The sequence below is a fragment of the Ceratosolen solmsi genome, unplaced genomic scaffold (genome assembly GCF_000503995.2).
Source record: "Ceratosolen solmsi marchali unplaced genomic scaffold, CerSol_1.0 scaffold6, whole genome shotgun sequence".
In the NCBI taxonomy this organism is placed as follows: Eukaryota; Metazoa; Arthropoda; class Insecta; order Hymenoptera; family Agaonidae; genus Ceratosolen; species Ceratosolen solmsi.
In genome coordinates this window covers 6,189,539-6,261,627 of record NW_011948414.1, presented here as the reverse complement: position 1 = coordinate 6,261,627, position 72,089 = coordinate 6,189,539, and the positions used below count along the sequence as shown (strand labels likewise).

Below are 72,089 nucleotides of genomic sequence, written 5' to 3'. Positions count from 1 at the left end.
AATTGCGATTGGTATCATGAGCTAGTAATGTTGTTATTAATGAAAAATAAATAAAATAAGCCCCTTTGCAATAGTTACTCATAATTATTACTATAGCCCATTATTTAGCTTGCATATATATTTTCTCTCTCTCTCTCTCTCTCTTTCTTTCTCTCTCTCTCTCTCTCTCTCTCTCTCTTTATAATCGCTCTTGGTCTCTCTGAAATAGTCTTCGAGTTTAAATTTGACAAAAACAAAAACAAAAACAAAAACAAAAAAAAAGTCAAAAAAATTGAAATTTCAAATTCTCATCAAAATTTATTTTATCTATTTTTAAATTAATGAAATTTCACCTTGAATTTCGTCTATTTTTTATGATAGATCTAAAATTTGAAAATTTTTTTTACGCACCTTAAAATACAAATTAATAATATTTACAATAAAAAACCAAAAAATTTCACGATTATTTAGTTACAATTTTAGATGTTAATTTTCTGAATTTTAGATCTAATCAAAATAGTTAAAATTTGAAATTTCAACTTCTACTTTACGAAATTTAAGCTTGAAGGCAGCTAGAGATATGTAAATAATAATCCTTAGTTACTACGAAACAAATAATTTTTATACATCTTCCTTTTAACAAATGCTCATATTTCTATCCAAGCATTTTCTTCCTTCGGATAAATGACACATAAAAATAATCTCTAGTTTCCAGTATATGGTCTGCTTTAATTTTCTTGCTTTTACAACACGTACATGGAAGGAAGTGTTCGATAAAATATCGTCACGAATTTTTATCTAAAATTTGTATTTCGCAATCACACATCTGTATCTTAACCAGTTGATGCGTTCAATCATCAAGACGTGGTAAAAATTAAAAAAAAAAAAAAAAAAACAAAGGCATGTACAAAAATTAAAAGCAGAATTACACCGTTACACCGGATGTTTAAACTTCACGCTACCGCTTCTTCCCACTTTATTACGAGATTATTATGAACACTCAAAATGTATTGGGAACTTTACAAGGGAGCGAAGGATATACATAATATACATACATGTTCACTTACTCATTCTTGCATTCTTTCATTCTTTCTTCATCCCTCGCGCGCACAGTCGTATTTACCGATTCATTTACACACACGTGCGCTGCAAACTACAACGAATTTACAAGCTTCCATTTGTTCTTTCGTGGTTTTTTTTTCATTTTTCCTTTTTTTGTTATTTTTTTATTTTTTTTTATTTTATTTTTTTTTTTTACAGTATTCGTCTCCCTATCAATTTATTTTCTGAGTAATTAACCGATCAAAATGAACCCTTTTACCAAAGTTAACAACTACTTCCATTTGTAACTATGAAAAATCGACGACATAACTATTTTATATACCTTATTTAACCATCACTTATCCATTGTGCTATTATTCATAATTCTTTTCTTTTTTATGTATGTTTTTTCCATTCTGTAGAAGGAATTTCAACGAATTGTTTTATTTTCCATATTCTCATATAGGCACACGCGACTTCGTTTTTATACACATATCTTGCGGCACTATAATGGAATTGTTTTATGAAGTGGTGACAGAGGTTCAACCACTTGCTCATAACTTATGATTACTGGTCAGCCACGTGAGGCCTTCGTAAAGTCCATCTCCCGTTGTGGCACAAGAAGGTTGCACGTACCAATTTCTATCTCGTATTCGCGTCAGTCCGAGCTTCTCCTGGATCTCGTGCGGTTTCATAGCTATAAACCATAAGGGTGAAGAAATTTTAATTTCTTGTATAATTATAATATTGCTTATGGTTATTCAATTCAAGACTTTTAATTATTTTCTCCATCGATGTATGTGCTAAGCGAATGTTTTAACTTAATTTTCAATCGCTAATGATATCATGACACAATTTTATTTACTATTTACTTTAATATCTTTTGAAGAATTAAAAATACTTAAATAGCTTCAGAGCAAAGTATAGACATTTTCGTCGAGTTATTTTCAATATTGCTATATTTGGAAAACTGACGCAAAAAGTAAAAAGACTGCATAATAAAAAGAATAAAAACTAATAATAATAATAATAATAATAATAATAATAATAATAATAATAATAGTAACGCACAAGCATATTGAAATTTTTCATCGCGTGCTTCTTTTCTATGCAAAAAATAATTAAAATACAAAGTTATTTAAATTAAAAAAATCGAAAATGTTATGTAAAGTATTTACAAACAATTAGTAATTGTTTACTGAGCGTAAAGTCGATATCTTAATAATATTAAGTAAGTTGATATAAATGTCAAACCATTTGCGACTCGTTTATGGTGTAATTTAAAAAAAAAAAAAACTTATTTTAAATAATTTTAAAATACTATTTTTGATTAATACAATTTTTCATCACAGTAATTAAATGTTATTAACGTCAATATTTGAAACATTCATATAGTGGGTAATAATTTAATTGAAATTAATTTTAGACCGAAATATATATATTTATTAATGCACTTAAATTACATTACATCACAGAATTTGTAAGAAGTCAGTGCAATTTTAATAACAATTATACGTAATATATATGAGTAAATTTATGATCTTAATAACGTTCAATTCTTTTAATAAAAAGTGAGTTGAATTATAATGATTATTTTTATTAAATTCATTAAAGCTGAACTAAATGATTAATTGAAATATAGAAATACTAAAAGAAAAACTTAATCATAGTCAATTTAAGTCAATTTAAAAAAATTAATAATTTCAATTTTAGTATGTAAATTATATATTTTTTATTTCTAATCTAAAGCCAACTATTCATCACCATATTAACATTTTTTTATATTTATACTTAAAAAATCATATTTATAGTATATTGTTTATATTCAATTGCAAATAAAATTGCAAATATTTTACATTAATATATTGTACAACGAAATGTTTGTATTTTATGAATATTTTTATATACTTTATGTTATGCCCATTGCGAATATTGATTATGTATTGGATAAATGACATTATATAAATCTGAATAACTGCTTACTATTTATTAAGAATTAAATACAATTCAATAGTATAAGTAATTATAATTATATTCAAGTAATTGGATAAATAATAATTGTATATAAATGTCTATTAATCTTAATGAAAATTTTTCAATATATTAAGATGATGGAGTAGTTACAATAAATCCTTCCGAGTATATTTAAAAAATTTTATTTTAGTTTTTACTAATTTCTAATTAAACTAACTCTATGTTAATATATAAATTAATGTGGCTTATGAAGTAATTTACATTGGTAGTAAAGGAGTATATATAAATAAATATTCATAAATATACATATATATAAAAATTAAAATAAATTGTAAAGCTAATATCTGTATAGTTTTCAAACTATTTCAAAATATTTATAATTCAACATTTAATAATTATATTTTCAATTATATCACGATAATCTTTTCTCACCTAATTAAGTGCGCATTAAATACTTTATAAAAATATTTATTAAATGTTTATTAAAGTAGCAAAAATTTTATTAATGATAGTGAGAAGATGCTATTTACCATCTGGAAGATCCTGCTTATTGGCAAAAATAAGGATAATGGCATCTCGCATTTCTCTGTCATTTATAATTCTATGTAATTCCTGTCGAGCTTCATCAATTCGATCTCTATCTGCACAATCGACAACAAAAATTAATCCTTGTGTTCCTGTATAATAATGACGCCATAATGGACGTATTTTATCTTGTCCTCCTACATCCTAAACAAATAATAAAAATAATTTTAGATAATACATTAATTAGATTGAAATCCAATAATTATCAGTAGTCTATCAAATAAGTTAACGAAATTCTTCAATTTCTGATTAAAAAAAGTAATAATACTTTTCTTTTAAAATGATAGAATATATAATATCAAATACACTTACCCACACATTGAATTTAACATTTTTATACGTGACTGTTTCCACATTAAATCCTACGGTTGGTATAGTCGTCACTGACTGTCCTAATTTAAGTTTATACAAAATAGCTATTACATTTTAATAAGGAATAATATTTTTATTTGTTTCATAAAAAGAAAAAAAATAAAAAAAAAAAAAAAATAAATATCAGCCATTTTTTTATCAATGTTAAAATTATTTCTAGTATATAGATTAATTTATTTGTAATTTTTTAAACTCTCCTATACTATGTCTTCATTTTAATCAATCTGCCTCCACTCAAAATATAATTATCAATGTTGTCAATGTGAGTATGTAGGAGTAATGATAAATCCACATTATCAGACCAGTTAACCGGTCGTTTAGAAAAAACTAAAAATAGCTGTCACATCTGATAAATCTAAATTATTTCTTATACTAAATTATGGCATAAGTAGCTTAAATAATAAATTGATACATTTTCTGCAACAAAAATAGATAAATAAAACAAATGCCTTTGAACAATAATTTTCCTTTCACAAATTCTGTTTCAAACTTGATTATTATCTAGAATAAATATGTTTGTTCTACAATATCAGTGTTTGGAATATTTTACTTCTTGCTCATAAGAAAAATTTTATAGGAACATATCTTTAGAAGGAACCCAAGTTTCATGAAAAAAAAATTTAACTATTTTAAAAAACTAATCATACTTATTTACATGTTGTGTAATTAAAATAAAATACTCCTCATAACATCAGTACATTTTTATAATTTTACTTATATAAAGAATAGAAGCAAATATTTAGGCTATTTTTGTTATAAGTAGACAGTAATTTCAGACATTGTTAAAATATTAAAAGGATACTGGTTTTGCCGGCTGCATCCAAGCCCAGCATGAGAATGCGCATTTCCTTGTTGCCAAAGATCTTTGACAAGAGCTTGCCCATCCTAATGGCAGACTTCCTACACAGCTGGCACCTAAATCAATATTGTAAAACTTAATCGTTAATGCTTGATTGTATGATTGATTTATCTATCAACAGGGGAAATATAGGTTTTGTTTTTTTCAAAAGATTATTCTTTGTGGCTTATTGTATCAACAAATAATGTCCAAGCAATAAAATTGTATAAGTAAATATTGTTTATGTATAAATATTAAATTAGATTTACTATATATTAAGCAATTTAATATTATTGGGAATAAAAAATTATCATACTTTAAAGATCTTTTACAACAAAGAATTTATCTAACATACCAATAATCAAAGATAATACAATGAAACTAAACTTGTAATAAATTATGTTTATCATTTATCTATGTCCTTGTAATAATTGCAACAATTTGGACAAAAATGATTAATTGAATTTTTTCAAATACCACAGCGATAATAAATATTTTATTTTATATCATACGGCTACTGCTGTTGCTGCTTCGATAATTTAAAAAAGCAATAGTAATAACATATAATCCTTTATTTATCGTACAAAAATATATAATTTGTATTAGATAGATACGATAAGACTTGATAAGATATTATCAAAAAATTCAGTAATAAATTGGCTAAATTACTGTATAAAAAAAAGATGAAGGAAAAATCTTGAGAATGATTCAGTAGAATAAAAAAAAAGGTTCTATATGCACATACATATTTTTAAATAAAGATTTCCATTAGTTTATTCACCAATATTACCTTTTCTTATCCTACCGTTAAATAGTCACTGTGTAAAAATGCAACAGGTGCCGTAAACTATTTCTATCAAGCCGATAAAAAAAGTCATTTATTGTGCTGCATTGAACATGGATCTATGACACCCATACCAAGGAATTTCTGATATGCACTAGGTATAAATGGCGAGACTACGTATGTAATCGACACAGAAAGAAGAAACAGAATATAAAGGCCGACTTGACTTAATGCACAATTGATTTTACAAGTGGGTGTGGATTCTTAATAGATGTCACATCCTGTTTACAAGCATAAGAGAGTCGGTAGAAATTCCTTATGACTTACGGAGCTTATGTCGTTTAAATGCAACAAACAATATCAAATAAAATTATATACATATCCGAGAAAGATAAACGATGATGACATACTTTTTACATTGGCACTTTTTTTCTGACACTCCCTCTCACTTTGGATTGAGGTTATAGTGAAATTTTCATACAGAACTACTACGAAAATTTAGCGAAAGCGAGTGAATACTCGTATTGTTTACGTCAAGCCGTCACCCATTATAATGATAATACATTTTTAAAGGCTAAGAGTCAACCATCGATATAAAGACAACGTGGAAGGGGTAACCGCAAAAAAATTGAGAAAGAAGAACCGAAGTGTTCCGAGTTCCGAGCAAATATTTCGCCCGGCAAGAAGGTTAAGTAGCTTGCGCGGTACGTCGTTCCCTCTCTCTCTTTCATTTTTTTTTCCCCACACGAAGACGATTCGGTGAAAGACAAAACAGCTTAGCTATTTGGGCGCGGCTGTACGTACGAGTGCAAACATACACGGTGACACGCGACGCGAATTAAAGGAAAGTGAATTTGGAAGAGCGTGCCAAAGAAATTAAAAGCTAAACGTCACGGCGCTCGCATTCTGAGGCGCAGAGGTAAAAAAAAAAAATCGTTGGACATACAATACTTCCTGCTCGTGTCAATGTGCGAGAGAGAGAGAGAGAGAGAGAGAGAGAGAGAGAGAGAGAGAGAGAGAGAGAGAATCAGCATGGCGCACCGTCCCACTAAGTCTATATATGCACGTTAGAAATGTATGTGGACGCGTGTGCGCGACGTCCGCCTCACGGACCTTCATCAGCCATCCGCGCAATCCTCAGTCTTTTTTTCCGTTTGCTCGGTGGAACGAGAAAGGTGACGACGCATTTTATTCGATAAAGTGGGCTTCTTTCCCCCAGCTTGCGCTGCTTCGCTCTTGAAACGTGAAATCCGCGGACGAGACAGCTCGCGGGAGGGAACGAGAGCCACTTGCGCACTCACACGCGCACGCACACAGATGAGCAAACGTGCGATCTCGGTACTCGCCCTTCCATCCTCCGGGGTTCTCTTTACGTCGAGCCACGACACAACTCACCAAATAACATGGACGAGGCGCGGCCGTGTAATAACGATTTATCATCGGCGGCACTGCACATCACAACACATCGTCGTCGTCGTCGTCATCAACATCATTATTATCATCACCGTCATCGTCATCGTCATCGGCATTGTCATCATCATCGTTGTTGTTGTTGTTGTTGTCGTCGTCGTCGTCGTCGTCGTCGTCGTCGTCGTCGTCGTTGTCGTTGTCGTCGCTCGTCTCCTCGATGTTCCCAACTGGCTGCCGTTGCAACTGCCGCTACAACTGCTGCTACAACCACCGCAGCTAATGGCTTTTCGGTTGTTTCGCGTCGGCGCCTCTGTGAGGCAAAACATAGACCCCGCGCACGGAGTAGAGGGCCGAGATAACGAGGAGGTGGTGGAGGAGGATGAGATAGAGGAGAAGGAGGAGGAGGAGGAGAGAGAGGAAAGAGACGCGAGGATGAGACACGAGACACGAGTCCACGCTCGTTCAGCGGTGACGGCGACGGCGATAGCCACTGCTCGCGCTTACACGACTTGACCAAGGATGCGGCGGGGAATCGGGGATTCGGTCGCTCTGCCACCGGCGATTATCATAACGGGCCTCGTTAACGCTACCCGCTGCTCTGCACTACTGTCGCTCGACTGCCGGCGACGTTCCTCCGCCGAGCGCTGATAGGGCGACGCCGCGGGCCCTCCTGCGAGACTGATGATTTCTTTCAAAACGAATCAGCCACCTCTCACGCGATGGAGGGATTGCGAATACCAAGTGGAGGCCAGAGAGGCCTATGACAAATGACAATGACCCGCGACGGTAAAGAGAGAAGGAGAAAAAGGTGCACACTCTGCTCGCTCGTCTGCTCGTCGTCGACTCGACGAGCAGCAAATGGGCAAACGGGCTGCGTAACGGTTCTCGGGTAAATTGACTGTCCCTTACCGTACGTTGCTGTAATTATCGTCCTTCGGCGTCTCATTATGGCCATTGCTTTTTCGCTTACAAATTTTCATATCACCCCTCCCCCTCACCCACCCACCCACCTCTTCACCCCATCACGCCCCACCCGCCGCTCACCCACTTCTTATCCCCACCTTACCCCCGCTCGCCACGTCGCTTCACTCACTCTCTCATTTGCTCACTATGCCCCTCCCCCTCTAGCGCCCATCAACTAACTTACCCATTATCTATTCATCTATCTATCTGTGTATCTCTTGTGTAACGATGCATTCCTTATCTAATGCAGCAATCCATGCATTTTGACGCGTACGATAAATCGTATTTGGCTCAAGTTCAATTCCAATTTTATACAATAAAAAAATTTTCTGTTTTATCTTAGCTTTACATCCATTTCATTACCTCCTAGCACATCGAATCCCTTAACTTTTTACTTAAAAATCACTTGTATCGCATTTGAGCATAAAAGTCAACAATCACGAATGCTAAAATGCAAGCGTCCAATTTTCTTAATTAATATATATTACGTACACTCGCATATCTGCAATTGATAATACAAATTTGAAATTCAGACCCAACTTTCATTTGTTTGTTTATCATTCAAATTCAACTTTCATTCGTTTGCATTCCATTCAAATTCAAACTTTCGAAATATACAACGTTTATTTATTTAGAATAAGATATTCTTTGTTTGTTCTTTTTTCTTTTTTTTTTTTTTTCTTTTAATCAATTATCTTTATGAAAAACTAGATATTCATCAATAGTGATAAGACATAATCATAATTTTAACATGTAAAGGTATGATTCTGTCTTTGTTTCATTTTAACTTCAAGGTGAATTTTATTAAATTCAATCGAATGATGTCATTTCCCGATGCTTCAATAATATTTGTTTCTCAGGCACTAATTACACAATTTTTTTTTCTTGTCAAACTTTGAGAAGCAATTTTCATATATATATATAACATTATAAAATCAGAATAAACAATAAAAATAAGCTATTTCATTAATTAATTATATGGATAAATTGAAACTAAACTCGCGAGGTCTTATAAGATGTCAGATTAATACAATATCGTAAATAGAAAAAAATCTATCGTCTATCGACTAGAGAAAAAAATAATATTACATTACATAAAAATGAATGTCCTATTTATTTGAAATGAGGCGATTGAACTTCAATAGAAATAATTTTCCAATTGAGAGTCTTAAGCACGCTTTAATAAAGTTACGTAACGTCATTCTAATGTTTAATAAACTAAGAATTTTTATTCTAAAGTATTATATTAGCAATATTATATAAAAGATGCTTTTGTACACATAAACAAATATTAATGACTATTGCAAAATAACACGATTGTTAATATCACTTTCAGTATATATTAGAACAATAATCATTTATAAATTCATTTGTATATTTTGAGTATATTTTGATTTTTTTTTTTTTAATTATTAAACAGAGATTATACAATATAATGGTTAACAGTTTACTGGAACTATCAAGATTTAATTGAAAATAGTCTTTAAATTTAAATAAAACAATTCTTATACATCCAGTTATTCATCAATGGTTTATTTTTAATTATAACCATAATATTGTACCATCATAAATGAGTAAATACATTTTATATTTGCTGTATTAATTATTTTATACTTTCATTAAAGGTAAATTAAGATTAAAAAATTTTCTAATTTATTACGACTACTCTGATGACATGCACGAGTCCGTTTAACCGCTTATCGGATATTATAATAATATTCTTAAATTCTTCACTACACCATGTATATTATTTTTTATTATGAATGACAAAGTACGTTTGAATTTTCTAATAACTCAAGCCTCTAAAGTAATAAAGTCTAATACCGCAGTGCAATCGATTAATTACATTTTTAAGTACACATTAAACGTACATTTTTTTTTTAATTCGCGTTTCATAATGAATGCGCAGCATGCAAACTCGGCGTGGAATAACTGTTTTTTTTTTTTTTTTTTTTTTTTTTTTTTTTTTTAAATTAATTACTACGGACATGCTGAGATATAAAAAATTTATTTTAAAATCATACATTTAGCACGCGAAAATGTGTTTAACAGGTAAAGCCAATAAATAATATTATTATCCTATTTAGATTATACATTTTACCTATACATTTTATTTTAATTGCGGTATAATATTATTATAATTAATGCTTTAGATGATAGTAATTATAATAGAGTATGTAGAAAAAATCATTTATACCAAAGTCAACACGTGCGCAAATAAATGTATGGTGTAAATAATTATATTATAGTTATTAATTTATAGTTTAATCAGGCAGTACCATAAAATAATTTTAAATAAAAATTGCGTTAGAATTAAGTAAATCGATACTGTTATTTATTTTCATATTTGACCAGATACGAAACTATGAAAAGATCCTTTTCTTTTTTTATATTTATTGCGCGAATGTGATTTTATTGTCTTCTTGCTGAATATTTTTAAGATTTTTAGTAGCTTAGCTACTAATAGATCTACTACGAATAGATCATTAAGATGAAATAATAGTATAATATAATTGTATATAATACTAAGTAAATTAATAGTAATCATTATATTTGGGGGTAGCTAGATAGATAAATAAATAAATAAATAAATACGCAAGCAATTCATTCAAAGGGTGAATGTTTTATTATGAGTTACGTACAAAATTCTTATAATACTCGTGCTCCTTATGTTCGATACTACGTTGTCGTAAACATAATTAAACATGCGAAATTCCTTGCATTTTCATACATAAAAAAATTTATAATATAATTTTCGAATCTTAAATCGACCAAAAAGTGAATATGCAGTAGTAATGAATTTTTTTTAATTTAATAATTTTTTCATAAAATTACTAGCACATCTAGTTCTTTTTTTTTTTTTTTTTTCTTTTTTTTTTTTTTGTTCATTTGAAATTTTTTTCATACTTACAGCCAGACAATTATCGCTAATTTAATGTATAATGTGTATGTATACGCTGTAGTGTATACCCATGTATATTTTCAGTATTTCTCGACTATCTGATATGCTTTCTCTTTTATACACCAATCGATTTTAAATACAAACGAGGAAAATCTACTTCCAAAATAATTCTCACGGTAAGACCGAAAATACTGATTCACGCTAAACGAGAGTAGGTAGCCTTTCTCAATAATTATTTTAATAACATTCAATTTTTTTTTAATTTTTTTTTTATAGAAATTTGATTGAAGAGCGCAAATGTTATATTTCCTTCATGTCCGTTATTGTAAATTTCGTTGCAAATAAATTAGATTTATTTATTGTATGGCATTAAGCGATCAACGCATTAATTGCTGTATATCATGGGTATCATCATTCTTCAAGAATTTATAAAAATCGAATTAACTATCAATTCCCAAAATACTCTTTCAACGACATTCTTTCATTTCTGGCATTAGTTTAAAAATTCGTTACTTTTCTGTTTTTCTGCGATATACATCACCGTTTAACATGTCCAGTCGATTTATAACATTTCCTAAAGCCGTACAAAAATACTTATCATTGTCGTTCTTAACATAATTGTTTAGCTTTTCTTAAATAATTAAAAGAGAGAATGAGTATATAATTTGTATAGATCTGAATTTGTTCTCTTCATAAAAAAATAATAAACATCTCAATTTTTTAAAATCCTCTTTGTTATTATCATCGTCGTCGTCGTCGTCATCATCATCATCATCATCATCATCATCATCATAATCATCATCATGATATTTCCTTGTTCAACATATGCCGTTAATTAAAAATACGCATTAAAAGTTTTGCAGCAATGATATTTCATCAATTATTGTACTCTAAACCAGAAGTAAAGTACAAAATGAAAATTGTAAAGTAAATAAGTATAGGCGTAACAAAATGTAAGGCGATATGTCAAATTTATAATTATTATGACGCTTTACTTGTATTTTAATATATATATATATATATATATATATATATTTACATAAAACGGACATTATACATAAGAATGACTAAATTTTTCCTTTATTTATTAATTGTCGTTTTTCAGTTTTTAAAAACTAAAAATCTCATTATATTCCAAGATAAAGTATCGATTCTATTTATTGAAAGTAATTGTTTTTCGATAATTTTCGATATAATATCCATTTTATCAAATATATATTCAATATAAATTGTGATAATAAGCGTTAATTTGAAAAATTGAAAAATAGAAGACGAAACATGAGTAAGTATTTTAACGGTCAATAAAATGCTTAAATTGAGATTTATATTTAAGAGAATATATATCAATATGAAAATACGATATGAAAATTGAATAATGCAACTTAGTCGATAGGATAGGTTAATTTACTTTTACAATTTATAGCTTTTTTTAGATAAAAGTCCATAATTATTCATAAGCCTTAATATTTTTACTATCGTTATAATAATGTTATACAAAACATCAAGTTAGTGAAAATAATCAATAAAGCGAGAGAGAGAGAGAGAGAGAGAGAGAGAGAGAGAGAGACGAATGAGTGGTTGAGTGAGAGGAAAAGTTATGAGGAGTATGAAAGATATACTTTATGTTCGAAAATGTACTAGTGACCGACATTATCTAATAATTGACTGGATTAAAAATAAAATATACTTTTCTTCATTCGCCAATACTAGCTTATCTTTGTAAGCAATTTTCAATTTTCAAGCAAACACGATCATATAATTTTCTTAAACAAAAATCAAAACACCAAAGATTTTTATAAACAGTATGATTTTCAGTTAAGTCAAGTTAACACACGATAGCTTTAAAGTCTCGTGACTCAATTCTAAACTTTACGCATTAATAGAGGAGTTATTGGCGCGGTTCGGCCATTAATCCTCGCTTTCAAAAAATCGAAATTCTCCAGGTAAGAATGTAAAGGCGCTCGCTCGGTCGCTTATCGCCAGTCACAAATATTATCTTTGCACACCCCTTGAAACAAATAAAAGTCCTCTAAAAACCGAAGTGCACTGCTTCGGGCGTTGCTATAAAAAAAAAAAACTCGAGGTCGCTTAAGCGTAAATCTGTAGCAGTATCAAAATGGTAAAAATCGTGCAGATAACGACGAGAAATATTGGCAGGACGAGGACGAATTTGATGGAGCGGCGCAGGCCGCTCGGCCCCTGTCATACGCTATCCGTGGCGTCGGCGATCACGGCCGATTCGAAAAGTTGGCGCTCGGACGTAGGCTCGCTCGCGAGCTGCGTCGTAGTCGTCGTCATCGTCGTCGTGGTCGTCGAGGTCGCCAGGATGCCGGAGCAGGAGCGCCGCGACTTGTTGGAACTCGAGAAGCAGAGGCAGCCGCCGCTTGATTGATTGCGGTTCCGTTTCAATGTTGGCTTGCTCTCGCGATCCTGCTCGGCCAAACATTTCTGGTAGTAGTCGTAGTCCTTGAGATACCTAGAGTCAGCGATTCAGCAAATTAGAAGAGTTAAGAGCCTCGAGACCACTGGAAAGCTGCCTCGCCGCCATTTTCCGCTTGACGTTTAGGCGACGTGCGCGTTTGTTAGGATAGCATGTTGGCATTATTTTAGAAAGTTCGGAAGCAATTTATGCAGTATTATCCGTTACGAGCAATATACAAGGAGACAAAATATACCGTCGGAAAGGACGATGGTACATCGACGGCGGTACTATCTTAACACGAAATGTCTTGTATTTTCAATAATTGCAGGCTCTCTCGATTTCGATGAAAAGAGCCCTATAATGACTTGATATTTGATTTTTATTTTAGATGTGTCAGGAAATTCAGATAAATATAAAAAATACGATGTTTTTTTTTTTATGGAAACGCGTCCGTTTGAGAAGAAATTATTAAGCATAAGTAGAGATAATTAAAAAGTGCTATTATTTAATAAAAATTCTATATTTAATAAGATACGGTTTTTTTTTTTATGTAATTGCGCGTATCTTTATAAAGTAAAATTTCTTTAACTCCAAAATTAAGGCGTGAGATTATCTGTTGAGTACAAAACAAAAAAAAAAAACAAAAAAAAAAACAAAAAATAAACATAATGAAAATTTCAAGAATGACATTTCGTATCATTTTCAAAGTCATTAAATTTTATAGCCCTACTAACTTTTATAATAACTTACCAAACAGGAGGCCAACGATTTTCACTTAGATATTCCTGATTCTCAGGGTGCAGGAGTCGTAAACTACGAGGTGACATTTTACAGAGTTTATTGTAATTGACGCATAAATGGTTCATGCACCAATCGGCGAGTTGGTCTGCATTATGCAACTATAATTACAATATTTTCTTATCAATATATATCTGTGTTCGTAAAAATTTTACAATGTACATATACATATATACATATATATATATATATATAATACAGACTGGGAACGTTTAATAAAACAAAGTGATTTTAAATGCATAGTTACTAATATATTTGTTCAATATCTATAGAGTTATTGTCATATTCTCATCTATCCAAGTAGTTCGTATGTGTATTAAAAAAAAAAAAAAAAAAAAAAAAAAACATCTAAATCTAATCATGTTACGCGTATAATTGCGTAATACTTCATTCTAGATAATTTTCAGTTTATTGCACTTTTATTTAAAAATTTAAAACAACCATTTTATTTAATTTTTAACTAGCGATAAACTTTATCTTCTCCAACATAATGTTCATAAAGAATGCATCTTTATTGATTTTTTTCTTATCGATATATTACGCGACATAGCTCGACGTAATGAACAAAAAATTGTTATAATAAACGACTGTAAGAGGAGTACCTACCTTACAGGGCTCCAATAGTCGTAAACAATTTTCTACAGCCTCGTTTCCATCATTTTGCGATAGTCTGTCCAAATCCTCGATAACGCGATTTTCCACAAGATTTACCAAACGTGGTAAACATAATCGATTAGCCAATTCAAGGAGATTCAAGCATCGGGCGGACGATATTGCTGGAACTTCGTCCGTGTATAGATAACAGAGGAGTTTGTGGAATGTATATTCACGAACGCCAGGAAATACAATCTAAGTGAATATAATATTTAAATCAGCAATTAGGACATTATTTATACGGTATTTTAGTACATTTTGATACGGTGCATTTATAAGTACTGCATATGGATAAAAGCTGTGCTCGCAAATAGTTAACGAACAATGCATTATTTTCATTTTCTTTTTTACACCTTTGGTTATCAAATATCGAATTATTTTATTAATGAAAAATTATTTTCGTTCTCGATAGACTTTTAATATCTTATAAAATGTATCTTATAATCGAAGATAAGGACATTCATTTTCATCAAACAGAATATTCCACTGATATTGTTTAATAATTTCATTCGCCATGATTTTCTAAATATTATTTTTATAATACGATATTACTTTACTATAATAAATAAACGTATTTTTTTTTTTTTTTTTTTTTTTTTTTTTTTTAATTTTCAGCATTATCGAGTATGATTAACAAATAATAACAAATAGCAATAACTTAGACAGTGTATTATTAATAGTATCAGCTCTGAATTAATAAGTGTTTTATGCAATGGACAATTTGTAGTTATATATTTCTTATTTTATTTTACAGTTATGAAATATTCTTTTTCAATAATTTATTATACAGATTATATATTATATACATTTTTGTTTTTTAGCCTACAAATTAAATATCAAAAAGTATTTATTTACCAATGCCGCCTCGCCAATACTTACAATTTTTGCACTGCTCTCGCGAAAATCACCGGAAAACATAGCTTTCATCATGTCACATCGAGCAGTTAAAATGGCTCTGTGAGCTGGCAAGCTGCCGTCATCCAAATCAAAAACTACATCAGCAAAAAGTCCTGAAAATTTATGATCGATAAAAAATTTATGTAAAAACAGGCGGCTTCGACAACATTGATAATGTAAATTCGTCAAGCAATATGCATTACTGGATACTATCAATCTAATATGGACCAGTAGAATAAAATGCAAATTATTTTATAATATTAATGAAAAAAAATTTATAATCCTATGATTTTCACTGCTATTACAACCAAATTTTGGGGAATTCGCGTTTTTTCGACAGTATTCGTTGAACGAGCTAAATTTGATTGTTCTAGATAAAAGATTTCAAAACAAATTAAAAATCTTATTTAAAAAATTAATGCGATTATCGTATTAAATAGAAATTGAATTTTAGTTTTATAGCTCACCTTGTTCGAGGCATAGTGTTTCGAGCCTTTGTCTCACAATTTGTTTGAATTGGTTATTCATGTCGCTATTCATGTATTGCTCTCGCGATTGCATATTGTCCAAAACCATTAGAAGCTGCGGTAGTTGCAAAAATTCAGCCGCTTGTTTGAATTCCTGTAAATGAAGATGAATGAGCATCGAATTTCATAAAGAAGTATATGATATTTTGATATATGTTAATTGTATATGATGATGTTAATTAATGTTAACTCATTATATTTTAATTCTTGCTTCTTCGGTTATCAAATTATATTAACTTTCAAACCACACGCACACACACACACACATACGCGCACACACACACACACATATATATATATATATATATATATATAATTATTGAACACCCGTTTTAAATTTATACATGTCAATTTATTGTTCACATTACTTTATTATTTCTCAACCTCACATTAACAAATTAATGTATTATTAATCTTCACTTATATTATAATTCGTATTTTTATCGTAATAATTAATTATTATATCAATAATTAACGTATAGTAGTAGAAATTGAATATTTAAATAGGTTAGTAGCTATTACCGATGAAACTTATTCAAATATATTATGAAAGTTTATTAATGAAAATCTTGTTTACATTGAAGCAATGATATTTTATTATATTTAAATTGTTTTTATTATTTATTAACTTTTGGATGAATATCTAAACTTCATACAAAAAGCAATAAGAACATGAATTTTTAAGATAAAAATTCTAATGACAAATCAAAAATGTGAACCAAACATTGATAAACTAGATATTTTTTTCTATATTTAATTAACAAGCAAATGTTGAATAAGTGTTGTAGATTATTAATATCGTGTTAAATCATACTGAGTTACCAAGCTTAATTTTTAGAAAAAAATCATGACAAATATTAATAGATATAAATCATACATCATAAATATAAAAAATTTTTAAAGTTACTCTTACACCATTTGTAAATCATATTCTAATGGTTAATATCATAGAAAATCTTTATCAATTCTTTACTAAGTATATTTAAGTACGTCTTTGATATAATTTTTTAAGCTCTAAATTATCAAATATTAGCATATATAAATAATCTTAATAAATACGATTTTACGAATTTTCTTAAAGATCAGGCATTTCATCGAATAAAAAAATGCATATTTCAATTCAGTAAAATTTTTTGCATAATATTAAAATGTGGATCTTTTATGCGACACTAAAAACATAATTGTAACAACTATAAAACTTTACTATTTTCATTTATTTTAATGTACCCATATACACGAAATAATTCCTATCGCTTGGAATAATTGTATATGACAATAAAAGAATAATTCTTTGTAATATTTGTCAAATAAAGCAGCCGCAAGTGAAATTGGATTTGGAATGCTCCTTCAGCGTATGTGTCGTATTGACGTAGCTTAAATTAAAAATAAGTAATAATGTTTGGGCAGATACATGTATGTGCATGATCGATGTATAAATAATGTGAAAGTTGATTTTGGACTATAGAAAACGCATATAAAAGTTTTAGTGCTTTACTCAAACTGAAACATACGTTATGCCAAGACTAGTTCTTGAGATTTTCTACAAAGATATAGGAATTCATAAATGATGAGTTCACAAAGATTTACTGGAGTAAATCAATGCTATAATAATATTTTTTAATATCACGTGACATATACTACCTATGCATTTTCGCTTACACGAATTCAATAAAAAATAAAATCCGTATAATTCATAATCTTATTTAAAATTTTGTCAAAAGAAAGAATCTTAAACTTAGCCATGAAAAGTATTTTTTGTGCTTCAATGCTCAATAAAGCTCGGTAAAAAAAAGTTCAAGGACTAATTATTTTTTCCTCTATAAAGATCGAAATACTTCCCATTCATAAAATAACATCTTTTTTTTTTTTTTTTTTTTTAGACAATATTATTGTACTTACTTTTATCAAATTGAATTAGCATTGTATTAATATTTATTTTACGGAGCATGGAATATTTAATATTCGCAGTATCGTTGCTCCCGTCGTGACTAGTAATGGACATGTAAGTCATCATCCTTGCAATCACAAGGGTTAACGAGATCCCAACTACAAATGCAGATTAACTGTAAATTACGCTAATCTTGCATTAATGTGAACTAGTCTTCACTTGATCAATACGCTTTTTGTTAGTGCCGTTTTTAGTCTTCGTACTCAAGGTTTATATTCTAGCTATTACTAATACGGCGCCACTTTACTCAAAATGATCCCGTTAAATAAACAAACAAATAAATAGATGGATATATAGATGGATGGATAGATAGTATGAATTTAAAACACCAATGTAAAAACATAATATGTATTTTTCCAATTATTAATATATCATTATTATATGTAATATTTATGAAATTTTTATTTTAATATTATCTTTAAAATAGATATTTTAATCCTTGATGTCTACTTTTTTTTTTTTTTTTCCAGCTGTTTAAATAATTGTAAGCTATATTTTATATTATATTTTATATTACTATTCTGTTTTCTTTTCTCTTTTCTAATATGTATAAGCGATAATAAATGTATATAAACGTTAGTCAATATAACATTATGCGATGATTAATTATCAACAAATCCCTTACGTGTGGTTTTTTTTTACATTACATACCACGATATCGTCTAACACATACATGTAGTACTAACCAGTCGAAGCCCAATAGGAGCTGTCTGAAAGAACCACAGTTATGTTAGTTGACTATCGAAATTACTCCAAATGACTTTTATTTTTACAGTTGAATTGTTAGTATACAAATACGAGTTTGAATTTTCTTTGTCTCTCGGTGAGGTGACTTGATTTTCAAAGTGACAGATGTTTTTTTAATAATCGATAGATTACATTAGGTTTTTCGGCGAGCTAGTTCATAAAGTAAAAATCCTTGCTTTCAACGTAGAGTTATAAAGATTTTAAAATGTATATACAATATCTTATCAAATAATAGAAATAAACATGTTGAAGTAAAACAAACATAAAAAAAAAAGAAAAAAAAAAAGAAAATGATAATAATAAAAAAATTAATATTGATATCGATAGCAGTTCGATATAATCTTTTGATGTATTAATTTTCCATAAAATGTAACATTCTTTTCGTAAGTGTCGTTAAGATTAATTTCATAATTTTAAAGTGTCAATCACTTTAACGAATAACATATTAAACCAATTATTAACTATAATTAATATTTTAATGCTTATTAAGAATCAATTAATAATTTTTTAAATATCAATCGTTGTTATATAGATTTACTCACTTTAAGATCGTGATAGCGCTTGTCGAAATTGCCTGTATAGATGAATTGTAAACACTGCTGCATCGATTGGCTTGTTATAAGCTTCGATAGAGTTACAATCGTTGCCTGATGATGATCTCCATTGCTATTTTCAATCTAGATAAAATAATTTAACGTGTTTTAATGACGTCTTGGTTAAAAGAAAGGTATCGCTCGAATGTAATCGATCGTATTCAACAATAATAGAGACATTGAAGATTTAATCTTATTACGAGTTATCAACACGATATGCATAGATTCATCTTTGATATGTAGAGTATTGGATTGTATTTTTGTTATACTAATCAATAATGTATTATACAAACAGTATATAATATATTGTTTTTAATTCATCTATGTGTATATTAATTCATTTGAGTATATATGCGCTTGTAATAGGACTAAATATCTTTATAAAATTACAGTATCGCAAGGAACGCAGTGAATGTTAATAATTAAATAAAATGTTATATGTACCACGACAATGCGAATACTCTGAAAGGCAGGATGATTTAGTTCTCTAACGGTTCCCATTGTTTTTCTTTGTGAGTCTAGTGTTGGTAATACTTGAAAGCTGGATCGCCGTTTAAGTTGATCCCAAACCCTCAAAAGGAAAGTCAAGTTCTCATTATGATTACGGTATATTGTAAATCATCCGATAATATTACAACGACGACAAATTACTGTATAGATAATTTTACGCTCAACAGAAAATAGTGCAATAAATTTTCACTTACTTATTGGTTTTATTCTGATCAATGCGAATTAGACATTCCGTGTCGTCATTGAAGTCACCAACGGTAGCCTCACCGAACGAACTGACCTGAAGCAACAAAAAACATGTATCTATTCAATGTTTAATTAGGTTAAATTCCTAACACGCATTGTTTCGTAGTTACTGAAAGAATTTGAAAAGAGTAGTGTGAGTAAATTTGTATTCGAAGCGCTTTTACTATTATTTTAGTGGCAATAACTAAGAACCTTCGCTAATGAGTTTTCGTTAAGCTTAATTAATAATATTATACAGGCTAATGTTATATAGGCATTGTCTCGATGAATTATGTAATTGTTGGCACGTAATGATGAAACTCGTAGTAGATAGCGTCAAGCTTTAAAGAGGTAAAAGCGATTGAGGTAATCGATCGCCAACATCAATCGACGAGAAGAATTATCATGTTAAAATTCTAATAAGAATAATGTCTGTCAAATAACCATCCGTATCATTGTAAAATACATAAAAATTAGCTCTGCGCCATTGTTGAACCGTAATTTCTACTCTTCATTAGGAGACCTTCCAAAGTGTTATCCTTTCAGTATTCGTTTGCTTTTCTTATTAGTCCACCATTATCTTTACATTGTAGTACCAAGCGCCAATAATACTTTTAGCCAAAGCTTTATCACGATTTATTGGTATATAGAACATTTGGCTCACAAGCGGCTTGTGCTTTAATAATAGCACAATTTTGGAGGTTGATGTTTATCGCGTTTACTAGCACTAGCGAACCAAGATGTTCCCTGCATAATTGCTTAATGCCATTCAGCATTAGGTAGAGAATTATGGAAAAATGTGCACGTTGCGCTTTTCGCACAATTCTCGTGAATATAAAATGAGTGTATAAATAAAATTATCGTAAGGATTGATTAAAGTATTGCGATAATAATTGTCTAGCACCCTTAATGTATAATATTTCGTTGCTTTTCCTTTTTCTTTCTTCGGCATCGCGTTCAATCTCTCGTCAAATTTCATTTATTAATAATGTGTCAGTCACGTGGTGCTACCGACCATATCTGCTTATAATCGTTAACTTACTTTTCTCGATCTTACCTACGTTATATATATACCTACGAATATATATATATATATATATATATATATATATAAGCTGAATTGATTTTAATTAAAATTATTAAGACTTAAATGTTGGCAATTGAGTATTAAATTGTCTAGAAATAAATTAATGAGCATACAAGTAGTAAATAAAGTCTGAAAATTAGCTAGTTTAATAAGACGAAAATGGAGCAGCCCTAACTATTCTAAAATTTGAAAATCAAGTAAAATGTTCTACTCACCATACTAGATTCGCTGGAACTTCTGGGCGTGTACTCGTGGATGAGCTCCATAGTGAAGAGGCGATGGAAAGCCGGTGACGCGGCTGCCAAGAAGCACCGGTGGGCTGCGAATGAGTAGTTACCGACAACGAGAGTCACGTCCGTGTGGTCGGGATGGGTCCACAAGGACTTGACGTTTTCCTCGTAAGTGCTCTGGGCCAAGCTGACCTTTGGTGGTATTGGTTTCGGCGGGCAGAATGGAGCCTAGTGCAAGCGTATCCAAAGTCGTCAAATGCAAAGTTATCGAACGGTATTGCTATCGTGCATTTATTAGTTTATCAAATGCTGTGCTTTTGAATAGTAGTATTCTTCGCGTAATTTAAAATCAATGTCGTATACGAATAGATAATAAATGTATTATAATAATAAAGGTAATAAATTATACTTGAATAACGCGAGTAAGAAGATAAAGAGATGGTAATGTATGAAGAGAAAAGAAAGAGAAAACAATTTTTTTTTTTTTTTTTTTTTTTTTAAGAGAAGCTTTTTTTTTAATCGAAGTAACAATGTTCAACGTTTTCTTCTTTCAAGAAAAACTTAGCTAGTTGAAGGTTAAAGGCAAATCGATTAAAGTTTACAATTTATCTTTTAGTTTTCAAGAGTTAGTTTTAATTGAAGACTTTCTTTCTTTCTTTCTTTCTTTCTTTCTTTCTTTCTTTCTTTCTTTCTTTCTTTCTGTCTTTCTTTCATTCTTTCTTTCTTTCTTTCTTTCTTTTTTTCTCTTCTTTTTATACATTGTCCAATAAAAATTCTTATGAATTTGGACCGAAATCTACTTGACTTTTAAATACCGTTCATTCTTCTTGAACTCACAACTGTCGTGATCTTATACTCTGGCCTCTTCGAATAATAAAATACTTTAAATAAATTGCATATCCATAGTTTGCTAGCTCGGTAATCCCACGATATTGTTGGCGAACCCTCACCTGAAGTAGCGGCCTCTTAACCCTCTTCAAATTCGTAATCCAGAACCTCTGCTGCCGACGGGCGATAAGCGCCGCCCTTATCGAGTTCTCGAAGACCTCGTTGACGCCGTAATACGTGAAGACGCTGGTTTCATAGTAGCAAACGCCGAGTTCTTTGGCGACGGCGCGTGCCTGGTCCGGCATCACCAGGTCACTCTTACGAGTAGCTCTGTTGGCATTTTGATTCCGTCAGGAAGATGGATATGGTCTATTGGATAATTATCGATCAAACGTTCGCCACTGGCTTTTCGTGATAATGATTAGAAGCGTTTTTTATTTGCTCAGAGGAATTTTTACGTGGCCGAGTCATACGATCGATCAAATACAAGTAGTTGTAGAAAAAGATTTATAGCATGAAAATTCATAGGAACATTTTTATCGAGTAACAAGAGAATTATGCTATGTAGCAGCTTGTTATTATCGTATAATTATTACGTGTATGCAGTAAAATAATATTGGTAAATTAAGCGATGCTTTTATAATTAAGAAAAAAATTAATTTATAAAATAAAATGTAAAATATCGATATAAATTGAATACATTTCCTTACGTTCGCTTCATCAATGATTTTATTTCTTCAATGATATTCAATTAAATATCGAGATTATTTATTGAATTAAGCTGCATTAGATGCATAAATACGTTAATTCAACGTTAATAACAAAAAGTATTTTGATATTATTATTCTGAATTATTTTTATGCTTGATGTTTCAATTTTATTAAAAAGTTATTATTAATATTAATCTTCATCTTCTTCTTTTCATCTTCTTCTTCTTCTTCTTCTTCTTCTTCTTCTTCTTCTTCTATCATTATTATTATTATTATTATTATTATTATTATTGTTATTATTATTATATATTATTATATATTATTATTATATATTATATTTGTAAACTAAGTGTTCGTTGATCCAAGAAATTTCTTGATTATTAATTGAAAGTGTAGAGTAGCTTTGAATTACGCGAGCAGAATATTAAAAGATTTCTAATAAAAATTATAATCCATCAGCACAATTTGAAGTTTTACTTTTATGAATAAACTAAAAGAATGAATAATATTAAGTATATCGATGAGTTATTGCGAGAAAAAAATTAAATTAAATGCTCGCGCGTGCGTGCCCTCACAAACACACATTATAATGCCTTATCCTATCTGTGTAGAGAACTTTGTAATACCCGAGGAATCCTTTCGCTCTTACAAAAAGGGAAGAAAAATTTTTTTAACAATCGTATTATAGATATGAAAAGTTCGGACGATTCGGATGAATCAATTTGAAAGATAAAATGAAAGGTGAAAGGGATTTATATAACAAGGGGCACGTGTAATCGAATTACCTGACAAACGGACTTCGATCGCGAAAGTAGCTGAGGTAAGCTTCGTCGCGATACATGTATCGCAAATCGTTCTTGCAGCCTACCAACAGCACCGGAGTCTGAGGACAAAAGCGACGAATCTCCGGGTACCACATTGCCTTGCAGTTTCTCAGCGACACGGGGTTCGTTATGGAAAAGCATAGTAGCACAACGTCTGACCTAAAGTTTTTGGACAAACAGTTGTATAGTAAGCGATGACGAACAACGGATCATCAATTTGTTGTTTATTTAATGGACATAATGTATTGAATGTAATTTGATTGAATGAGATCTTATGAGGAAATGTCATTGAATTCTCGAATGAATAATACACAAATGGTTATTCGTATTTTTGCTCGTAAAATCTGAAATCTAAAATGTCTATTGACATCTTGCCATTACCTGCCGTAGGCGAATCTTCGATCCTTCTCGTGATCGCCAAAAGTATCCCATAGTCGCAACGACACGTTCACATTATCAACAACTTCCCAGGAGCGCTCCAACACCTTGAAACAATTGGAAACAAAAGGAAACGTGAAATGGTCATATTGATGCTTATTTGTTCGCCTCGAAAATTATTCTCCTTCCATTGTGCGCCCGCGTTTATTTTTAATCATCGTTACTGTTGCCATCGTATTTGTTCGTCGTATGACTCGTGAACGACCGCCAGCTAAACTCGATGGTCATTGTGCTGATTTAAGGTTCCCCCATTCGGCCTCGTTACGCTAAAGTGTTCGTCCATTTAGCTGAGAGAATGCATGAAAAGTTCATTGAACGCTCCGGGCGGACATTGAGTGTCCAACACATTTGCGCCCGCTGTTATTATCGAGCTTGGACGATAAAAGCTCATCCGTCCGCTGCATCTCCGTCCCCGTCCTTTCAGCCCGACGATTTAAGAGTCATTTAAGAGTGACAACTTTTCTAAGTAACTTTTCGCTAACATTATCGCTAACATAACTAAGGCCAATTCTCAAGTACACGGGACGTCAAGTTTTGCATTAAATTAGGATGGCCCACATGAGACATTTTAATGTAACCTGTCCCTCCATATTAAAGTATAAGTATTTTTTAATATAAGTTGCCTAAGATCGTTATAGCAGTGCTTAATTAAAATGCTTAGAAAAAGGGGTTGATGATTAAGCTTAAATTCAATACTAATTAAGTAATTCTCGTAAAGGATCGTCTCATTTCCTAATCGTCTTAATAATTATCATATCGCGTTGATGAATTTTAATTGGCGCATAATAGCGCATTAGTCGTTTCAATTCCAAAGTCTGTTAATTTAGTTAAATATGAATTTATCAAGAATGCACGATAGTAAGAATTATTTAATATAAATTATCTAATGTAAAATGACAATCAAAATCAAAGACATTGAACCCGGAAGCCATTGCGAAGAAAGTTTTTTAACTTGATTGTACGCCTCTTTTTCAATTATGATGTATTATTGCTACATCTCCTTTGGTTTCGCTCTATTTATAGATGCCACAAGTGTATTTGGCTATTTAAAAACTCTTATTATTTTATGGTGACAAAGGACGTTGAGTTAAGAACTCTATTTACAATTTGATGAAAGACTTGAAAGAAATTAAAAGATTAGGCGTTAAATGGTTGCAATTATTTCAGGCGAATGTTAAACGTTTAATGAAAACGACGACATTTTTATTCAATCGATTGATTTTTATTGTTATATCTCATATAAATTATAAAAGTTTTTACGAATTTTAATTGTTAACCGTTTGGTAAAATAAAATGTTGAGAAAATAATTTTATAGATATGTAAAGATATTGTATTCCCTTCTAACAAATAAACTCATCGACACATTTAAGTGTAGAGTATTATAACTGGAATTATTAGAAAACTGTGTCGTTACTGCTTTGTATTGCTATATATAAATAATACGAAATAAGAAGTAAATAAGAATATTTCTTGAATAATTAATGAAAAAATTCAGCAAAATTTATGAATTCGCGAAATAGCGATGCAAAGTGGCATGCAATGAAAGTCAGGTCGTAGCAAGATTTTCGCGAACGTTGCCTCTCATCATGTAAATAATTGCCCTTTTACGCTTTAAGGTGTCTGTTAAAATTTATTATTTTACATGTAAATAAGGTGCGTCTAATCGCAGCTGCTTGCATCGTTGCTTGAAAATAAAATAAAATTCCCGTAAAAAAATTTCGGCTACAAACAACGGATTAACATAGCAATAATGTACAAATAGGGAATTAATGCGAGTAAGGATGAGATTAATACGAACATCCTTGTACATCCGATACTGGTCGATGGCCCAAACGGTGGGCACATGAGTGGTGAGCAGCTGGGACAGTGAGACGTGTTTGTTGCAGGCTCGGGCGCAGATCAGCCGGGTCTTCCCGACCGCCGTGTCGCCCACGACCACGCACTTGACCAGCTCTTGGTGGGGCTGCTCATTGTCCATCACCGACGGACGGCTCTCACCGCGTGGCCGATCATCAAAGCTACCCTCAGAGCTCCTCGCGCTACCTTAACAGCCGTCTTCGAAGGGGCCGCCTCACCGCTCCGATCCCCCGCGATTCGCTCAGAGAGAGGTCCTTGGCTGTCGTGCTTCCTCGGCTCGCCTCGACGCCGAACCTGCATTCGCCCTGGACACACGATGCTCGATGATCAATTAGCGAGATAACGAGGATAAGGTTAAGGGCTTGGCAATTAGAGTGCACTTATGGACTGATGCTCAAGAGTTCGAGAGTTCGTTTTTAATGCTCTTAGACGTGTCGCTCGCTACTTGTCCTAATCGTTTCGTCTATATCACTCTCAAGCTTTCGTTTACAAATTACCAATTCATCCCACTGTTTCATATCGAATTGGTCTTGTGGTAAGTTCGGAGGATTATTTGGATGTTATGTTAATTGATTAATGAACAAATTTCCAAACAAGTGAGCGAAGAAATTTCGGCAAACCTTCGGAAACGAAAAAAGGGAAATAGTCGATTAAACATTTTGATGACATTGATTACAAATTTCAATGCCAATATAATGTAATGGATAACAGCTGTCTTCTAGGGAAATCCGTATATCGATAATTCATAATATTTACTTGGTAAGATAAGTGGCAAAGATTGAGAGCGATCCATTTTTTCTCATTTTTTTCCAGCCCTAATTTTTTCTTAAGTTATAGATGCGTAAGTTAGTGTATTTATTGACCGAATCTTGGCTCAGCAAACTGTGCTTCATCAATCACATCACCTCAGCAAATTAATAATTATCTCCATAGATTTTGAGCTCTTGTAGTTCAATTTAATTTAATACGACGTTACGATAAAATAAAATGATAGAAATAATGAGAAAGAATTCATCGATTAAAATTAATATGATATTCAGAAAGAATATGCTATAAATGATTTAATAATTAAGCAGTGAGAATTTTATTAATTTGTTTGATAATTTGCTTTTGACAATGAGAAATTCTTTGAATCTAAATAATCAGGCAGAAACTAGAGATTACTACTTTTGCAACTCAATTTGAATAAGGATTTTATAAATTTATTAAAATATTTAGTTCGTAAAGTACCTAGTTTGGAAACTTACTCCGACTACGAAAGAAAAATATTTAATATTATAGAATTGTGTCGTCGATTTGCTTGTCTTTCAATATTGCTTAGAGAAACCTTACACCTAACATTGAGAAAGTATACTGTCGTTCCGGTTTAATCGATGAAATGTCGCAAAGCACACGTCGCGTTGCGGTAAAAGCAATATTATAGAATATCAACTCTTTCAAAGCCTTTGGTCCCAGAGAAGCAAATTTCTACATATTGCAATATTCAGATCCGAGCTGATTGACGGCTCCATTATAAGCTACCTGCAAAAATCTCAGAATTTCCTTTCTTTGCATTATTCATTAAAATCCTAATAAGCTTAAAGGCTTACATTAATAATTATATCTGTGAATTAAATTATAATTCTTGGGTGGCGCTGATAAAATTCGTAGGTTAATAATTCAAAACTTAAAACGGCCTCTTCTCCCTATAAGGCCGACAGAATTATCACAGTACGTTATATTGATTATTCTAAATATTAATTCTAATTAATAATTAAAACCGTTGTATAATTTTTTAACTAAAGGAGGAATTAACATCCCGTAATAGTGTATACATTTGAACAACACGTAACCTACTAAGAAGATCTTTTATACTATTTTATATATAGTTATCCTGAAATTTTCATATTTATATAAAAAAATTTTCTCAACGTTAATTCATTTTTCTCAATGTGAAATAATTATTAAAAAATTTAAAAGTAAATCTTCATTAAAAACGGTTTATATTCGATGCAGTGCGAATATTTATGTGAAAAGTTTTAGTAAACTTCGACGTAATCATATTCTGAATTATTTAATTCTAAATTGTTTTTTTCTAATTTCGCCTTTTCCTAATTACATCAGGAATAATGTATATTAATTTTACATTAATAAATAATGAGACGAAAATTAAGTTTTTAATTCACATTTAAAGAAACCTAATTTTTATTACTAAGATTTTGTAATGTGAAACCGAAAATTAGAATCTTTACGTATATCATATAATATATCATATAATATCTAATTTATTATATTATCGATTAGAAGAATTAAAAAAAAAAAAAAATACTACACCAGCGATTTCGAATTAATTTACTACAAAAAACAAAACGAACAAACAATACAATTTTATAGTGTTTAAAAATTTTTCAAAAGTTATTTCATATAACTTTCTATTGCATCCCGTATAATGCTATAATTAAATAAATCCTGGTTTATCTAAAAATTACCTTTATTATGTTACTAAATTACTTTTTTTTTTTTTTGTATCTCTAAACGCTAATTATTTTTTTTTTTAATTTATTGCTTGAAAAAGAATTTGAAAAAATATGTAATACCAAACTAAAATTTAGTATGATAATAGTCGATCACAATTTTGTGGTACATCCATATGTGATAATTAAGAAAAATATTATCAAGTTATGGTATATAGTGAATATAATAATCGTATTACAAATCATTTAATAAATATTTAATATAACGACCGAGCCTTTATCACTTAATGTATATTGCAAGTTAATGTGCTATAGTTTTTTTTTTTTTTTTTTTTTTTTTTTTTTTTTAAATGTTCATTGTATAATTATATACATATTAATTTGATATCGGTTAAATTTTCGAATTCCATTTAGTTGGGTATGCCGATTGTGAATTGTGAATTGATTGTGAATAGACCGTGAATCGTGCCACTTTGCACTTCTGCTAATGTCTCTAAAGCTTTATATGAACAATAAAAATTAAACAAAATTAACTCGAATTCGAGCTATCTATATGAAACAGTAGGAGATGTGGATGAATAAGGCAATTTGTCAAAGTGTCAAAGCAAGGGAAGAAGTCGCAAAGAACAAAGAACCAAAGCGTGACCGGGCCAAATCCACCAGGAAACTTCAATAAATCACACGATGGCGAGTCTGCCGACAGGAAGCTGCGCACGTCTGCATGAGTACAGGGGCGTTTTTCGTACTATATAGACTTTGCTTGGGTGGCGCATTGCAGAATGTCGAAAGTGAGAGAGAGAGTGCACGGGTCAACAGCACTCGGAAAAAATGTAGAACATACCATATCGATAATTTTTCATACTTTTTATTTCTTTTCAATCTACCCATTACTATTATATCAAATATTTATTTGCTCGTGTGGCATTTTATATGCATTACAAGTCGAAGGCATACGTTACAAGTTATACATTTTTTTTTCTCGCACGGGGATCAGCGGGGAGACGGGACATTCTATTGCACTTTCTCGTACTATATATCAAGATCTATCGAAACTAAGTTTGAATTTTATATTGAAATTATGATGATACTGTTATTATTTCATTTTTTGGTTTGCATATGCACTACTATGCTTCTAAAAATGATTAAATTCTTATAAGCGTAAAATACTTTTTGTTTGTTTCTAATTGCAATGTGCTTTATATTTTAATACTTTCAATGTTAATAAAACTTGTATTATAAACTTATTTCATATTGGCTTTCGTACATTGACAATATATATTTAATATTACAGTAATATTTATGAATAACATTCATAAAAATTTATGCATATTTGAATAGAAGCGATTAAAAATTTTGTTACAAAAAATTGTAATTCAACATCATAGATGAATAGAATTCAATCAATAATATTTTAATTACATCGTACAAACGTCATTATTTTAATAAAAATTAATAAAGTTATGTATATATATATATATATATAATATAAATGATCATTTCATATGACGTTTAAAATGAGCAAAATATTCAAGTAAAATAGTAGTTTTTATTAATACTTTATCAATGGTTAATTATGCGCAAAATTATTCAGAAATAGTGAATTAATAGTGTTTACAAATAACTTAATAGTAATACCGTGAGATATGATATATAGATAGAGATGTGAGATATGATAGATAGAGACGATAGGTATGAAAGTGAAAAATTTTTTCTTAAAAAATTTTATCCTACTAGGCTTACCTACTAAGTCTATCAAGGACTATTGCCAAAATAAAAATTTATAAAATCGATTTATAATATCACCTACTGCAAGAGTATATAAATCTTTCATTTAGACAGTAATAAAACATAAGAAATTAATCGATTCGAAAACCATTATGGAATAAAAATTGAAATTTTTTTTTTTTTTTTTTTTGTTATTGAAATTATTAGTATTAAAGTCGATTTTATCGACAAAGTTAGATGCGAAAACAAATTTGTGAGAAATCATAAACAACTTTGGTAAAATATTATTATATATACTTATTTTTGACCCTTTTAATATATCTCTATGAATGTAATGTCTAATTGGTGATGGAATATTTAACTTTTAAAAACTTATTTAATAGATTATTAATCATACTTTTCACAATTATATTAACAATTATATTATAACATAAAAATTTTAATTAATTTAATTTAAAAAAATTATAATACCAAGATCTCTAATAGTGCTGAAAGATCTGTTTTGCTGCCAACATTGCTAAACGAAAAACACTGCTGGCTATAATACCAAATCAGTCCGTTTAATCATACGAAGACTAATATATAAATCAGTGTTACTTTGGTCTGACTCGTTTCGGTTAAAAATAGGGCTGGCATAGCATTGCCCTAGAACACGATGATAAAATAGATAAATGTTTGATGTAATAAGAAATTTCTACAAATTGCCTGATTAAAATAGTTAACATGATATTTCGAAAACTGTACAAGAATGTGTGAAAAGTAAAGTGGATGTTACAAACTACTATTAGGCCATCATATTGACTAGAAAAAGGATAAATTATTATTTTGTCGATTTAAAAAGCAATGGTTTTTAAAATTTGCAAAAGTAAAATTTTTTTACCCTTGGAAACATGTGAGTACGCCAGGTTTGGTGGATGGACGCTTGTTACCAATCGTTATTAATAATTTAAACGTATATAAAATATCTTCAAAAGGTTTTTAAAAGTGATTATTATTCAGTATTGTATTATAAATTTAGCGACCGGAAGTATCAATCAAATAGAGACAAAGTGAGAATGGTAAACTAGGGAGGGATAATTGAAAGGTTGGGTGGTGGCGGTGGTGGTGGTGTTGTTGAGGGTGTTGGGGTAGGTGGCGGGGTGGAGGGGGCGGAGGGTGAGACGGAGATATTATCATTGATTTAGAGATCTTGCGATTCGAGTGTGACGAGTTGATTGCAATGTCATGGGGATACGGAAGCCGAAAACTATTCCAGCATCGACACACTTGCATAATTGGGCATTTGTGGCAAAGACATGCAAAAGTAGACGTGTATAGCGATCCTTGACTTTCACTTAGCCAATAGTGTGGACTCCACGTGCGTAGAATCAAATCAATCTTTATAACTGTTATCGAGAAATTGTGCAGCACGTGGTCATTTTACTGTTCGAATGCATTAATTTTTTTAAATAAAATAAAGGTTTTGCATATTTATTTGACGATGTTTAGTACGGAGAAGATTATTTTCATCAATTATTTTAATATAATAGCATTTTTCTGATCTTTAATATCTATTATGCGTTAATTTTAAATATAATAAGAATTCGCGTCTATGTAAGGAAAAGTTCTTTTTAACTGAAAAACTTATAATATAAAGGAATTTATTATTATTATAATCTGTGCGTGTAGGTTTCTTATAACCCAAAACCTTGAAATTTCTCAACTACATTCGACAAAAGTGTAAAACAAAATCGTTTATATCAGCATAACTTTTACAAAAATATATTATATCATTCATCTCTATTTAATAAATATAGAATATTAAATGTAGATACCAGTAAAGTGACAAAAAATTTCATAGTCTTCATAAAACGTCTATAAATTTTAATACTTCCATAAATGGGAAAAGAAATTTTAATTTTCATTTCCTTTTACGACAAATATACATAAACAAGTACATACAATTTTAAAAAAGTATTTTTAATCCTCATTTCTGTACTTTCATACTGTATATATTACGATTATTCATTAATTTATATAATCTCAATGATGTTGAAAATTTATCTTTGAAATGTTATTTCAGTAAAATAGTTGAATTGTCACTTATATTTATTGAATATTCTAATTATTTTTTTAATTCTAATTCATTGTATTTAAATAAATAAATTGTATATCCATGAATAATCAAGTAATATAATATAAAAATTAATTCGATTTTATATTATTTTAAGACTATTTAATTAATGGATTTAAGAATTATAATTAATATAAAAAATTATTCAAAATTGTTAAAAAGTATTAAGAGTAAAATCTTTACGTATTTATATATATATATATATATATATATATATCAATTATACAATTATGAATGTATATTATTAATTCAACTTAATTTGGTCTAAATCAAATAACAAGATTATTAATATTATTTGAAATTTTTGTAAAACCATAACTCGAAAGATAAATTTTGTTTATTAATCTGATCATGCTATTAGACATTTAAATACAAATAGATAAATGAAAAACTTAATTTTCTTAAAATTTCTTAAAGGAACTAATATCTTAACTAATTGAAATATTTATTATCATCGAATAAATATTTTAACTGTAAACTATTTTAATTTTATAATCATAATTATAAAAAATATAAAATATAAATGATAAAATCAATTAATCCTCGTATTTAACAATTAATATCATTGTCAGACGTAAAACTCGTTAGTTCTAATAAGTCTGTAAATTATAATTTAATTTCTGCATTATTGAAAATTAAAATAAAAAGTATGTCTTCTTCAATTATATATCGAATTAAACTATCACCAATGTAATATATTTTGTCCAAATACTAATTAAAATCGTATCATAATTAATAAAGATATTCTATCTATTGGTAATGTTTATGGCCGTAAATACTGGTTTCATACTAACACTTGTATATTGAAATTAAAAATTTATATTAAATTGTGTGCTAAAGTGCACACAATAAGCGAAATAAATTTACGAGATGAATGCAGAAGACTATAATAGTAACAAATTCAATAGTAGAATTACAAACGTGTGTCATCGATCCGATAAGGGTCAAGGAAACAAGGTGAAACAAAGGCTGATGCAAGCGAAAGTAACATTTGAGGAGATCGATACTCAATTCCATCATTAGTGATATTCATTAGAACACTATTATCACAAATTAACAACGTCAGATAAGTGATATGATGTATTAAAAAAAAAAAAAAATCTCCATCAATTTTATTTATTTAGAAATTCGTGTTCGCACATTATGAATAAAAATTCTTAACATAAATAAGATTGATCAGATTCCAAAATGTTTTTTGCATTTTTTGCAAGTAAATAAATCTTGTAGTTCATGCAATAAATTATTATTATTATTATTATTATTATTAGAACTATATAGGTTATACGAGAGTATAGAGGACTTTGAATTATGTAGTTATTGATAATTTGGAAATATGATAAAAATACTTGTAAAGTATATACATTGTAAGGACAAAAGTATTATAAATGAATTGATTAAAAGTAGCAATTACGAATGAAATTCAATTTATACGTTTATTTTATTATAATATAAATATATCAAGGATGTTATATTAATTACAGATGTATATATGATATATCTTTGATTATATTAGAAAGTTTAAGAAAACTTAAGAAATGTATTTACTAGATTGACATAACGAAGTAGTAGTGTTACTATTACATGATTTTCGCAAAAAATTTATAAAACTTTTATTTTGATAAAAATTAAATTAGTTAGTTAAGAGATTAAATTATCAAATGCACATTCTAACTTATTATCTGCTATATTTGTATGCTTTGTATTGCACATATAATTCGTAATAATCTATTAATTCTATTGATGGAGTGACTTTAATAAATATTGTTTTATATATTTCAAATTATTTAGTATCTAATAATTGTATATGTTTACACGTACTATATTGAGAATAATTATATCATTATATACTATACAATTAATATAATATTCAATTTTATAAATTCATTAATTAAATTTCTATAAATAATTTTAGCTATTATATTGCAAGTCTTATAAAATATATTTTAACTTAGCAAAATGAGTTAATTTAAAAGATTAATTTTAGTAGATTACTAGATTACTATATTCTCGATGTATTTTAATGAGCTCGTATTGTTAAAGTTTTTTTTTTTTTTTTATTGAGCTTGTCAGAATATACGCTAAATTTCATGCTCTGATTATACAATCCTAATGTTACTAAAGCAGATGCATAATTTTTTAATGTACATTTCGTAAAACTTTTGTCGTTACTTTACCTACCAAGATAAATTGGAATTTTTCATATACTCAAATGTTACATTACATCAGTTGCAGCAATACATAGTTCGAGCATTGTCCAAATATAAGTTGGATTAAATTTTAAAATATACGATTAAATATTTTAGAATGTACTAAACCTTAGAATGCTCAATGATTTAAAATAAACACTTTGAAGTCACAATAGAGTTCCAAAATATTGTCACATATATTATTTATACTTGCACATGTAAACCTTTATATTTACAGATTCTATTTACTTATACTTACAAATATATGTTGGAATTTATAATAAATATAAATTTTAAATAAATATAATAAAAGAGTCATACGATATTTTACCTTTAAATTAAACACAATATTATTCGAATATTCAAAATTTTTTTTCTATACTAATTTAAATCAAATTATGTTATAAAATACAAATATGTACAACATAAACAAAATACAAGTAATACAAATATTAAAAAAAAAAAACAAATTATTTTATTTCAACTAAAGATATTGTATATTTTACATTTACATCTTGGGAAAATGACATTTTATTTTATCATGTCGAAGTGTATTGTTATTCACTAATAACATTATAGATTTACATAAAACAAATAAATCCTTCAATACAAACTGAATTTGATTTTACTACGCGAACAATTTCATTTTATAAAGAATAACGAATTTAATTATAAAGCCGAATTTAGTTATTTAATCGAATTATTTAAAACTATTTTTATGAAAATTGATAAGATATTCATATAAATTTCTCAAATAGTTGTTTATAAATATATAATTAAGTATCAATGATATGTGAATTTATAGAATAATTTCAAATTTTTGTATGTTTAACTTTCTTCTTTATCTATTGCAACCGAAATGCAAATTTATTATATATGTTCTTTTTATATTTTCAAATGAAATTATAAAAATTTGATTTGAAAATAATAAATCAAGTTGTTTTTTTTTTTTCAAATAAATGTATGTTACATCCATGAATATAAAAGTAAATATTGAATTAATAAACCGCTAAATTTTTATAAAATGAAGACTCAGATGGTAGCTATAAATTCGTATAATCATGAAATAAATTATAAAATCCTGTTGAAATTTCTATCAATAAATGAACATGTATGAAAATGAATTTTGATAAGCATCAAGGTTGATTTTATAAATAAATATAGAAAATTATCGATATCATAAAGCGTGTTTATCAAAATAATTCTATTCTAATTATCCAATTTTGTTTAACGTTAAGAATCAAATAGAAATGTGGCGAACTCACTTTAATAACTCGTGCGATTGATTTTGCAATTTACTGTTGATGCGGTAACGGGCGAGTGACCCGACTGTTTGTCATAATTCGTCAAAGCTTATTATTCCTTGTCCTCGCAATTACACCGGCAATGGTTGTTGCTACTCGTACTGATACTCGTACTACTGCTTCTGCTGCTTCTGTTTCTGCTTCTGCTTCTGCTTCTGCTTCTGCTGCTGCATACAAACACATACAAGGCATATGAAGATACCGAGATATTGAAAATGATTGGAGTATACTATAACAGGATGCCATTTTTCTATACAACTTAAAATTATGGATTTTCATATTATGAGAAGCAAACTGCAGATTTATCTGACAAATCTGTTTATGGAAGTTATGAAGTTGGTTACGTATTTATTACTTTTATTGAAATAGCATCACTCAGTCAATCACCCTTAAAATATAGATATCATTTTATTCAATGAATGTGTTTATTTAATACGCACGTTCATAAGAATTAATTAATGCTTTCATTGAATTTTTAAAGATACATATACATATATATATATATATATATATATAAAATTAATTTTTACTCGCAGTAAGAGACATTATTATAATGGAGAGAAACTTATAAGCTCTCACGAGGACCATGAATGAAAGATATTAAGGATTTATACATAAAATTTATAGTCTATTTTGATAAATTTTAAAATTATTTATAAGACAGAGTGACATTCGAAAAATGTTTCCTTATCAGAGATACATATTAAATGTAAAAAAGTGTTAAATTTCTAAATGTTTTTATAAAAGCAATCGATATAAATACTAATATAAATATCTTGTTAATTATTTAAAACATTTAGATCAACGCGGAATAATTTTCAAGTGAGAAATTATTTTAAAAGAAAGTAATTCTATTGGGTATCAGGAAACAACTGATTATACAAAACAATGTCAATGATAAAAGCACGAGAATAACATGGCAAAGGTCAATACTTTTTATCGACTATCAGTATACCGCGATATATGCATATATATTGTTATGGTCTAAGAGATCAGCAAGTTCGGCCATTGTAATACACGTGAATGATACCGATTAAACTCAGCCATAAAACGTGTCATCGATTAAAAATTTGATAATTTGGGGTAAAAAGGTAAAATAAATAGATGTGGACGACATCAATATGATCCATACGATCTTCCACTTTTTGTAGAGGAATAATTATTTTTACCTAATGGAACATCCCGCGAGCTATTTAATTTTTATAATGACCTAACAAACAATTCGTAGACGCGCAAACGAAGAAGTACGGATAGCTCCGTGTATTCTTCCGCATAGAAATTTCGGTCATTACAGTGGTATCGCTCCCTTGCAACTACATCACGCACACACGTGCGCGAACGCCCGCGAACACACACACGCACACGCACACGGTGGTCACTCTCTCTCTCTCTCTCTCTCTCTCTCTCTCTCTCTCTCTCTCTCCCGTTCTCTCGTTCTCTCGTTCTCTCGTTCTCTCGTTCTCTCGTTCTCTCGCTCTCCAGGGGAGACGAAATCGATCGGGGTAGCGGCCAAGATGTGTACACCACCTTCCTCGTCTTGCTCTCGCTACGAATAAGCCGATACAATGGCCAAGTGCCAAGAGCCAAGTCCAGTTTCGCGTAAAGCAATCGAGCCTGCCGAGGAAGGAGACCCCGTTGATGCTCGAGAGCAACCGCCGTGTATCCTCGTGTGCCCGACTCGGACCGGACCAAAGGAGGTTATAGCCGTGGGTCGCTGCGACTGCGCGGACCAGCTGACGCTCGCGGATGGCACGTGCAGACGGAAGCTCGGGCCGTGAAGTACTGGCAGCAGTCCGAGCGTCTGCCTCGGAGCTTCCTCGGCTTGCTATGCACGAGTGTGCGTGCGTGCGTGCGTGCGTGCGTGCGTGCGTGCGTGCGCCTGGGTGGGCGTGCGTTTGCCCCGGTGCCGCGGTCGCTGAATCAACCTACCGCCAACGATCCAGGGTGGGAAGCTTGGTGGCTCATTTTTTCGGGTGTCAGTCGTCTGGTGCAACCAATCGTCAATGACAATTCATTTGGTTTACCGACGTTGGATGTATTATTATTATTTGTGCTGGACGAGTGAGTCGTTCGGTGGTGCAAATGACCATTGATTGGCGAGATTTATCGCTTTACCAATAATTCTTTCTTGCGCATAAAATGCTTGTTTATTTTAAACGCAATTAATGTAAATTATTTCTCTTTAAGCACTGACTGTGTCCTGATAATTAGAACTCAAATTTTTTAATTCTTACCTTTAGAAATGATCCATTATGACTTTATCGTAATTCCAAAAATTATGATGTATTAGTTTCTTTACGATACTTTTCTTAACACCTGTTCCAATTGTAATCAATTAAAATATTTGTCATAATTAGATATAATAATTAGTGAAAATATTGTAAAAATCAAAGTCCAACTTAAGTTTCGACGAAGTATCAGGACTTTGGAGAATATTAACTTTTAAATTTCAGATACGAAGTGTAACTGGAATTAATTCTAGTGGAAATCAATTAAATCGTCGAAAAGAGAATAATACAGTAAATTTCGTTTATAATTATTGTAAGGTAAATTAAATATTAATAATAAATTTAATGAATGAATTCAAATATACTTGCCTCGTGTGCATCAATTTTTGTTTGTAAGAAAATTATCGAAACGTTGATTGATATTTCTCGTTTGTGCGTTCCTTTGCCAATCAGTTTAATTATCATATTTGGACAATATACTTATAGAAAGTATTTTATAGAAAATATTGCACTTTTATAGATTAATAGATTAGAGCTCATTGTATATGCGATTATATGTGAGGAAATACAAATATAAAATGTTGAGAGATCTAGTAATTAGATATCTATACATTTCTTTAAAATTACAAATTCCGATTTTTTATTACATGTACATAAGATCATTGTATATAATTCAATTATGTCAGTTTTTGGTAATTAACAAGAAAGATAAAAATATATTAAGCGTTTATAAAACTTCTACATTAAAATATTTGATTGAATTAATTAGCTTCTTAAATAATAATTTTGCATAATTGTAACTCTCTATTGATATGCTGCCGTAATAAATGTAATAAAAATATCGAAAATTATAAAAATAAAATTCGTATAATGGAAAGATGTTGTAAATTTTAGAAATTATTTATTATAAGTACGAGAAACTTGAGTGTATTATATATATATTTACGTTATTATTATTAATAATAAATATAATCATATAAATGATTTGTCGATATTAATTAAAAATAAAGAGTTTGTTAAATTCTTAAAAATAAAAATAGTTATACGAAGAATATGAGCTTATGAGGAAAATATATGAAAAATCAAAATGAAAATGTGAAAACATTGAATATATCAATACGAGTCGTTTTTATTCCAAAAAATTGAAAATATAAAGGTACTTGTCGACATTTACTTTGCACATTGTATTATGTATATTTTTAAAAATTATTCGACACATAAATTTTATTTATTCGTCGGAGCGTTATAAAACATAGAACAAACAGACTATTTATTGTAATTCATAGAGAAGAAAAAATATCTTTTTTTATTCGATCATATCATATTTTTAAATATTAAAAAAAAATTTTTACAATAATGTATTATTAATAGGATCTTAGATGCATTTTTCATATTATTATATATAATTACAAATAAAAAATGTTTAAGCTAAATTTATAAAATAAGTTCAGTTATAAAATTCGGTTACTTTATAAACATATGTAAGTCACAAGTTTTCTTAACTTACACGTAACCATGCATTTTCAGTCTATGACAATTGAAAGAAGTAATTATTAATAGAATTATTTTACAATATTTTATTAATAACAATAATTTTCATCAATAGTGTTTAATACGGTTCGAGTTTGATGCTATTTTTACTGTTATTTTGTTGTTTGTAGACACAAATGTAGCAGAAGTTATTAACTACATAAGTATTACTTTGTAAAAAAATATGTAAACTATTATTACATATTAATTTTTATATTTAAGGCATTCTTTGAAATATCGAAAATGAATATACTGACATATCTATGGAAAATATGAATGAATATTTTCTATTATTTATATATAAAAGCATTGATCATATTTTTCAATATTATTAGTTTTTTTTATAAAAAAAAAAAAAAAAAAAAAAAAAAAAAAAAAACAGTTTTCTTTAAATATAATCAATTAAATAATTGTCTATGATATACATATATTAATAATTTTAGTAGAATTAAATATTTTATATACACTAGTAAACAGGATTAGAAATTAGACCAATAAAGAGAGTCATTTTCGTTTCATCGTCGATTATTGTGAGTACGAAAGGCCTGTTGACTGCTACAATAGTTTCGATTTGTTTCAACGTGTCCGATTGAACTAAAAGAAAATAATTAATTCAGATAATTTATGTTGCTAAATAAGGTAGTATCAAGATGACTTCCCATAGAAAATAGAGACTTATTAATAATTAAAATGAAAAATTTCATTTTTTTTTAATAAATTAGTTCGGCACCATTAAAATCAAAATCTAAAATTTTTTGTACGTAGCTTAAGAATTTATATTATTAAAATTGATTTACATTATTATTCTAATAGTTTTTTAATATTCACGTAACTATAAAGTCGTAATTTCGAACTTTATAATCATATGATTAAAAATAGGATCTTTGATATTATCTTTTTCTTGTACCAAAACTTTTGCATTTAAAAGAAATCATAAGGAAATTTAAGATATGAATCAGTCGTGTAAATCGACTTAAATGACAAAGATTAAATAATGATAAATTATAATTAATAATAAAGAATTATTATTTGAGATAAATAGGAAAAAAATTAAAAATAAATTATAAAATATTTACCATTTGAGATATTTATATTATTAAATTCTTCTTCATTAACGTGAATTACTATCTTTTGAATGATCTTATCCATAAAGAGTGCCTCATTTGTAGTGGTAGATATACTTTTTTTAGCTTTCAGCATATTTGTCAGGCCCAACTATAATTGCAATATATTAATAAGATTTAACATTTGTTCATAATTAATTTGTCATAATATTAGATCTTAATAATAAAATAAATTATAATAGTTAAGCTTCTTACCGACTATCAGAAATTGTTTAATAATTTAATTTTCTACTTGTTAATATTCACAACAAAATGAAAGATTCTTAATTTAATGTTCAGCCACGTGTTTTAAAAAAGCAAAATGTAAGCTTATTTCATAAATAATTTGAGAAATTCTTATTATGCTGATGTAAAATGTAGCTTATTAAAATTAAGCTTCAATATGCGCAATCATATGACAAATATTTTATTTAATTATTAGATTTTCATTAAAAAATAAGAAAATTAATGCTCAATTATCAAATTAATATAGCAACAATTAATATAAAATCATACATTTTCAAAAGCTGATTTAACATTGACTGTGGTATCAATTTTAAATTTTGGTAGCATCACGTAAACGTTTTGACGTGTACCGGAACTAGCTAGCCGAGTTTGATTAAAGTACTCCAAATTTGCTACAATGTCTTTTAAACCTTCAATTTCATTTGGTATGATGATGGTCATCTTCAGTTTGCAATTCTATAATAGTATATATATATATATATATATATATATATTAATATTATTAACAATAGTCGTTAGTACAAATAATTTTCATTTAATTTTTTCTTCACCCAAAATTTAGTTAAACTAATTCTATATATGCAATAATTCATATAAATAATTTATTATATATATATTACAAAATTTAAAATATATTGGTAAAATGTTATCCCCGAGAAAATATTGTTAAGAAATATTGTTAAATAATTATAAAATAAAGTGCATTATAATAAAACACCGAGGTAACTGATACAATTTGACGTTATATCATAAAAATCATAAATAAAAGAATAAATTACGTCATATGGGAGCTCAATGAATTTGGCTTTTAGGTCTGGCAGATTGCCATAAACGTAACTGTCAATATTGCTCATTGTGGGTATGAATTTCTTATTATTATTACTCAAGTAAAAAGCTCTGTATCTAATTGAGCGATTTTTAAATTGATTTTTCAAAAATGCTTGAAAATATACGGCATTGAGAACGATCATGTGTACGTCACTAGTGATGTCATCTGTAAAAAGTAAATTCTGTTTCAATATTTTGTATTTAATAATGGATTACTTTTATTTGAAAAGTAGGCGATAGGTTAAAAAACTTATGTCATTTACTATATTTTCCAAATGATAAATAACATAAAATGTGCACGATAAAATGCCTTGGTACTTGTGCAACGATAAACATTTTATTTAGCACATAAATAATCATGGGTTTAAAAAAACTATAAATTATGATGGTTTGTGTTCATTAACTATTAAATAATATTTCAAAGTAATCAAAATAATTATGAAAATTATAGTGTTATATAAACAAAATTAAAGATTAATTAAATATCAACCAGAGAAGCTAAAAATAAATAGAATTTAAAAAAAAAAAAAAAAAAAAAAAAAAGTAAAGCACATTTTAATAACATTAAATTAACGCAATAAACCATGATGCCTTATTTGAGGAACTGTATTTTAGTTGAGAAATAGTAGAAAAGAATAATAATTACTCAAGTTTAATATTTATGTAAACAACTGCATTACACCCTAAATAAAATAGGTCTTATCTAATATAAAACGCGAATTGCTTTATATAATCTATCAAATATTTGTCATTCTATTACTGAAGATATAAATATAGAATTAAAAAAGATATTATACACGATTTCCGAAGGCATTTAATAAGCTTATAAAAATATTTGTTTTTAATTAAGAGTTTTGAAAATGGTTGAAAACAAAGTCTCAATTTTTAAATTAAAACTTTTTAATTAAACTTTCTTAAATTATGATCGAATTTTAAATTGAACATATTTCATTTAATTAAATATATTAATTCACAATTTCATTGCATGCTCAGATCGTTAAATTACGAATTTTTAATTAAATTATTAGTGTATAATTATTGATAATAAGCATTTTCTATAAATATAGAATATTGTAAGGAAATGGCTATTAATCGCCGATTAGCATCAAGTTCTCAAATTTATAAAAGCAAAGCATTTATAATTCATAAAACTGCGTTAAACAATAAAATATAAGCTTTGTATGAAAACATAATATTTATATTTTGTTTTGTCTATAATAGTATATTATTTATAATATCAATTGTCGGACTAATAGTGTCATTCATAATATACAATTGAACTTTTATATTTTGTCAACTTAGTTGAAAAGTATTATTACTAAGCATTACGTATTACTTTATATAATAAGGTCAACTATATATAATATTTTGATCATATTAATTTTATGGTTATGAAATGACTAATTTCTTGCCGTAACGAAAAATATTTTAATTCTTATCATAGGGCAAGGTTCATTTTATCTAACATGAACTTTGTTCAATTAACACGAAAGGTTTCGAAACTTATTGAGATTAAAAAAAAAAAAAAAAAAAAAAAAAAAAAAAAAAAAAGTATCTATTGCATAAAATATAACAAATAATTAACATCATTATTTTTCATAATAGAAAAATAATTACAAAGCTTAGATTGTCTGAAATAGAAACGGAAAATGCTTTAACAAACATATAAGATGTTCATCACCTCATTAATTCAAATTGAATTTTGAAAAACAACAATTGATACGCCGTACGTATCATCGATTATATAAATTTTAACGGCAATTAAAAATATATTAACGGGCGCATCGATAATTCAGAAAAAGCTTTCGTTTTTATTTTTACGAACTTATCCTGGTCGTAGAATATTAGTCAAATAATTTTATGTATTTAAATATCAAAATAGAAAAGCTAAAAAACATATCTATTTTTATATTATATAAACACCAAATTCAAAGAAAAGCTAACTGTTTAATTATAAATTAGATATTTAATTAAAACTTTTTGTCTGTACGACAAAAGTATTTTGATATTTCTGATAAAAAAAAATTTGAATAAACAACGATAATAGAACTCAGCATTATGTTAAGTAAAATTAAATTCATATATTAAACTCTTAAATAAATTTCAAAGCAAAATGAGACAATATTTACGGTATCGACATGATTACTTAGTATTTATATTCCTTCTTGTAGATTATAAAATTTATTTTATACCCTTTATTTTTCTTTTTTGCAGACAAATTTGATTATGAATTGAAAATTTTTAATGTATGATCTTTTTCACGTATGATTAAAAACAGTTTGATATCAGATTTATTCGAATTCTATTCCACAAACTTGAAACACGAATTCCTATTTATAATTAATAGTCATATAATTATTTCAGGCTAAATTGCATAGGGTTTTCAGGAAATTTAGATGAAATTTCTAAATTTTCTCGTCAAAAAAATCTTCGATGAATTGTTAAATTAGTATCTGAACATTAATTTATAAATTACTTCATAATAAACAGGTTAGTAAAAAATAGTCACTAACACAAATAAATAAAAACTTAACTTAAAACTTACCTGATTGAATAATCTCTTTGATTAAATTATTTGTTTTTTGATCCACCCAATTGTTTATCGCAGTTGCAGTATTACCGGGTTCGGCAAGATCGAGTTCACATATTTTAAAATAAGATAAACTATTTGTCAACTCTTTTAACTCGGGTTTTAATGGAATTTTATTGTCTATACATATATTATTGACAATTTGCAATTTAACATTTTGGGCGTTCTAAAATGAAAAGAATAAGGTATTAGATGAATATTGAAAGTAAAGTATTTTATACCCTATCAATAATAAATTATTAATGGTTATTTAATATTTAAAATTTAATTCATAATATATTAATAATTTTTCACGATACTTATATAATTAGTTTTTTTTCCCCTTTCTTTTCTTTTTATTCTTTTTTTTCTTTTCTTTTCTTTTCTTTTCTTTTTTTTTTTTCTTTTTTTTGGGACATATGATTAAAACTCGTATCTCGAATAAATGACAATTGACACTATTAGTGAATGAAATTTACTAGTAAAAGAATCATTGTTTAAAACATATATTCATTTCATTAAAACTTGATATTATTAATAGTAAAATTATAAATTAAAGTAATGAAAGAATTCCTTAATTATAAAATTTCAAAATAAATGTAAGAAATCTATTTACGCTATAGCAGATAAAAACACGATAGCATTTATTAATATTTCATCGTTAGGAATTTATAAAATTTGTATTATTTTAATTCCTCTTCTTTTTATCATGTCAATAAATATTTTAGAAGAATGTCGTTTAAGAATAGTAATTAAGAACATGATTTTCATACATTGAGCCTATATATGAGATTTTGGAGACTTTGTTGATCGATATTGTTATTACTAGATTGGGCGGTGTCCATGTATGCATATTTATTCTTTTTTTCCGAGGTTCCATACATAACTACAGCTTCGAAAGCAATTATAGGCGAGACGAGAACATTTTCTGTAAAGTTAGTACCTGCAATATTCTGTAACATTCAGATGAGAATATTTGTAAAAGCCATGAAAGTTAAAATACCAATATAATGAATGTATAATAAATGAGAAATTTACGTAATATATGTAAACAATTTTAACAAATTCTATATCTAATAAATTTTTGTTTCAATAATAAAGTTAATGCTTTATTTACTGCAGATTCTTATAATAATAGATTAATTAGATAAATATTCCTTTTATTTTTCATGCATTCATAGAGAAGAATTTTTCAGCTAAGTTAAATCATTTCTTAATTTGATTAAGGTATGAGATAAGAATAATTTTTCATAACATTCAAATAATTATTAATCTATATACTTTTCTATATATAGTATTAATATATTTTGAAATAAAAATTAATAATTCTCTAAACTTACATTGATAAAATTTCAACTAAAAAAATATTTATTCTGTTCACGAATTGAAGTTACATATTTAAGAATATTAAAAAAGGTAACAGCAATATATTTGTTAATAAGCTTATTATTAAAATCATAATTTAAACTACGGTTTATAAACGTATTGGAGATAAAATACTAAAAGAACAAAAACAATTTACAACTTACTTTAAATAAATTTATGGAGTATGCGTCAGTTCTAGACAATAGTTGAAGTTCCTCGTTTATGTCATCAGCTTTTATATGAACCATATGAAATATAATAAGAAAGATGACCGCAGCTATAAAAAATAATACCATATTTATTCAACATTAATTGTTTAATTATAATTATTATCATAATTATTACATTGTTGATTTTTTTATCATAATAATTTTAAATACAATACATAATATCTTTAGACATTTATAAAGCTATATTGGGGAAAAAAGTCTCAACATTCTATTTTTACGTATTATGTGTATTATGAATTATAATAATAATATATTAATATTTAATAAATAGATAATTTCGTATGGTAAAATAAAAAAAAATTTAGTATTCTCTAATAATTTACGTTAAAAAAAAAAATTAATTTATTACGGTATATGAAGAAATATATACATAGAATATATAACTATGTAAATGTAATTATTTTTAATTATAATTTTCTTTACACGAATTGAATTTTATATTTTATTCTAAGCAAATAAGTTTTTAGTTCCTTTTTATACTTATGCCAGTATATTTACATTGATTATTAACTATTAACAATAATTTATATAAATTTTGAATTTTAAAATTTATTGATTTAATCTATTAGTTTTTTTATCGGAATCAATTTTATTTTGTCAATAACGCATTATATTATCTTACGATTTAAATATATTTTATAAATTTATGAAATAACATATCATTTATGTATCATATGTATTTGATAAAATATTACTCGTTAACTGTAGAAATTATATAATAATAATAACACAGTTTGTTTTTGTAGCTTAGAATAATTTTATTGTTACTATTTACATTACCAGTACATATTAATTATTATTACATATTATTATTTGCATTATTACATGTAACAGTTAAAACATTTATCTGTAGATAAGAAAAATTGATTTTGTGAATGTATAAATATATACTTTCTTCTATTGTTACATATTGATAAAAAGATATTATAGTTGTTTAGAAAACGAGGATAAATATTAGTTATATATTCTAACTTTTATATTTTTAAATAAAATTTAAAGCATTTCATTTTATTACTATTTTTTTTTTTTGCTTTGATTGAAAAGACGAGAATTATAATAAGTATAAAATAAATAAAACAAACTGTTAAAAATTAAAATTCTTTCTTACGAAAATTACTTCATAATAGAATCAAAGTATTATTCATGAAAAATATAAAGAAAATATAAATATGAATAAATATATTTGATTAAGAATTAATAAATAATATGTATTTTTTTTTTTTTTTAAACTTTGTAATTTATATATACATATATATATATATATATATGTACCCGCCACCCAAGGGGCAAACACACGTAGACGTACCACACACATGCGTGTGCACGCACACACACGCACGCACGCACGCACACACACGCACACGCACACACGCAACACAAAATATATATATCCGTGACTTGGAATAATTTATATAGTGAAATTTAAAACTTACATGAAATCATCTTGATTGAAGCTGTAGTTAACATTCGTTTCATATTGTTCTTCAACTCAAAGATAGTGGCAACTAAATTCAAACAAGAAAATCTACTTCTATTTAAAGCTAACGCGTTTATTATAAATGCGTGAGTTATAATGTACACATGTTGTTTGCTCAATTTTCTGATAATGAGGAACCAAAGTGTTCCAAAAAATGCAATAAATTTATTGGTACCTCCAGAATAAATTAAATTAAGTAACTTTTGCAAGGATGTCTGTCTGTCTGTCTGTCTGTCTCTCTCTCTCTCTCTCTCTCTCTCTCTCTCTCTTTCTCTTCATGTTTTCTATGTGTATTTTTGTAAGTGATGAATATTGTTAAATAATTAAGGTTTTTACTACATTGTAAATAGTATTTCTAATCTCAAATTAATCAAAGCTAATTTAATAATGATAGAATTTGAAAGAACAGAATCAAAGAGTATATAACAATTTTTTCGGTTCATTCTCTTTATTATTTATTAATCTCACTTATGCCTAAGAAAATTTATAATGCATTGCATATTTGTATAAATGAATTATATTACAACATAATATTTTGTGATTTTTAATTATTTTGAGAAAATGAAACAACACTTCTTTATTATCGTGTTCATATGATTGAAATAAATTATAAATTTTTTAATAGTTTTCTTAATAATTTACTGAAACTTTTATGTTTGAAAAAAACAAATTAAAATAACAATCGAAAAAATATATTTAAAATAATATATATATATATATATATATATATATATATATATATATATTTATGTGTAATACATAAAATGTTATATTCTACATTTGAAATTATCTATTTTAGATGAAATACTTTTATTAATATTTTATGAAAAAATATTAATTTTTAATTTAAAAAGGAATTAAAATAAAACGGTGCAAATTGTTTTTTATACATTAGCTTTTTAAAAAGTGTTCATATAATTAAAGAATACGTGCATGTACATAATGCAGAGAGTATATTAATCTAAATATAACGAATATTATAAATAAACTTAAATAAACTTCAAAATATTTATTTTAATTAAAATACCATTATTAGAAATGTAAAAGTATTTCTTAATTATTGATTAAATAGAAACATCAGTTCCTTTTGGTCTACTAAAAGTTGAATAAATTATGTTTCATAGAGCGTAAAATTCTTATCAGTGAGCAATTAATTATATTAACTATTTCAAATTTTTATCATTAATCAAAAATAACATATAAGACAATGTTATATCATAATATAAATAATAAATAGGCATTGACAGAAACTTAATTCACGTTGTTACAGAATATATATAACTATTCATTTTCATACGATTAGGCTATTATATATGTTTCTATTTCTTACGCTCTCTTATGGAAAATTGTTCTATACAAAATAAATAACAAGATAGCTTCTAAAACATGGGATTTTATTTTTATTAATTGTCACTTTTTATTTGAAACATATATAAAATTTCAATTAAATGTTAGTCACTGCTCGTGTATTTATTCAGGTGTCGAAAGATAATATGATTCCTAATAATTTTTCAAGGATGGTTCAACTAAATCATTTTTTCAACAATATCTTGAAATAATAAAACTTTTTCGAAACATTATTTTAAATCTAATCGGTTATATATATATATATTTTTTTTTTTTGAATTACGATTGGAAATATGGCTCGTTACTTGAAGAAAAAAGTTATTGGCACGCATTGCTGTGTTCGTTTAAATTTCGTTAATAAAACATATATTTTTATGTAATGGTTAATGTAACAAAGTATGTAATATAATAAAACGAGATTTTTTAATTAATGCAAAATTATAAGTGGATAAATAGATATATGAAATGCCGGTCGTATTTAATTAGTAAGTAAACGTTTATAGAGAGTATATACATATATTGAAAGTGAAAACTTTTTTTAATGCAAATATATTAAATGTAATATGCAACAATTATGAAAATTCTACTTAAATATTAAAAAAAAAAAAAAAACGATCGAAATACATTTTTAGACTAAATATTGTTAAAGTATTTTTTATATTTAGTCATATTTAGACATTAAATAATAAATTGTTTTTTTTCCCCACTCGATAAAAAAGACAAATATAAAGTATGAAATACATAAATAGATGTATAATCCATAAATATATAAACTATAATTTTAATACTACTAATTATAAACGCGATTAATTTTAAAATTTTGAATAATAATGTTGGTTAATATATTTAGCAACGCAATGATAAAAATATCAAAGGAATGAAATATTGAAATTATACCTAAGGATTAAAATAACATAAGCTAATATTAGAAATAATACTTATAACTTTATACTAAAATCGATAGTTATATTGATAAAATTACTATTATTAAAAAAAAATATATATATACATGATCATGTATTTACTTTACAATTGAATATTTTATTAATAGTTAGAAGTATTTATGTTTTTCATATTTTGTATGAGATTACTTTTGTAAATATCGTACTTAATTAAGCTTGATTTTTTTCGTATACAAATATGTATTTTAATATTATGCAACAGATCTTGATTAATGAAAATGGCTAAAATAAGAAAGTGAATAAACATTTAGATCTAAATGAGGAAAAGTAAACAAATTCCATTTTTTCGCAATATTCTTATTCGTTTATAAATACATTTCGATTATTATTATTTATCGTGTAATAAAGAATATAAATAGTTAATTCTATATATATGATTATATGAAATATAAAAATAATTTGAAACGCGAACTTGTTATTTCTATTCCTAACCCAATATTACCTTTTAATTATATTAACAAATATTAATAAATAACAATCACATAGTTAAATTCAAATAAAAAAAAAAAAAAATTAATCTCTATATTGACGCTCGTTTAAAGCGCAAGTGTTCATAAATGCATCGTAAATTTTATGTATTTTATTAATATTAATAGTTTTATTTATAAAATAATCATTTAAGCCTCATATTTATATATAAATATTAAAGACTGTCATTTTTTTTATTAATAATTACAAATATTTTATTTGCAAAAATGTAGTCAAAATAAGAAACTTTGATAAGTCACTAAATTATAAATACACTAAAATTATAATCTAAACGTATAGTCATGATATATAACAAAAATAGGAGTACAAAAATATAATTTACAAGAAGTAATTTAATCAGTCATTTTTAATAAATAACGTGCTATGTTATTTAATTTAATAAAAATATATACCAATTAATGCAAATTTAACGTCAACCACTAGCATTCAAAATAAACGTTGTAAATTTATTGTTATTGGATTAATAAATACATCAAGTCTTAAATGATAAGTGTCATTTTCACTGTCTAATTTAATTTAGTAAATATTTGAATAGGATAACACAATTGCTCATTAAAAAAAAAAAAAAAAGTCTTATTTATTACTTCAAAATAATCGAATAATAATTGTAATTTAATTTAGTAATGAAAAGCATAAGCATAGAAAATAATAATAATCGTACGTATGTAATAGTTATCGAAGATGTTATTTAAGTTCTAAAAATTTTAAATGCCTTTAATACAAATATTATGTTAGTGATTAAAATTATCAATTTACATACATTGATTTATCATAAGTAACAATAAAGAGGAGAAAGGTAACTAGAAAAAGACTAGTCAATATTTAACTTGCGGAAGGATCCCTGGACTCCTTCAAGATGCTTCTCTATTAATGATTTATTACATGGTAATCGAGCATTTTCATCTGTTTTACTTAGTTTCTCTTCACGTAGAAACCAGTCCCGATGCTTCTCGATTTTCAAGCGCCATGCATCTAAAAGACAAATTTTTAATGAGAATTTAAAATTATGAATTTTACTGATACAATTTTGTATTACATTAGTTAAGTAAATTTATTTTAAAACAACCTAATTGACCGTTTAATGATATTTTTATGGATATCAAGATTATGAAAGTATGTTTTTGATTCATAATAGTTGTGAATAGAAATCAAATCATCATTGCCAGTTGGAAAAATATATTCAGTGCAAATTGAGTGTATCAATTAACAATGTCATTTATAAAAATTTCTTCTTTCTTCGTATTTTATAATATATATAAATACGTTTTATTATCAGTTAACGTAATATAGATAATTATAATAAAATTCATAGTAAATACTAAAGAATAATAGTTCCAAATCAGGTATGTGATTATTTTTTCTGTTTTTTATTCTTTTTTTTTTTTTTGTTTTTTTATTTTTTTATAAATTTTAAATTACCTGTTGCTCTTTTTATTTAATGGGTAAATATTTTCTAATAAATCTGTATTAAAAAACACAAACCTAAATAAATCATAATATTCTAATGATTTTTAAATATTTTGGATGTGAGAAGGAATTTTTGTATTTTTAAAAATATATTTTGCATATTTTTATTATTAAGAATGCACATACTCGACTGATGCTATAACAAGACATTTTAATAAATTGTTAACGGATAATGATAAATTATTTATAATTATTATCTAAACTCACTTGTTAATTATTATTTATATAAACAAAATTGATAAAGATCAAATCATAATAAAAGTAATTTACCATTTAATTCGTTTAAAGTTCCAGCTTCTCCACCCCATTCATTTGGTAAAATCCTTTTATCCAGGTAAGGATATAGTTCTTCAAAACCACCGGTATGTATGCGGAACTAAAAATAATATTCTTATAAGATAGTGTAATTATAGAACACGTTAAAAAATGGAAATAGAATTCAAAATTTTCTGCGAGTTCACATGTTCCGATACTATTTAATTTTAATTTTAATTATGTATTACAATAACGAAACGATACCTTTTCGATGAGTTTTTCCTTCAGCAGGGGATAAAAAATATTTAAAACGTTACTAATGAAAGACGGTGCATTAAGGTAATGAATCCTATGCAATCTAAACGGCATGCTGTTTTGGGTGGCGAGCATTGCTTTTCTCACGATAGATCGTGTTGGACTGCATTTAGTAAAGTGTCCGGCGCAAAAACCCTGAAGGAAACAATGACAGAAGTCTCACATTAGTTAATTGCAAAGTTACAATATTGTTGCGAGCTTCAAGTCAGAACATTGGTTTGGGGATTAAAAGATCTCAGTTATCGGTCACTTTAAATGGGCGATCAATCTATTATTTTTCCTTTTTGTATTGTTAAATTCGGGATATATTGTAACTGTCTTTTTTTTTTTTTACAACTGGAGAGAAATATTTTTCACGAAGAAAAGAAAAATAGATTGTATTTGGTAAGTAGATAAATTATATGCATAATTGTGAAATGAATTTATTAAATGTACTATTTATAACTTAATCTGCCGTATTTTCTATGATTTTATAACATTTACATTTAAATTATAAAAAAAAAAACTGCTTAACGATTAATCCATTGAATAAGTATTTATCTATATTTATCTATATCAATATGCTTAGTATTAATCTAGCAAAGTATAAAATATTTAAGATATAATGTAGAAATATAAATGTAAGTATGAGCAATATTTTTAATAAAATCGTTTACACGCCAATCAATTATTATTTTTATATTTAAAAAATATTATTGATGCGGAGATAATTTCATATTGCAGTACAAGAATTATAATTGATTTTTCTTTTATAATAACATTTATGTATAATTTCATTAAAAAAAAACAAAAACATTAATTAATATATTGACTTTCATACTTAACATTTAATATTTAACATTATAAAATTATTTTATAGAATTATGTGATTGTTTAAAATAATTAAAAGTTAAATAAGTACATTTGCTCTGTTGATATGTTTAAAGACCAATTTCAATGAAATGCCAATAGATGGCATTAGCACTAAGGGGCACAAAAATCTTTATAAACTGCATTTTAAAAATGAATCAACAAGATCATCCAAAATTATGAAAAATTTCCAATAATTTCGTTAATCACAAACAAAGATGTAAAATATTTAAAAACAAATAATTAAAGCGCGACAGTCTAACATGTTGTTTTTGATAAGGAACACAACGAAAACATAATATGTTGGAATTAAAAATAAATATATGTATATATAGATCATATAAGACATGACATTTGTTTTTATTGTATATGATAAATAATAATTTTTATGACGATGAAAAATAATAAAATTCTTAACATCTTTAGATGATTATATAAATTTACTATTGTACTGTTCTTGTTTCGAGGCAAAAAATATATCGAATAGCAAAACATAAAAATTTTAAATGTTACTTAATACTTTTGAAATAAGTATTATATCTAAAATCTGTGTAAATATAATACAATTTTGCCAATATTAATACATAATTTCTTTTTATCATCATATATGTAAATATATTCAACAGTATTAAAAAAAAATGCTTATATCTATCAAGTTTAACCAACTAATTTATACGATTGCAAATTGAAGATTTAAATGTTCAATTTTACTAATTATCTCTTATTCTGAAAAGTAATTATTATAAAGTAATACATTTATATTAATTTTTTGCCGCACAAAAGGCTTGTAATTTTGTATTGGAATGCTATGTAATATATTAATTTTTTTTTAAATATTCCCAATAATTGTTATATAAATGATTAATTCATACTCCTGTAATTCTACGTAAAATAAAAGATTATTACAATGTTATTACAAGTAAATTATAGAATTATTGATTATAGTAGACCTTATGCAAGCCATATATATGTACATATATACTACTATTTCATTATAATAGTAAGTACAAAAGTTATTATTTTTTTAAGGAAACTATAGTAATAATATTTTGCAAAAAAAAAAAAGTAACATCATAGTTAATGAAAAGGGAACTACAAAAAGCATAAATTCATTCTTGTTTTAGCTTAGAACTTTAGAACTTAGCTAAAAATTCTGTAAGTACAAATGCTATAACGGTAACATTGATAATTTAAATAATTACTATCTAATCATTAAATTAGCTTTAACAGCTGTACTGGTATTTATTTAAATAAAAATGAGTATATCAAACTTATAATGATCAATACTTTGTCTGCTTCATAATAAGAATATATTTAAAATACATTGAAAGCTAACGACTAATATTTGTTTGTAATTTATTAAACATTCATCATCCTAAAGACATATTTTAAACTTGGTTATTAAGATTGATATTTTACGTTATATAACTTTTAATAATATAAAACGTGTGTTTCTATTTTAGTGGTTCTGAATATTAAAATAAAATAAATGTCTATATAAATATAATAAATACGTAGTACTTAGGATGAAGAGGATACCTTTTTGGGGGAAACCCCGGAGAAAACCCCATTTTATCCTGGACCTTAGATTAAGTGCGTGACAATAAGTGCAAAGCAGGTAAATAATTGTAAGTTATGTACGGTAACCTTACCTTCAACCTATGCCTTAGAGGTCAATTGAAAACAACACTCCACGGGATTTTCATTCGGGAGTTTTACGTATTTTCAGCATAATTTAGTAAAGTACTTTTTTTTTTTTACCGAAAGTTTACGCGAAATTATGACATTTTAAAATGTTTCTAATTTACATTTACTTTAGATAAGTCAATCGCTTTCATTTGATAAAATTATCACAAGCTTTTTTAGATTAAAAATTCATGATTTATAAAGTCTGTATCATAAAGCTGTCAGCTATGTGTTTCGTTATAATTAAATCTGCGTAATCTAGAGTTAAAGTTTACTTTATAAAATATTTTATTAAAAAGATGAGCCATGGCACTTCAAAATTAGTCATTAATATGATAATTGTGCCCTATTAATTATTATTACTTATTTAATTTATGTTGATGTATAATTAAAATACTGTAAATATTTTGAGCTCGATTACCTTGAGATCAAAGATCATAATATTTGTTAAAGATGCTTCTTCTCGTAGGCGAATGTCCAATACCATAAGAATTCGTCTTGTTATAGCAGTTAAGGAGAATCTTTCGAGCATCGTTTCTTTTAGTCGAAATATCGTTACTCTATATCCTTCTTCAGTCAATTTTGGTAATACGAAATATTGCCTGCATTAATGGTAATAAGCTTTTGTAGTTCATTGCTTTATATTAAACTTAATCAATATATTGAAAATTATCGTTTATATAATACACATTTATTCTATTTTTAAATTTATTTTAATGGTTTTGTTAGTTATGTAAGTATTAAATTTTTTTTTTAACTTTGGCCATTTTTTTTTATTTAAATTTTGAAATAGTAAGCGACGTTTAAAAAAAAAAGAAGAAAAACAAAAACAAAAACAAAAACAAAAACTTTATTGTATGAACAAAACAACGATGGTAAAACAAACGTTACGTAAATCTTTATAAAATTTAATGAAACGTAATGTGATGTTGATATTTGATTGGTATTTATAAATATTAAGAGAACATGTTGGTGATATGTATATATTTCATATAATTTCGTATTTTAGTTAAAGATCGATTATTTCATTTGAGTAATTTTAAATATCAATAAGATTTTAAGCTAAAAATGTTAACGTTAGGATAATAAAAACATAAATTATCAAGCGCAAAGTAACTTTCTTTCACTAAATTAATGAAAAAAAAAAAAAGTAATTTCTCTTTCAAATATTTATAATACATACATATATATGTAATAAAAAAAGTTAAATAATTAAACATTTTTAAGTAGTAAAGAGTAGTAAGAAAGCTTAATTTAATCTTTTAATAATTGAAATAATTTCTTCATAAATATGTCGAATACTGATGAAGTATAAATTTCTTAAATTACTAATTAAACTTATCAGAAAGGTATTGTTTAGTAATTGAATTTTATGTTCCGTAACTTTTCAAACGAGAAACTCTGCGTATATTATTAAAATTGATTTACAATAAAACATATCTAAATAAATAGTTGAGACATACAGATTAAGATTATATCTTAATTAATACATTTATTTAACATTTGAAATTAAAGTAATATGTTAATTATCGAAAAAATATTGCGAAATATAATAAATCTATATAATGTGTAATATAACGTATAGCATATAATTTGAAAAATACCATCAAAATAACATACATCGTTACTACAATTTAAAAAAAATGTATTTAATTTTTATTTACAATTATTTGTTCAATAATATAGTAAATTTTTATGTATCTTATAATTATTTTTCTTCTATCATACTTGTTTTCATTATAAAAACTTTGACTAGAACAAATAAAAGCAGTTAATTGATATGCATAGACGTAAACTTTAATTCGATAAACAGACTGACTACTATTACTTAATTTTTGTTCACGTACAACATATGTATTTGCAAGATGAAATGTAAAAATAGAAAATATGTATTGCGTACTTACACGACATCACAATTTTGTTGGATATCACATGCTAGTGGATCTCTATTATAAAAAAATTCAGGTAAAGCCGTCCGTGCGCTGAAGTATGTTTCGAGAATTAATTTGCATCTCTCTATGCTATTTTTACAACCAAATAAAAAATGCTCTAATCTCTTGTCATCTAGAAGCAGGGTTACAAAGTTTCGTCAATCGTGAGCAATATATTATAATTTTTTACCCGCATACATATTTATAATCTTATTATGAAAAATAAGTAATAAGGCTGAATTAAATAAGAAATGTCAACATTTAATAATTGTATTTTTACCATAAAGTGATAAATATAACAAATAAAAAAGCTAAAGATAATTTATTTTAAACAGTTTAGATTTATTTTAAAAGAAATGAATTACTAAAAAATTATTAAAAAATTATTCCAGAATTAATGACAATAGTTTACAAATGAAATATTTTTATTATACATGTTAAATATATTTTTACAATTATTTTAATTTAATTTAATTTAATTTATTTTCAAATGTATTTTAAAGTAGTTTCTTTGAAATTCAACGCAATTTATAAATCTTCTCTAAATCAGGTAAGCAAGGATCAAATTTACAAAATTTAAGAAGATTTATAAATATTAAAAATTCCCTGCACAAAGATCGATAAGAAATTTAATTGGTTTTTCTAGACTAATCTTTATAAGAATTTTTTAAATTCAATTTTATAGATGCAAAAATATTTAAAATAAAGAATTCCACGTGATTTGAATGTGTAAGAAATTTAGTATTGCTATTAATATTAGAATTGTCATTTCATTAGAATGAATGAGATATATTATCAATTTTTAATTTATGTTCACCCAGCAATATGTGTAAGTGGTTATTTTATCCTTTGAGGTATTAAAGAACAAAACAAAACAAAATAAAAAACAAAAAAAAAAAAACAAAAAAAAAAAATTGAAATTGTTAGTGCTTATGTCCTTCATAATGTTCATATTTTTTATTTTGAATATAAAAATATTATATTATTAAAATTACCCATGTGGTTTGGCAAATGTGGCTGCTTTGTAAGCCATTCTTTGATTGCTAAGATATCGCGTTTTCTCATTTCTGAATCAGGTGGCAACTCATCGTGGATTCGTTTCTGTTGCTGTGGCGTTGGTGGTAGCAATGACATTTTAATTTTTTTACGAATATATATTTACTATTATGTAATAAAGAAGGAGAGATCCTGCAAAAAAAATTTATATTAACATTTGAAATTTATAATTTCTGGATATTTTCTATCTTTTAAGGTTTCATAGTAAGGGGTAAGACAACATTTGTCAATTCTTTAAAAAAATTAATACCAATGTACAATAATAATTTGGATTTTAAATTAAATTATTATAATTATTAATTAATGCACTTAATTATCCCTTATGATTTTTTTTATTCAATTTATTTAATTTTACTTTGGATTTTTCAATTATGTGAATACCGAAAAATATATTCGATAGAATAATATCAATATCAAATTAGTATCTACTCATTTTTAAATTACATTTATCGATATAATAAATTTATATTTTTATTTTAAAGTGTAAGCTTATAAAATTTATCGCATCGAATTATTAATAATAAATTTTCATTTTACATAAAACATGCGTTGAAATTCTGTACATATATTTTTCATATTTAGTAATTAGCAGTTTATTAATTTAGTTAATTAACAAAACGCTTTTTCCACTTTGAATATTATCTATCGGTTTAATTGAATGTAAAAATAATTAGTAAAAAAAAAAAAAAATATGAAATAGAAATGAATATAAGTTCACTCGTAAGTAACAAAATTATAAAAATTGATATCAGTGTATAAATATTTATTTATGTACGTATACGAAATATATATAAAAATATTATATTAAATTAATACTTTCACGTCCTTATTCAATATTCTTGAATCTCTAATACATGAGAAAACAAGTTAAAATTGAAAAATATATATAAATAGTTTAAGTCATTGTTATAAATGAAATACTAATGTCTTAAGTCTAAGTAACGTACAAAATATTTTACTGCTACTTATAATTTTCAAAATAAATTAGGCAATAGTAAAATGTATATATGCAGTAAAAAAATAAAAAGTAATGTGCTTCGACATCACCAAGTTTCGCTAGATGCTCGAAGCGTACCTTTTTCGAAACATTTTTCATCCTTGTTTTTATCCATCTAACTACATCAATGACTCAAGTATTTGCAATTTGATTCATTTTAAAACTATTTATAGAACAGAGGTAGTAATATTAAATTTACTTATATTCAATCAAAGTTCTCGTGTACAATATAAAAACTATTATATGTATGTTAGAAATAATTGATTTAATCATCTGTAAAAACTGTTTTTCACGATTTATTTACAAATTTTAGTACATGCACGCCGTATCAAGCCGTAACTTTTCATTAATTAATATTGTCATTATTGACATTCGCTTCTTTAAACAAGATTAGTATTTAATTATGTAAATTATTGGTTTGATTTTACATTTCAATTGAATAAATTAATGATTATTTTTTCATTTAAAAAATACTTCATGAATCTCCAAATTCATTAATATATATTTGTTAATATATTGATTTTTAAAGATTAGTGCATTTTTATAACAAATCAGAAAACCGAGTATAAATAAGACTTCTTAGTTATTTTAGTTGGGCTTCAATATTTTAATGTTTTTGTTTTGAATTTGCATTGAAATATAAATATTAAATGATGCATATTTCAATATATTTGATAAAAATATACTGATGTCAAGCTTTAGTAACAATAAGGGAAAATAATTTTAAACTAATTCGGATGTAAAATAATCAAATATGCATCTACTTTAGTATTTTTTTTTTTCAATAATTTATGAAAATTTGTTAGTAAAACATTATTACATTTTACATTTGTAATTATTTATTCACAAAATGAACAAGTTATACAATACGCTGTAAATGTTTTAAAATATTACTCTTCAAATAATAAAATAGTTTTCTTTTTTAATACCTTAGCAAATTATATCACAAAACTACTACAGTATTTTATAATATTTTTCCAAAATGAAGATTTATTGACAGTGTATTATGATAATCATTACCATCAATAATCATAAGTATAACTAATCTATTTTATAAATCGGCTATAATGAATCAGTAAGATAATATTTATATATCTATTTTTCTACAAAATTCATGTTGAACTAATACATTAATCGGGTTGGCATTTTAGTGTGTATCTAATGTTAAATATTTAATAATTATGTACATATAGTTTTATATCTATTTTCATGCTATTAGATAATGTGTAAAAAATATTTAGTATGTTAAATTTACAAATTTATAAAAATTTGCCATATTATATTTCAATTATTTACACACCCCATGCACATATTACACATATCCATCATCACATATTTACACACACATTCGGAACAAATATTTATCGAATAAGTATATTTTTTATTGAAAATTTACAAATTTATAAAAATTTGCCATATTATATTTCAATTATTTACACACCCCATGCACATATTACACATATCCATCATCACATATTTACACACACATTCGGAACAAATATTTATCGAATAAGTATATTTTTTATTGAATATATTACATTATATTACATATATTCTCTCTCTCTCTCTCTCTCTCTCTCTCTACATATATATACTTTTTTAATATATATTAATCAACTCCTAATAATACAAGTTTTAAAAATTCTTTTAATTTAAAAAAATTATAAAACTATGAAATAATAATATATTAATGTGATTTATTGATTTACCAACAAATATTTCAATATAAATATAAATTAAATTTCGAAGAAAAATAAACATCAATAATATCATTAAATATAATATCATTTTTATGTTTCATTATATAAGAATAATATTTTGAATTTTTTAATAATAAAATATTATGTAGTAGTTTTATTAATTTATTCGTTTTTTTTCTTCTAATTATTTATTCTAAACTACAATTAATATCAGTAATAAGGATAGCCGAATTTAAGTGTTGAACCATTCAAACTCGTTAAAATTGAATTTTATTTTTTAAGTGTTGGAAGGTTATTACCAAATTACGCATCGAAAAGTAAATTGAGTAGTTCGTCGTACTCTTAGAAAGCGCTGGCACTGCAATATTTTTATTTTTGCCGTGTCAGTTGTGTATGTGCCTAATAATTCGAAATTTTGAATCCCTGTCACTAGCAGTCCTGAAGTAGTCTACGCTTGACGATTTCCATCAATTCTTTCAGTACTTTTTTGCAGTATCAAAGAAATGATAAATGAAATGAAATTCTTACAAACGATAATAATATATTATAATAAAATCTATAGCACGACGATAAACTGAATTTCGAGAGATTATTATAAATTTTTATTTTTTACAATAATACTATTATATTTATTTTTTAAGGGTTAATTAAATTACATATATGTATATTTCTATTGGAGTACGAAATTTTTAGAAGTTTGTATATTAGAAATTTTAATTTTATAATAATTAGATACTTTATTTTATAAATTTATTTTTCTTTACAATAAAAATCACACGAGCTTATGTATTAAAATTAATTTATAGCCTTATGCGGATATATATATATATATATATATATATGAAAGTAACAACTGTAATATTAAAATATAATAATATTTTCATGATACAACATTACATATTCTTTAAAAAAAATTTTTAATTAATATTAGTAAAGTAATTTTAGTTGGCTTATTTTCTTATTATTCTTATAATCATTATATTTACAATTGTAAGTGTGTTAATTTATTCATAAATTTTAATTAATTAAAATTGAAAATTTAATTTATTCATTTCGTTCGTTTTATTCTAAACATTGTATATCTTAAAATAATATTTTTGAATTCGTCTCAAAACTATATAATATATAATACTGGCATATTTCTGTATTACAGGTTTTTTATTTGATATATTATTATATACTGGGAGTGAAATTCTACAACATTTACTTCAATGATGCATTAAGAAGTTAATGTACTATTTTACTTTTCCATATAAATAAAATATGATGTTGTATTAAATTATACTATATTACATGTATCAATAACATAATGCATTTATCACTTCTTTACATCAAATAAAAATCTGACAATAATTCAATAATTCATTATAAAGAAAAATCACTTATTTTATAATTATATATATATTTGCTTCAATTATTGAGATTATTTGGTGAAAGAGCATAGGTTCAAATTTAAAATAATATTTCTAATTACAAAAAAATTCAGTTCTTTGTTTCAAAACACATGAATGCTTATTTAGATTGTAATGTAAAAGATTGTAATGTCATTTACATTGTAAATACAGAATGTTTAAAAAATAATTATCATATGTATAGTTTTTTTTTTTTTTTAACTAATTCAATCACTATTATTAAATTCTATATATATATCTAAAGATGTTAGATTTAATTTAATTATTTATTAAACATAAATTTTTTATCTTATGAACTCATTCGATACCCATTAATAATAAATTCAATTTGTAATACGAATGATTTGGAAAAAAAGAATAATTGAAAACCATTAAATATAAGTCCTGATACTTCGATTAGTTTCATTCTATTTAAGATTTTGAAAACGTTTAAAAAAATATTTATTAATTTCTTTTTATGCGATAAATTTAATAATAGAAATTTCAAATTCTGAAATTCGTTCATATTTTCAAAACATTATTTCAAATCTCGATGTAATGTTTCCATTTTTCATTAGTTAGATTATTATTGTGAAGCATTTTAAAATTTACATTTTGTATAACTCGTATAGATGCACAAAAGTAGACGAATTCACTAAATATTCTAAACTTGTATTAGTCCACGAATTTGAAACTCGTATTACTCCAGGAGCAATAACAATATACTGTCTATAAATAATAAAATGTGCATATGCATATTATCATAAATTATTTTTTATTGTATAAAAATTGAAAATTTTTTTAATTTGAAATTAATTCCTTTGCCAAATGAATATGGTTTCAACTTTATTTTTGATTTTGTGATATGTAGTTTGGTAACCATTGCTAATATAAGTGATAATAATTATTCAATAAAAGGTAATGTTTATCAATTGAATATAATTTTTAAGATAATCATTAATTCTTTATAATCATTTAATAAAATCGATTAGTATTTATAAGAATAAATTTGATTTATTCTATTATTAATTGGTGTTCTAATGGAAATTCTGGTGTATTTATGATGTATTAATAATATTATTAATTCGAATAAGCTTAAATGCTATATATGATTAAGTTTTGTTATTTTAATTATTAATATTTATACTGTAAATGTTTAAAAAAAAAAAAAAAAAAAAAATATATATATATATATATATATATATAGAAGCATTAATTAACTTTTATATGTTGTTTAAAAGGAAATGTACATAGAATTTTATTAATGTTAGTAAAGTTAATTAATATAGATAATAAAAAGACAATAAGAAAATTTTCACCAGTTATCTTCAATCCAAAATAAGTAATGTTTCTGCAGTAACAAAAAACGAAGATTTCAAATCAATGTCAGTTCGATGGACTTATAATCTAAAGGTAGTTTCAACAAGGAAATTCGAAGTAAAAACAAAAAATATCGATACCGTGATATATGAAGAAATGTATAAGTTATGCAGGAAGCGAACAGGATCGATCAAACAATGAAAAACAAATCTTTCTCGGATTATATACGTCACAGCTTTACGAATGACAAATTCCTACTGAGTAATTGCAACTTTGTGCGCGTCCGTGGCATTTGTAGCGCATTGTAGTTTCGCGAAGTTGAAATTGGCGCACATGTTTTCCCCACTACGACCATCACGAAATTCGTCTGTCTTTCTTTCTTTTAAGGAAATGGAAAACTATACGAAGCATGAAAATTATGATTTTTCAATATTTTAAGAATTCAAATTTAGTTTTAACCATGTTTATATATGATTTTTCAACTAAATATAGCCACTTTATTCATCATTTAAGTCATCTTCGTCTTACATTTATATCACAAAACCTGATATTCTCATTACGTCACATATATAATAACTATATTTCATTTTAAATGAATAATTTTTGCTAAATGTAGAAACACTGCGTTGACATTACGTTAATTTTGAACGCCTATTTGATCATTGAAATCTATTTGCATGCAACATATTTACATATTTAAAAATATTTTATAAAAATTAATTAAGCACTAGGTTTGTCCTTTTAACGAAATATTAAAATTGTACAACGTATTGGGAATAGAATATTTTTAAACATTATAGACTATATTATAATAAAATTAATAAATCTTATGTTTCAAGTTGTATACAAAATTATGCTACCAAACAGAATTTATTTCCTACATTGAATAACCTTAGACCTCGATTTAATATTTCACTATAAATAATATAAAAGATAAGAGAAATATTTTATTATATTTTCTGTTAAATTTTTTCGTTATCTAGTTCGTAAAATATATTATCCAAAATGAAAACTACTCGTTAAGTTCTATATTTTGTATAAATTTTTCATACTGAATTTTTAATCTCATAGTTTAAAATATATGAAGTCAATACAAGTAGTATAATACAAGTAGTTTAATATAAAAAAGAACTTTTAAAAAATGTAAAAAAATTCATTTTTTTCTTACAGATTATGGGCTTATATTTTATAGTATTAAATTTGAAGCGAATGCATGATTTATTAATATTATTATTTAATATATATATATATATATATATATATATATATATTCAATTAATAAAAATTTAATTGCATTTTTCAATGGTTAATAAATTATTGTATTAATTTATAATTTGTAAAATTCGATTGGATTTTTTTTTTAACGAATAGGAAAATTAAAAATTTTATATAATGAAGAATTATTAATTATATCTAAAATATATTGATATTGAGCCTCAATATCTGCCATAATTTCATCTAACTAATATGTAAAATATCAAATTATTTTTTATTTGATAAATAAGTTTTAATTTAATAAATTTAATAACAAAGTATTTTTTAAGGAACTATTTGAAACTCAACATCTCAACTGTCTTATTTATTTTAACTTGACGTACATACCCATCTTTGACAATATAAACAGTTAAAAAACACGATAAATATTTATTTCATATTCTATTATTTTATATTTATTTTGTATATAAATACTTAAATATTGTGCATAAGATTTTCAAGTACAAATAAATAATAAATTTTCTATTTTTATCTTATAAATTAGAAAATACTTTATAATAGCAATTATTTATATTGAATAAATACGCTCATTTTTCTTATATAATAGTTTTTTCCTTCTTATTGATTTTTTATTTTCAATCTTGATAGTATAAAACGTTGGTATTTTTATCAATAAAATATTTGGCTTAACAAAAATTTTTTATCCAATGTATAATTTAAACATAATATTTAAATTTGATATTTATTTTTCATTATTTTTCTACCACGACGTATTATATATAATCTTTATAAATACTTTTTTTTTATAAAATCAAATAATATGTTATTAACTTTAAGAATTTTATTTGCTAGCATAAGCTAGCACGGCATTAAAAAAATTGAAATAATAAAAAATACATAAGGAACTAGACAATTAATTTTGGTTTCTATTGTTTATGCATTTAGATAAATGTAACGTAGCCATTATATTATAATTTATTTTTAAAAATATTCTGTATTAAAAGGATCCGTTTGGGGTTTACGAAATTGTAAATTGTATGTTAATCTATATTTCCCACCCAATTTCACTTAATGTATTCTTGTTTATATATATATTTCATGTACATTTCATTATCGAAAAATGAATCGGAAATTTTTTTTTTTAATATGATAGTTATATATTAAATATTTATAAATATTTAAGAATTAGACAATTATTAATAATAAATTATTATATTTAATGAATGATTAATTGCAATATCTTAATAATTAAACTAATTTGCTCTACATTGATACTATTAAATTCTTTATTCAAAATGATGTGTACATTTTTTTATATCAAGTACTATTATATTTTTTCAAATAATTTACTTTGTGTAATTGCTTAGAAGTTACATTAATCGCTAAAAGTGTCGATTTATCAAATTACTACTTAAAAAAATTATCATTGACTAACCATCACTTTTATTATTATATATTAAATAATATTTTTATTTATGTATGAATAGCAATGCATAAGCAACATGTATTTCAGTATATAATAACGAAATGTTGATACAGTAATTTTATAAAAATTTCTTATGAATTTTAATATCGAACTTAATAATAAAGTAATTGATAATTATTTAAATATATAAGTAGATTGAATTCTGCAAAATGAGTAAAAGACATTTGAAGAGTCTAAGAAAACAAAATGCCAGGACTGTTGATGTATCGACGTAATTACATTAAACGATGATGCAATCATATATGAGTAACATCATGGATAAGAAAAAAATATCAAACAATCGAAAGCTGAATACAAAAGCGTAACACAATGCATATAATGTGAAAGGATTTAACCTGAGTAGTACCAAATACATACACGATATGGTCGCGTTAATCGAGCACACGCGCGATTTCTCCAAGAGTAGAGCAAAGCAAATGAACGCAGAGAGTGCGCCAGTTGATATTTCGCAATTGTCAGGATAGCCGTGCAAGTATGTGAATCCACTCCAACTTTGGGCTCAATTCTTATTGCAAGTAAACAAATACAGAATAAACAATTCATGCCGATAAGCTATTTGCTCTATAAAGACCCTAATTTAACACTTACGTATGCATTCACATTCGCTTATTCCAATTTATTGCCAATTATTATCGTGATTATTAAATATTTTAATCATAAATTTACTCGCACTGGGTATATACATAGTTTATATTGTGCATGTAAGAGCAGATTAATATTAACTCTGCATTAAAAAAATGTTCATGAATTGAACATAAAGTATATATAAGATATTTATTGATAACTCATCTTTATTTACTTTTATTTATTTTAAGATACGTTTTTACTGATAAAACAAAAAACTGTGAGTTACATAGTACAATTTGGATTCATAAAATTAAGCTTTCGGCTATTGTAAAGTACTTTATAAATTGTATATGTACTGTTTTATAAAATAACTATAGTACACTAACTAACGAATCCATTGCGAATAATTATTATACGTATAGATATTATATTCTATATTTTAGTTTGAAGAAATTGACGGTGTTTCTTATGGCCATAGTTGCCTCGACATCGTATCCAATAATACAAAAAGGGCTATTGATATGTGAACTGCACTCCATAATAAAAAATAATACATGTATATAGTGAAGTGTAAGAGAATCTAATACAAATATTAAAATACACAAGAATTAATAAATAATTAAATTAATAAATAGGGAAAAATATTTAAATAAGTTATAAAAAAATTAAGATACCTCCAAATATCATGGAAGATCAAATGACAAATGCAAATTTAAGCACCAAAAAGTAATATTTACAAATTGTACGAATTTGTTTACGAATGATATTTTAAAAGGAAAATCTTTGTAATCTCAGTTCGACTTGCCAAGTGACCTGCCTTATCGTCACTTTGTTTTTCCACCTGGTACAAAGCACCAGGTGTCCAAGATGCGCTGTCCGATTAGACGATATTGTCGGCAATCCTTAAAGTTATTACAGGCAGTACTCTGCTCCTCTCTATTGAATTACAAATCCGACTTACCACTTATGGCTTCCAATAGACACAGACTCATTTATCGGTAAAGTGTTAAGCTCTCGTGATAACTCATACACGGACGTCGTATACAGTTACCACTTACTTGTACATCGTTATATTTCTTTCTTTTAGCTATTCATGAATTTCGTTTACACTCCAGCGTAATTGCATTTCTTGTAATTGCAGATATATAATCAGTATTCGCTATAGTATAGAATACATTACAGAAAATCTTTATAGAATTTAATATTTATAACATGGCTGTAGATATAAGACATTTGTGATGTAAAACATCAGTCATTGAATAAAAAAAACTTATTAAATCTTATACAGTTATATGCCATAATAAAGGAAATTTTAATATTTCTTGTATTATTAAACACTTATGATATATATATATATATATATATAACTTGCAATTATCACAGAAAATATATTTTTTTTCTTTTAAATTAAAATTAGATCAATATATTATAAAACCACTATTATAAATTTGAATTAAAGCCAATATTTTATATATCAATAAAAGTGTTTAAATAAGAAAAAATAGATTTCAACGTTATTCGTTATATAGTGTTATATAAAATTTTACATTACTTCTTATTATGAATTCAATTAATATCTTTACAATCTCGCAGTATTAAAACATGGTTTATCAATTATTCATCTTCAACTACATCATAAAATTTTTACAATTTTACATTAAATTAATATGAGCTGAATATATCGTATCAATTATTTAACATTATTTAATATAATAAAGAATTATAGTAACTTATTAAATTAATACGTAAAAACTTCAAGAGTTGTGCAATCAATTGATGTAACTAACAAATTTATTATCGATGTAGGACAGTCTTTTTAATCAAAACATTTATATGTATTACGTATCAATCATTGCATGTTTTATTCATGTTAAAAAGTATAAATATACGCGAATCCTGTAACGGTGGTAGCGTAAGAACCACAAAGTACTTTATCTTCTGTAAACCCGCCAAAAACTGATCCGTGAATCCTCATTTATATTCACCTTTTGTACGCACATTCTCTGACAATTGAATTTATTTCTTTTCAATTTTAGCATATACTCTAGATTCTTCTAAATTCTATTTGTTTAAAAAATTTTTGTAATACAAATTACGAAATTAAATTGAAAAGCCAGGAAATGGCAATGTTTTAAAAAAAAACACTCAGTCTATAAAATCTGAAATAATAAGGATTTAAAACATTCAGTGGTTATTATAAAATTTTAAAAAATATATGAAGCGATTTTTAATTGAAGTAACATTTTTTAAGTGTTTTTTAACTTAAGTTGTATTTTTGTGAAATGAATGTTAGGCAATCGCAACATAAATATACAATTTACCTTGTGCTAATGCTGATTTAAATAATTATTATCTCGTTAAGATTATTTGCTTAATTTATTATTAAATTATAATTTAAATATGGCTAATAATATTTCATATATAAAAATGATTTACGTGAAATGTATAACATAAATGTATAACAGAAATGTTTACGTGAAATAATATAACATTCTTCAAAAACACTCGAGACTATTTATTCCAAAATACAAATATGTGAAATTTTATATTATTATTAATTAGTGATTATATTTTCGTATTTTATTTATCATTGACAGGAAGTTACATTAAGAGTTAATGAAATTAAGTAATATTTGATAGAACATTATGGTTTATTTATTCTAAACTCTTATAAATATCGTATAAAATATGCAAATCATCAAAAATATTCACGATATTTTTATATTAGTAATTGATATAATAATAATTTTAATTCCAATACTCTCTTCTTCATTTATAATCAGTATCTTTTCAGAACCTAAATAATATATAACATATAATGATATACTCCAGGTGTATTTAATTCGGAAACAATTTATTTTTTATTCATCTCGTTCATTCCTGATCTTTTGTTAGAATTTCTGTTCGCCACAAAGCTTTTCCACGTGGTTTATCTTATTTACACGGTAGGAACTTGGGAGGTAGAGATAGTAGATGGGGAAAACAGAAGAGTACTAGAATGAGAGGGAGAAATGGGAAAGAAAAGCACTAGTGTGTAAGATAGAAATCGGTAGAAATTAAGAATAAAAGTGATAAAGATGAAACGTTTTGCCTCTATTGAAAAATATAAAGGAACTACGACATAAATATACTCTGTAGATACAGAATTCTTCGTTCATATTGAGAAAATCATTCGTTGCACCCTGACAATATATTTCTCCTTCCTTTTGCAATTACAGCACCAATAAGGGTTTTCGATTTATACCCTTTCTGATTTATAATTTATTTTCATTATACATTACCGACATCTGTTACGTCTAAAAGCATAAACTTGATAAAACAACAACAACAACAACAACAACGGCAACAACAAAAAGAATATCGACTGACAATTGCTTTGATTATAATAATAAGTATATATTTTATACAATAAATATATTTATACAATAAATTAATTTATACAATAAAATACATTTTATAGAATAAAATAAAAATATTTTTGTTGAACTATTTTTTTTAATGGGGCGGTGGGGAGGGGGGGGGATACTTCACTGCCATTTGTCTACAAACAACAAAAATAATTTTTTTAAGTGTTCGTGCCACAGTATCATGTAATAATCTATAATATACTTGTTTAATGATTTTCAATAAAATATTTAAATAATTATGTATATTGATAAAAACTTTTTAATGATTTGTACATTTTCAACGTTTACATCAGTTTATTGATTAATTTCGTACAGTTTGTAAGTTCTTCTTATTTGCGCTCCTTATGCCGTGATAAATTCTTAATCGAGCTCCTTTGGTTACCACAATTGTGACAGTTTGGATCGCGCGATCGCTTACCCGTTTCTATTGGTGAGAAATTGAATTTCGTTAAAATAATACGAAGAATCAAGGTAAATAATATTAAATCTGTAGAAAAAATTATCTTATCGGATATTAAACTAAAATTCAACATGTAATTAAACGTTAGAAATAGTTATTTATCTATTATTGATTAGATAGATTATCGTTTCATAAAAAATCAATAATACGAGCATGAAATTATTAATTAATAAATAATAAAAAAATAGTAAGCAAAGTAAATCTTTATAGATGGATGAAATTCATAGCAAAGTAAATATTATTTGGCGTAAGGTTAATGTTTGATCGAGCGTTTGTTATCAATTAAGCAAGAAGAAAATTTTAAACTCTAATCCTCGTCCCATGCGCTGCTAATCACTCAATGATCAATCACCGAATTTTTCAACAAGTTTGAGAGAAAAAAAAAACGAATAAATGAAAAAAATGCGAGAATCACTTATTCGCGCGCTGTCCGGCTCGGTATCGTCAAAGTTGAAAAAGGAGCTCGCCACGAGGCAAACTTTCTTTCTATTGGGAATTGCGCTATCGGAGAGCTGCTGTCGCTGAGTGTAGCGGGCCGTAAAACAAGGACAGCGTCCCTTGGTCGACACAGATTCTTGTGGCGAGCGTTCCGGGGTAACAGAGGGTGGACATCGCGTACACTTCCGCTTGACTTGAGAATCTGAAGGATCCGACAGCATCGCCTGAAAAATGCTCATGCATGTATTTTTAAGCTACGAAACAATTTCTCTCGGCCTTATGGAAAGTGCTTGCTGAGTTGTTGTTTCGTAATATTACTTTTGTCCTGTAGTAATATTTGAATTCTTTGATAATCGCTTTTGAAGGAAAATTTATGCGCAAAAAGAATTTTATCAAATACTTTTTAATTAAAATCCCATTTTCTAATCTTGATATGTAAATAATTATGCTTTTTTTTTCTCTACAATTACGTAAGCTAATTGTCTTATGAAACCATTGCTATAATAATAAAATTTATTTTATTACATTGTAGAGGAGACTATTGAGTAAGTAAGGAGATATGATAATTATTAATATCGATATCAAAGCTGCTATCAATAATTGAAAAAATTATTTTATATACGATATATACCCGTCATTTCACTATAACAATTAACAGAATGAATTTATTAAATAAATTGGGATGCATAGTTAATATAATAATGGATTAAAACTTCATAATTACTAATAATACACTTACAAATGTTGTATATATGCAACATAAATATGACAAGCAAGCAATACATATACTGACACCTAATAGGTTGAACATTTCATATCTTCAGGATATATAAAATTAGTTTGGATTTATACTTTGTTGGCATTACTAACTCATCATACTTATAAATACACAACTTTAATGATTAAAATTAAAGACTCGAATTTTATTGGTTAGGGTTAAACGGAATATAGACTGATGTTTTCAGGAAACAAATTATGTGAAGTTGCTGTGAATTAATAAAATTAGTCTATCAAATATTTCATTTTAACTAAAACTCAACATATAAAATCTTAAATAATAGTTTAATATAAAAAAAAAAAAAAAAAAATACATTATAAATATCAGGTATTTAGATAAATTATGGTTAGATTTTTTGGTCTACTTACAAAAGTTTTGATTAATTTTAAGATGAAAGTATTTCAAAAGCTACTTCTTGGTATGATTTAAGAAAAAAATTTGACAATAAATATATACGACTGTTCGTTAAAAC

At 26.4% G+C, this 72,089-nt stretch overlaps 5 protein-coding genes across 6 annotated transcripts; all 5 read right to left on the bottom strand.

Annotated features, from left to right (window-relative positions):
• Nucleotides 1-1,216: 1,216 nt before the first annotated feature.
• Nucleotides 1,217-7,085, bottom strand: Arf51F (ADP-ribosylation factor 6). Of its 2 annotated transcripts, none has more exons than XM_011506741.1 (5): nt 6,969-7,085; nt 4,754-4,866; nt 3,892-3,995; nt 3,525-3,723; nt 1,217-1,717 (listed from the first exon to the last, which is right to left on the bottom strand). In XM_011506741.1, the coding sequence occupies exons 2-5, from the start codon at nt 4,833-4,835 to the stop codon at nt 1,575-1,577; spliced, it is 528 nt and encodes a 175-aa protein (XP_011505043.1). In that variant the 5' UTR covers nt 4,836-4,866; nt 6,969-7,085; the 3' UTR covers nt 1,217-1,574. The 2 variants fall into 2 exon arrangements, with proteins under 2 accessions (XP_011505043.1, XP_011505044.1); XM_011506742.1 differs by lacking the exon at nt 6,969-7,085 and adding an exon at nt 5,984-6,490.
• Nucleotides 7,086-12,397: 5,312 nt separating this feature from the next.
• RhoBTB (Rho-related BTB domain containing) lies at nt 12,398-26,448 on the bottom strand. The gene is made up of 13 exons (XM_011506740.1): nt 26,086-26,448; nt 24,230-24,333; nt 23,810-24,007; nt 22,437-22,644; nt 21,472-21,714; nt 20,139-20,224; nt 19,879-20,005; nt 19,384-19,518; nt 16,087-16,240; nt 15,602-15,732; nt 14,675-14,917; nt 14,021-14,169; nt 12,398-13,324 (listed from the first exon to the last, which is right to left on the bottom strand). The coding sequence occupies exons 1-13, from the start codon at nt 26,263-26,265 to the stop codon at nt 13,051-13,053; spliced, it is 2,232 nt and encodes a 743-aa protein (XP_011505042.1). The 5' UTR covers nt 26,266-26,448; the 3' UTR covers nt 12,398-13,050.
• Nucleotides 26,449-40,103: 13,655 nt separating this feature from the next.
• Nucleotides 40,104-46,065, bottom strand: LOC105368384 (serine protease inhibitor 3/4-like). Its single transcript, XM_011507392.1, has 7 exons — nt 45,959-46,065; nt 45,203-45,382; nt 44,406-44,616; nt 41,812-42,026; nt 41,303-41,488; nt 40,760-40,898; nt 40,104-40,277 (listed from the first exon to the last, which is right to left on the bottom strand). The coding sequence occupies exons 1-7, from the start codon at nt 46,040-46,042 to the stop codon at nt 40,150-40,152; spliced, it is 1,143 nt and encodes a 380-aa protein (XP_011505694.1). The 5' UTR covers nt 46,043-46,065; the 3' UTR covers nt 40,104-40,149.
• A 4,952-nt stretch (nt 46,066-51,017) lies between these two features.
• LOC105367893 (alpha-tocopherol transfer protein-like) lies at nt 51,018-57,966 on the bottom strand. The gene is made up of 6 exons (XM_011506739.1): nt 57,798-57,966; nt 56,776-56,935; nt 55,293-55,473; nt 52,286-52,471; nt 52,037-52,142; nt 51,018-51,271 (listed from the first exon to the last, which is right to left on the bottom strand). The coding sequence occupies exons 1-6, from the start codon at nt 57,934-57,936 to the stop codon at nt 51,111-51,113; spliced, it is 933 nt and encodes a 310-aa protein (XP_011505041.1). The 5' UTR covers nt 57,937-57,966; the 3' UTR covers nt 51,018-51,110.
• Nucleotides 57,967-70,061: 12,095 nt separating this feature from the next.
• LOC105368383 (uncharacterized) lies at nt 70,062-71,720 on the bottom strand. The gene is made up of 3 exons (XM_011507391.1): nt 71,579-71,720; nt 70,817-71,063; nt 70,062-70,075 (listed from the first exon to the last, which is right to left on the bottom strand). Exons 1-3 carry the CDS (start codon nt 71,648-71,650, stop codon nt 70,062-70,064), a joined length of 333 nt encoding a protein of 110 aa, XP_011505693.1. The 5' UTR covers nt 71,651-71,720.
• Nucleotides 71,721-72,089: the final 369 nt, after the last annotated feature.

What these genes read in the sequence shown, in the direction of transcription:
- Arf51F (XM_011506741.1), bottom strand. Translation starts at nt 4,835, where the DNA reads ATGGGCAAGCTCTTGTCAAAGATCTTTGGCAACAAGGAAATGCGCATT. An exon ending in GGATGCAGCCGGCAAAACCA is followed by an intron (nt 3,996 to 4,753) that starts GTATCCTTTTAA and finishes AAAATGTAATAG; the next exon opens with CTATTTTGTATAAACTTAAA. An exon ending in ATGTTAAATTCAATGTGTGG is followed by an intron (nt 3,724 to 3,891) that starts GTAAGTGTATTT and finishes TTATTTGTTTAG; the next exon opens with GATGTAGGAGGACAAGATAA.
- LOC105367893 (XM_011506739.1), bottom strand. Translation starts at nt 57,936, where the DNA reads ATGTCATTGCTACCACCAACGCCACAGCAACAGAAACGAATCCACGAT. An exon ending in ACATTTGCCAAACCACATGG is followed by an intron (nt 56,936 to 57,797) that starts GTAATTTTAATA and finishes CCCTGCTTCTAG; the next exon opens with ATGACAAGAGATTAGAGCAT. An exon ending in AGGAAAAACTCATCGAAAAG is followed by an intron (nt 52,143 to 52,285) that starts GTATCGTTTCGT and finishes TATTATTTTTAG; the next exon opens with TTCCGCATACATACCGGTGG.
- LOC105368383 (XM_011507391.1), bottom strand. Translation starts at nt 71,650, where the DNA reads ATGTTCAACCTATTAGGTGTCAGTATATGTATTGCTTGCTTGTCATAT. An exon ending in GTTGCATATATACAACATTT is followed by an intron (nt 71,064 to 71,578) that starts GTAAGTGTATTA and finishes AGCATTTTTCAG; the next exon opens with GCGATGCTGTCGGATCCTTC.
- LOC105368384 (XM_011507392.1), bottom strand. Translation starts at nt 46,042, where the DNA reads ATGGTTCATATAAAAGCTGATGACATAAACGAGGAACTTCAACTATTG. An exon ending in ATCTCATATATAGGCTCAAT is followed by an intron (nt 44,617 to 45,202) that starts GTATGAAAATCA and finishes TTTTCATTTTAG; the next exon opens with AACGCCCAAAATGTTAAATT. An exon ending in TAATATAAATATCTCAAATG is followed by an intron (nt 40,278 to 40,759) that starts GTAAATATTTTA and finishes ATTTTCTTTTAG; the next exon opens with TTCAATCGGACACGTTGAAA.
- RhoBTB (XM_011506740.1), bottom strand. Translation starts at nt 26,265, where the DNA reads ATGGACAATGAGCAGCCCCACCAAGAGCTGGTCAAGTGCGTGGTCGTG. An exon ending in AGTATCGGATGTACAAGGAT is followed by an intron (nt 24,334 to 26,085) that starts GTTCGTATTAAT and finishes AATTGTTTCAAG; the next exon opens with GTGTTGGAGCGCTCCTGGGA. An exon ending in GATCGAAGTCCGTTTGTCAG is followed by an intron (nt 22,645 to 23,809) that starts GTAATTCGATTA and finishes AAATGCCAACAG; the next exon opens with AGCTACTCGTAAGAGTGACC.